Source organism: Giraffa tippelskirchi, chromosome 14, assembly GCF_054371585.1.
Source record: "Giraffa tippelskirchi isolate mGirTip1 chromosome 14, T2T-mGirTip1v1.2.pri, whole genome shotgun sequence".
Classification (NCBI taxonomy): domain Eukaryota; kingdom Metazoa; phylum Chordata; class Mammalia; order Artiodactyla; family Giraffidae; genus Giraffa; species Giraffa tippelskirchi.
Genome location: NC_137288.1, coordinates 7208770 through 7259558, shown reverse-complemented (window position 1 = coordinate 7259558; position 50789 = coordinate 7208770). Strand labels below are relative to the sequence as shown.

At 55.0% G+C, this 50789-nt stretch overlaps 4 protein-coding genes across 4 annotated transcripts; all 4 read left to right on the top strand.

The window, feature by feature from the left end:
* The first annotated feature begins 1068 nt into the window (after window positions 1-1068).
* Window positions 1069-5260, top strand: LOC145533865 (uncharacterized). The gene is made up of 3 exons (XM_081561210.1): window positions 1069-2763; window positions 3163-3475; window positions 3728-5260. The coding sequence occupies exons 1-3, from the start codon at window positions 2527-2529 to the stop codon at window positions 4357-4359; spliced, it is 1182 nt and encodes a 393-aa protein (XP_081417336.1). The 5' UTR covers window positions 1069-2526; the 3' UTR covers window positions 4360-5260.
* A 12323-nt stretch (window positions 5261-17583) lies between these two features.
* Window positions 17584-21357, top strand: LOC145533853 (uncharacterized). The gene is made up of 3 exons (XM_081561196.1): window positions 17584-18017; window positions 18417-18729; window positions 18982-21357. The coding sequence occupies exons 1-3, from the start codon at window positions 17781-17783 to the stop codon at window positions 19611-19613; spliced, it is 1182 nt and encodes a 393-aa protein (XP_081417322.1). The 5' UTR covers window positions 17584-17780; the 3' UTR covers window positions 19614-21357.
* A 2586-nt stretch (window positions 21358-23943) lies between these two features.
* Window positions 23944-28985, top strand: LOC145533840 (uncharacterized). The gene is made up of 3 exons (XM_081561180.1): window positions 23944-25646; window positions 26046-26358; window positions 26611-28985. The coding sequence occupies exons 1-3, from the start codon at window positions 25410-25412 to the stop codon at window positions 27240-27242; spliced, it is 1182 nt and encodes a 393-aa protein (XP_081417306.1). The 5' UTR covers window positions 23944-25409; the 3' UTR covers window positions 27243-28985.
* A 2592-nt stretch (window positions 28986-31577) lies between these two features.
* Window positions 31578-37151, top strand: LOC145533866 (uncharacterized). Its single transcript, XM_081561211.1, has 3 exons — window positions 31578-33272; window positions 33672-33984; window positions 34237-37151. Exons 1-3 carry the CDS (start codon window positions 33036-33038, stop codon window positions 34866-34868), a joined length of 1182 nt encoding a protein of 393 aa, XP_081417337.1. The 5' UTR covers window positions 31578-33035; the 3' UTR covers window positions 34869-37151.
* Window positions 37152-50789: the final 13638 nt, after the last annotated feature.

The window sequence follows — 50789 nt, the reverse complement described above, 5'->3', positions numbered from 1 at the left end:
GACACGTGCTTTGAGTCTTCACACACAAAACTAAAAGGCAGTCCACAAAAAAACCCAGAGAATACAGTGGACTTGGCAAAATCAAAGATATCTACTGTGGGAAAGACCTCATGACAAAAGCAAAAGACAGGTCATACATCGCCAGACGAATGAGTGGAAACACAAAGCTTATCAAGGATGTGTCTCCAAACAGACAAAGAACACCAACACAACAAGCCTGTGAAAACTAGGGAAAGGTCTGAAGGGACACCAGACTGAGGAAGACACACACAGAGGATCCCGGATGATGTCCAGCACTGAGGGCCTGAAGAAACAACAGTCTAGTTGCACCCCCTCAGGCCTGTGTGACCGTGGATGAGGCCTCTGTTTCCCGGTGGCTCTGAGAGATGGACAGGGAGGAAGGGGAAGAGAAGTCACTTGCATTTCTAATACTCACAGCAAAGTCTTCCAACGAGAAGGGAATTATCACCCCCACTGACAATGCCATGCACTGAAGTGATATCCACGAGTCCATCTAACCCAGAAGGGAAGGATGGACCTGTTCTCACAAAACGGCGAGAGATGGAAGAAGGAAGATCAAGCCCACACCAATCACTGGAGAGAGAAGCTGTGCTCAGGGCTTGAAAAATTCCTATTGGTAAAATGATGTCACAGCCCCACAAGGCAATCCACAGCTTCGATGCTATTCCTCCCAAAATGCCAATGCATTTTCGCACCGAACAAAGAATTGCAAAAGGGGTTACGGAAACAGAAAAGAGCCTAAATTGTCAATACAATCCGACGAAAAGACCCCGATACGGACATCCAAGGTTGTGTGAAAGGAAATTAGACGACCAAACTAGGATCCTCAGGAGAGTATCGGAGAAGGCAATGGCGACCCACTCCAGTACTCTTGCCTGGAAAATGCCCTGGACGGAGGAGCCTGGTAGGCTGCAGGCCATGGGGTCGCGCAGAGTCTGACACGACTGAAGTGACTTAGCAGCAGCAGCAGCAGCGGCAGGACAGTATGCTATTGGGAATACAACAACACACACAGATCCAGATCGATGGAATAAAGTTGAGGGTCCAGAAACAAACCCCAGCATCCATCGTCAACTCATCTCTGACACAGAAGGGGAGATTATCCAAATGGGAACAAGAAAGCCTCTTCAATCAATGTCCATGGGAAACCCAGACAGCTACATCTGAAGAACGCTATTGGTTTGGATCTCAGACCACCTCAATATTGGGGAAAAACCTCACCCTAAAGACTGATGTCATGAGATAGCTAGAAAGAAGCGTAGGTCAAAGGCTCCTTAACATCAGAGTCTCCTTGCCATTTGCTGGGCGGAGGTAGAAATGGGTCTCTTCAATTAAGGGAAAGAGGTACACGAAGTACACCAATGGGTTTCCATCCAATGGAACCTCTTCACAACAGAGAAGCTAAGCATTCACAAATGCAAAAGATAGGAAACGGAACACGAGAGACTCCTTCCAAGTGGTGTATCTGAGAAGGGGTTCATATGGAAAGAGACGAAGAATGCACAGCACTCAGATTCCAAGAAACACCACCACCACCCTTGACCCTTCCCCTATGACCAACTCCGACCTGAAGCCTTTCTCTCCCTCTAACCTATCCCTAAAACATAACCCTCATCTAATCATATACATGTGGAATTCCTAGCATCCATCCATTCACACACGAGAGAGAAAGAGGAAGACACAGAGGGAATTGAGAAAGGAAAAGAGAGGGACACAGCCAGAGAGAGACACGGAACCAAAGAGAGGAAAGGAGTCGATGGTCCAGACTTTTCCTCAATCTGTCTCGAAGGTAGAAGCAATGACAGCGCCCATCCACCCCAGAAGGGGGAAAAGGACGGAAGGTTTGCAGAGGAAAAGACAAGAACGCAGGGAGCCATTAGAAGCTCAGCCACCCGCAGAAGCCGAGCTGGGACACTTGAACAGAATCTCAATGGAAACAGGACCAGAAAGTTGGCTACTCTTTTCTACAAGAGAGGGAGACCTTCGAGTCTTCCTTTCGGTCCTCCAACTTGGATGCGGGGTCTCAAAACAGTCAGGAGGGGGAGTGCCTTTTCCTGGGTACCACGGCACATCCAGGCCTCGTTCTGCCCCATTCTGTGCTATGTCAGCCCTGGATGGAATCTTTCTTTCTGAAGTCTCAGCGCACGAGCTCCACGTGATATCGGCCCCAGGTGGAAAGGCATGGAGCTGCTCGTAGGCCGACAGACCTAGGAAGCAGATGGGAGAATGACCCCCACTCTGCAGATGGAGAGACTGGGGAAACCCTGAGGGGCATATGCTTGTCCAGGGCCACACCACTTATGAGAAGAAGGAGCCTGGTCTGAGAGCAGCAGGGCCCTCGGAGCTCAGGCCCTGGCTGCACCCAGGCCTCCCCAGGGCTGTGGGCTGGGCTGTGTGGGCGTCTCTGTGCCTGCACATGGCCTAAGGGGGGTGGTCGAGCAGTCAGAAACCCAGAGATTCCCTTGGGAAGTTTTGGGGAAGGGACCTCAGCACGAACCCCAGGCGATGATGTCACCTGCCGGCAACAGAACCCAACAGAACCCGCAACCCGGGTATCCAGGCCTCCAGAGCGGAGAGGAGCCCCCAGCCAGATCACTTGCTGCCAGGATGTTCTGCTGTTTGCCCATGCCCAGAGGCCGGGGCCTCAGGAGAGCTCACAGGCAGTGTGCGTGGGCACCCTGTCGACGTTGGCTCAGGACACCCCCGAGAGGCCTCTGGCCGTTTGCCCGGAGAAACAGAAAGGTAACACGGGGAGCCCCAGGCCGGGCCAGGCCACCTCGCCCATGCCACCCGGAAACACCGGGTCCTTTGCCTGTGTGTGTGGATGCGGGTTTCTCGGGGTGTGTCTCCCTCAAGGAAGCCCAGGCGGATGTGGGGTCAGAAGCCTGCGGACAAGTTGTGTCCACACCCCAGGGGAGAGCAGGCTGGGCCCGATGGGGAGTGTGCGGGCAGCGGCGGCCGCCCAGGCTGACCTCACACCCACAGGTGGGTCTCTTTCCTCCCGGGTGGGGATCTGAGCAGACACACGTCTCTGACCCTTCTGGGAAGAGAAGTTCGAGCAGGCAGAAGCAGCGGTTCCACTGGCCAGGCCCAGCTTGGAAAACTCCCAGCATGGCTGGCTGACGGTCACTGTCGTTGCAGAGCTTCCCACGTGATGAGGCCGAGGACGGGGACACCCCATCCACCTCCCGGAGGGAGGGGTCGGAGCACCACCCCCCCGCCCGTGAGGCCCAGTGCAGGCTCCAGGTGAGCGTGCCCACGGAGGCATCAGCCCCACCGGGGGAGAAGAGGAGGCGGGGAAGGCCTGCTGCAGAGACACCGCCTAGGATACACCCGCCGGCCCAGTCTGAGGCTGCCACGGAGCTCAGCACACCCGGCTCCGACCCAGAGTCCCGAGAACCCCGGCCTCTGAGGCAGCAGGAGGACCTGGAGCCCAGCACGCCAGAGCACAGAGGTGAGGACGCTGGGGCTGCTGCACGGGAGTGTGTGGGGACGGGGTGCTGAGCTACACAGGGACGAGTCCCCGAAAGCTGCTGCTGGGCCTGCAGCAAGCACTGGCCTCACACCCCCCGCCCCCCGTCTTGCACACTTCAGTCCCAAAAGACATCCGACGCTGGGTATTCTTTGGGAATCTCTTGGAAGCTTTCTGTCCCGGGATACGCACATGCCAAGGCTGGCCTGTGGGCAAACTTTGCTTCTCCCCCAGCTCTAGCACTGACCTCCAACTGGAACCAGGCTCCACTTCCCAGACCTGTCCCTACAGAGGTGGTGGCTCCAGGTGCAGGACCCAGGGATCCACCGAGGGCAGATGGAGAACCGAGACTTGCCCTCGCAGAGACACCAGGCCAGCTGGGTACTGGCCAGCACACTGGGCAGATCGGATCTCCGTGCCTGCAGGACCCCCAGCCCCAGGCACTGATGTCCCACCCCCTCAGCCAGAACCTCCACCTCCACGTGCACCTGTACCTGCTCGGGCTCTGGCAGGACAACCCGAGGCAGAGGAGGAGTCACCGCCTCGGCAGGGAGAGCCTGCCCTGGCTCCCGCGCAACACCCAGACGCCCACGATGACTCACCCACCCCTGCAGGGAGAACGAGCCCCCGCTCTGGACAGACACCCAGAGCCCTTGCCGGAAACACCACGTCCAGGGGAGCGGTCGGCTCTGCAGCCTCCATCCCTGTCTGCTCACCGTGGACGCCGGCAACTCGGTCTGCCCCCAGGGGACATGGAGTTCCTTTCCCCTGAACTGCTTTGCATTTGGTTTGTTTCCACCTTTCTGGTGATGTTTTCTTTTTTGTATGGTTTCCTGTATTTTTGTTGGTTAAGTTGGGATTCGTAAACTTTCTCATCATTGTTGCAATTTGGGAACACTGTTGTGTAACTCTGGTGATACTGTGTTGCCATCACCACTTGGTAGTTTCAGACCCGTTTGATCTTTATGCCCCACCCCCCAACAAAGCCTGGATTCAAGGCAAGCACGCCCTGTTCATCCCTTCCCCCGATCCTGAACACAATTTCATCTTTTCTTTGTGCATTCCTTCCTATATTCTTGGTGTCCCCAATCAATGACTCTCCGTGAAATGACTGAAGCAGTGTTTTTCGGACTCTCCACCTACTGTAAGACTCCATTGGAGAGTTCTCATTTTTATGTCATTTGAACTAGCCTTTGATATCTGAAAGGACGGTGTACGTCCTTTCAAGATACCATGTGCCAAACGAAGCCCTTTTGGCAACTGCCATCATTATCTCCAGGCAGGCATTGCTGTTTCAAGGGTGACATCTCAGCCAGAAGGCAGAGGCTGAGCTCGTCTTGTTGCACCAGCTCCCAAAAGAAGCCAAGAAAGGGAGCTGGAACAACAAACCACCCCAACGCCCAGGAAAGCGTTCTTCATGACAGAAGGCTAGAAAATGACCCAACATCCTTGTGGCCCAGAACCCCTCTAGAAAATCACTGTTCCATAAAAAAGAGAAACACATGGGAAGTTCCAAGGAGAGGCAATGCCCATGGCCAGTGTACTTTAGAGACGGCCTGAGCGCTCCGGGGAAGACACGCACCGACGGAACCCCTTGGGAAACAGCAGGGATTCTCCTCACCGTCGTAAGGGTTTCCTCTGGGGACAACCTGCCCTGGGCACCACATGAGGGAGCAGACCGGCTTCTCTTCCTCTGCCCCCACACCATTCACTCATGAAGGCAGCTCAGGTGTTCTCATGCCCTGCCTGCCTGCCTGCCTGGCTCATCCGTGAGCTGTGACCACCTCCAGGGCAGGACTCCACCTTCTCCTCTCTGTGTACCGTGCATCTGCACACAGTGGGCTTTCAGAACCTCAGACTTGAGCCATTCCCACTCAAGCCAGAACCCTCCCCAGGAAGGAAAACAGCTGTGGAGTCATTTTGGCCCCAGCACTGGTTCCGAAAACCTGGCGGCTCCTACAGCCTCTACGGCGTGAAGAGGGAGGTCCCTTTTGACAGAGCTTTCCGGCTCTCAGATCTAAGCTGTTGTTTCACTGTCAGCTGTGTCTCTTCCGTTGCAGCCAGGTGGGCCACGCTGCTCCAAAGGAGCTCACAAGCTGAGTTTCAAGGGAGGACAGGGATGGCTACAACGTGCTGCAAACTGAGTGAGGGTCCCCACAATCCTCAGCAAAGGTCTGTGGTGTGCAAGTGGGGAGTAGAGGGCCCCCAAGTTCCAAAGGAAGGGAGGTACTCGGGAGCTAAAGCCCTTGGCTGCTGTGGTAGCAGCTGCAGATGGCAGCTCGTCCACAGTGCACTTCGAATGAGGTCATATGAGCGGGACTCTGGAAATGGCTCCGAAATCGAGAGAAAGGGGTCAGGGTATGTGGGAAGCCGGCGGGGGTGGGGGGTGGATGAAGGAAGGTGTCCCTCCTCTCTCCAGTGCAATTTGGTTTGGTGAGTCTCAAAGCTACCAGATGGCACTTCCCAAGTCAGGCCCCCACAGGAATCAGGGTGGGCTGCGTGCCTCGGCCCCTGCCACAGGGACAAGCCACACCAGTGGCCTCCCTGAGCTCCAATGGCCGGATCTGGGGGTTCTGTCTGGGTGCACACCTCCTTGCTGTGGCCAAGTCCCCCCCTTCTCTGAGCACCAGCTTCATCCTCTCGAATGAGGACATCGAATGCTACCTTGGCACGTTACTCTCTTCATCCTGTGAAGACTCATTAGGCTTATCCTACAATTACTAGCTGGCCCGAAGAGATATCTCCTGAATCCAGATTAAGCTGGAGTCTCCCAGGCTCATCTGGCATGTCTTCCCTGAAGTCTGCCAAAACCCACACCATTGCATTTCCAGGGACTCCCCTTAGCCAGCTGGGCAGAAAACCCAGCATGCTTCAAACAAGCTGACAGACAAGCGGGAGAGGACTCACGGGCAGAAGGTTTCCCTCAGGTCTCGGGTGGAGCTCTGGGACCACAGCAGCAACGGGCCATCCCAGCCCCTGGGCTCAGCAGCGCCCTCATTCTCAGGCCGGCGGCTCTGCCCTGAGGGGAGCGGGAAGGTCACCAACTGCCGCAGGCGGACCTCACGCCCCTCCCACTGCTGGAGCCTGACCTCCCCCGGCCCCACCCCTTCCCCTACCCCAGCAGGACGACAGCTCGTCTTCCCCTGGCTTCCAACGTCAGGCCCGGCCCTGGGCCCCGATTGGGCACTGCCCCAGCCCGGAGCCAATCACAGTGGCCAGGGAGGTGGAACGCACCGATTGGCCAGGGCCAGGTCATGTGACCATACTCCCCAGGAAACTCAAATATTACCAAGGTTCCCTAAGAAACCAATGAACAAAATTATCCAGTAAAGGCAAACCGTACTTTTTAATGAGGCCAATGTCACAGAAAAAAAAAAAAAAAAGCTTCACCATGAACTGCTCAAGGAAGCTAGTAAATAAACTTTCAGAAAAGTTTAGTAGTTTTTTTTTTTTTTTTTTTAATAGGGTGACGGAGAGCTATACCTTTCCCGTCTATGTGAATTTAGGTTTAAACTAGATTTCCCTTGGCTGTTATATAAGACAAAAAAACCCACATCACCCCCTTTCACTCACCCCCACCCCCCAAAAGTGTTTTAATGTATTGAATTTTTCTGTCCTCAGTTGTGTCTGATTCACGGCAACCCACGAACTCTACACAGCCAGGCTCTTCCGTCCATGGAATTCAGGGCAATTTTTTCTGTCCCAGTCAATGCCCACCCTGGGTGATCCAAAGGCAAGGGCTCAGAGGCCCCTGAGAGACTAACTCCTTTCAGCTGAGCACAGAGCTGGCTCCTCACTGGGATGCCTGTGGCCTGGGGCTCCCAGAGGGGAGAGCAGCACTCGCCCCACCGTGTGGTCACTGCTGGAAGTGCAGGCTGCTCCTCACTCCCCCTTGACAGTGTCCCTGACGGCAGAACAGTGTGAATCGAATCAAGGTGGTAATGCAAACTCCAATGCAACCAAACTCCCCACAAGGTCTCCAAAACCACTCAGGAACAGGGAATTGGAAACTGCAGGGGATGACATGAATGGAGATGGAGACTTGACACCTTACACCGAGTTCACTTCCACTTATCCCTAGACAAACTTTCCGTGAAAACTTGTCACCAATCTAGAAGAACAATGAGCAGAAACCGGACACGTGCTTTGAGTCTTCACACACAAAACTAAAAGGCAGTCCACAAAAAAACCCAGAGAATACAGTGGACTTGGCAAAATCAAAGATATCTACTGTGGGAAAGACCTCATGACAAAAGCAAAAGACAGGTCATACATCGCCAGACGAATGAGTGGAAACACAAAGCTTATCAAGGATGTGTCTCCAAACAGACAAAGAACACCAACACAACAAGCCTGTGAAAACTAGGGAAAGGTCTGAAGGGACACCAGACTGAGGAAGACACACACAGAGGATCCCGGATGATGTCCAGCACTGAGGGCCTGAAGAAACAACAGTCTAGTTGCACCCCCTCAGGCCTGTGTGACCGTGGATGAGGCCTCTGTTTCCCGGTGGCTCTGAGAGATGGACAGGGAGGAAGGGGAAGAGAAGTCACTTGCATTTCTAATACTCACAGCAAAGTCTTCCAACGAGAAGGGAATTATCACCCCCACTGACAATGCCATGCACTGAAGTGATATCCACGAGTCCATCTAACCCAGAAGGGAAGGATGCACCTGTTCTCACAAAACGGCGAGAGATGGAAGAAGGAAGATCAAGCCCACACCAATCACTGGAGAGAGAAGCTGTGCTCAGGGCTTGAAAAATTCCTATTGGTAAAATGATGTCACAGCCCCACAAGGCAATCCACAGCTTCGATGCTATTCCTCCCAAAATGCCAATGCATTTTCGCACCGAACAAAGAATTGCAAAAGGGGTTACGGAAACAGAAAAGAGCCTAAATTGTCAATACAATCCGACGAAAAGGCCCCGATACGGACATCCAAGGTTGTGTGAAAGGAAATTAGACGACCAAACTAGGATCCTCAGGAGAGTATCGGAGAAGGCAATGGCGACCCACTCCAGTACTCTTGCCTGGAAAATGCCCTGGACGGAGGAGCCTGGTAGGCTGCAGGCCATGGGGTCGCGCAGAGTCTGACACGACTGAAGTGACTTAGCAGCAGCAGCAGCAGCGGCAGGACAGTATGCTATTGGGAATACAACAACACACACAGATCCAGATCGATGGAATAAAGTTGAGGGTCCAGAAACAAACCCCAGCATCCATCGTCAACTCATCTCTGACACAGAAGGGGAGATTATCCAAATGGGAACAAGAAAGCCTCTTCAATCAATGTCCATGGGAAACCCAGACAGCTACATCTGAAGAACGCTATTGGTTTGGATCTCAGACCACCTCAATATTGGGGAAAAACCTCACCCTAAAGACTGATGTCATGAGATAGCTAGAAAGAAGCGTAGGTCAAAGGCTCCTTAACATCAGAGTCTCCTTGCCATTTGCTGGGCGGAGGTAGAAATGGGTCTCTTCAATTAAGGGAAAGAGGTACACGAAGTACACCAATGGGTTTCCATCCAATGGAACCTCTTCACAACAGAGAAGCTAAGCATTCACAAATGCAAAAGATAGGAAACGGAACACGAGAGACTCCTTCCAAGTGGTGTATCTGAGAAGGGGTTCATATGGAAAGAGACGAAGAATGCACAGCACTCAGATTCCAAGAAACACCACCACCACCCTTGACCCTTCCCCTATGACCAACTCCGACCTGAAGCCTTTCTCTCCCTCTAACCTATCCCTAAAACATAACCCTCATCTAATCATATACATGTGGAATTCCTAGCATCCATCCATTCACACACGAGAGAGAAAGAGGAAGACACAGAGGGAATTGAGAACGGAAAAGAGAGGGACACAGCCAGAGAGAGACACGGAACCAAAGAGAGGAAAGGAGTCGATGGTCCAGACTTTTCCTCAATCTGTCTCGAAGGTAGAAGCAATGACAGCGCCCATCCACCCCAGAAGGGGGAAAAGGACGGAAGGTTTGCAGAGGAAAAGACAAGAACGCAGGGAGCCATTAGAAGCTCAGCCACCCGCAGAAGCCGAGCTGGGACACTTGAACAGAATCTCAATGGAAACAGGACCAGAAAGTTGGCTACTCTTTTCTACAAGAGAGGGAGACCTTCGAGTCTTCCTTTCGGTCCTCCAACTTGGATGCGGGGTCTCAAAACAGTCAGGAGGGGGAGTGCCTTTTCCTGGGTACCACGGCACATCCAGGCCTCGTTCTGCCCCATTCTGTGCTATGTCAGCCCTGGATGGAATCTTTCTTTCTGAAGTCTCAGCGCACGAGCTCCACGTGATATCGGCCCCAGGTGGAAAGGCATGGAGCTGCTCGTAGGCCGACAGACCTAGGAAGCAGATGGGAGAATGACCCCCACTCTGCAGATGGAGAGACTGGGGAAACCCTGAGGGGCATATGCTTGTCCAGGGCCACACCACTTATGAGAAGAAGGAGCCTGGTCTGAGAGCAGCAGGGCCCTCGGAGCTCAGGCCCTGGCTGCACCCAGGCCTCCCCAGGGCTGTGGGCTGGGCTGTGTGGGCGTCTCTGTGCCTGCACATGGCCTAAGGGGGGTGGTCGAGCAGTCAGAAACCCAGAGATTCCCTTGGGAAGTTTTGGGGAAGGGACCTCAGCACGAACCCCAGGCGATGATGTCACCTGCCGGCAACAGAACCCAACAGAACCCGCAACCCGGGTATCCAGGCCTCCAGAGCGGAGAGGAGCCCCCAGCCAGATCACTTGCTGCCAGGATGTTCTGCTGTTTGCCCATGCCCAGAGGCCGGGGCCTCAGGAGAGCTCACAGGCAGTGTGCGTGGGCACCCTGTCGACGTTGGCTCAGGACACCCCCGAGAGGCCTCTGGCCGTTTGCCCGGAGAAACAGAAAGGTAACACGGGGAGCCCCAGGCCGGGCCAGGCCACCTCGCCCATGCCACCCGGAAACACCGGGTCCTTTGCCTGTGTGTGTGGATGCGGGTTTCTCGGGGTGTGTCTCCCTCAAGGAAGCCCAGGCGGATGTGGGGTCAGAAGCCTGCGGACAAGTTGTGTCCACACCCCAGGGGAGAGCAGGCTGGGCCCGATGGGGAGTGTGCGGGCAGCGGCGGCCGCCCAGGCTGACCTCACACCCACAGGTGGGTCTCTTTCCTCCCGGGTGGGGATCTGAGCAGACACACGTCTCTGACCCTTCTGGGAAGAGAAGTTCGAGCAGGCAGAAGCAGCGGTTCCACTGGCCAGGCCCAGCTTGGAAAACTCCCAGCATGGCTGGCTGACGGTCACTGTCGTTGCAGAGCTTCCCACGTGATGAGGCCGAGGACGGGGACACCCCATCCACCTCCCGGAGGGAGGGGTCGGAGCACCACCCCCCCGCCCGTGAGGCCCAGTGCAGGCTCCAGGTGAGCGTGCCCACGGAGGCATCAGCCCCACCGGGGGAGAAGAGGAGGCGGGGAAGGCCTGCTGCAGAGACACCGCCTAGGATACACCCGCCGGCCCAGTCTGAGGCTGCCACGGAGCTCAGCACACCCGGCTCCGACCCAGAGTCCCGAGAACCCCGGCCTCTGAGGCAGCAGGAGGACCTGGAGCCCAGCACGCCAGAGCACAGAGGTGAGGACGCTGGGGCTGCTGCACGGGAGTGTGTGGGGACGGGGTGCTGAGCTACACAGGGACGAGTCCCCGAAAGCTGCTGCTGGGCCTGCAGCAAGCACTGGCCTCACACCCCCCGCCCCCCGTCTTGCACACTTCAGTCCCAAAAGACATCCGACGCTGGGTATTCTTTGGGAATCTCTTGGAAGCTTTCTGTCCCGGGATACGCACATGCCAAGGCTGGCCTGTGGGCAAACTTTGCTTCTCCCCCAGCTCTAGCACTGACCTCCAACTGGAACCAGGCTCCACTTCCCAGACCTGTCCCTACAGAGGTGGTGGCTCCAGGTGCAGGACCCAGGGATCCACCGAGGGCAGATGGAGAACCGAGACTTGCCCTCGCAGAGACACCAGGCCAGCTGGGTACTGGCCAGCACACTGGGCAGATCGGATCTCCGTGCCTGCAGGACCCCCAGCCCCAGGCACTGATGTCCCACCCCCTCAGCCAGAACCTCCACCTCCACGTGCACCTGTACCTGCTCGGGCTCTGGCAGGACAACCCGAGGCAGAGGAGGAGTCACCGCCTCGGCAGGGAGAGCCTGCCCTGGCTCCCGCGCAACACCCAGACGCCCACGATGACTCACCCACCCCTGCAGGGAGAACGAGCCCCCGCTCTGGACAGACACCCAGAGCCCTTGCCGGAAACACCACGTCCAGGGGAGCGGTCGGCTCTGCAGCCTCCATCCCTGTCTGCTCACCGTGGACGCCGGCAACTCGGTCTGCCCCCAGGGGACATGGAGTTCCTTTCCCCTGAACTGCTTTGCATTTGGTTTGTTTCCACCTTTCTGGTGATGTTTTCTTTTTTGTATGGTTTCCTGTATTTTTGTTGGTTAAGTTGGGATTCGTAAACTTTCTCATCATTGTTGCAATTTGGGAACACTGTTGTGTAACTCTGGTGATACTGTGTTACCATCACCACTTGGTAGTTTCAGACCCGTTTGATCTTTATGCCCCACCCCCCAACAAAGCCTGGATTCAAGGCAAGCACGCCCTGTTCATCCCTTCCCCCGATCCTGAACACAATTTCATCTTTTCTTTGTGCATTCCTTCCTATATTCTTGGTGTCCCCAATCAATGACTCTCCGTGAAATGACTGAAGCAGTGTTTTTCGGACTCTCCACCTACTGTAAGACTCCATTGGAGAGTTCTCATTTTTATGTCATTTGAACTAGCCTTTGATATCTGAAAGGACGGTGTACGTCCTTTCAAGATACCATGTGCCAAACGAAGCCCTTTTGGCCACTGCCATCATTATCTCCAGGCAGGCATTGCTGTTTCAAGGGTGACATCTCAGCCAGAATGCAGAGGCTGAGCTCGTCTTGTTGCACCAGCTCCCAAAAGAAGCCAAGAAAGGGAGCTGGAACAACAAACCACCCCAACGCCCAGGAAAGCGTTCTTCATGACAGAAGGCTAGAAAATGACCCAACATCCTTGTGGCCCAGAACCCCTCTAGAAAATCACTGTTCCATAAAAAAGAGAAACACATGGGAAGTTCCAAGGAGAGGCAATGCCCATGGCCAGTGTACTTTAGAGACGGCCTGAGCGCTCCGGGGAAGACACGCACCGACGGAACCCCTTGGGAAACAGCAGGGATTCTCCTCACCGTCGTAAGGGTTTCCTCTGGGGACAACCTGCCCTGGGCACCACATGAGGGAGCAGACCGGCTTCTCTTCCTCTGCCCCCACACCATTCACTCATGAAGGCAGCTCAGGTGTTCTCATGCCCTGCCTGCCTGCCTGCCTGGCTCATCCGTGAGCTGTGACCACCTCCAGGGCAGGACTCCACCTTCTCCTCTCTGTGTACCGTGCATCTGCACACAGTGGGCTTTCAGAACCTTAGACTTGAGCCATTCCCACTCAAGCCAGAACCCTCCCCAGGAAGGAAAACAGCTGTGGAGTCATTTTGGCCCCAGCACTGGTTCCGAAACCCTGGCGGCTCCTACAGCCTCTACGGCGTGAAGAGGGAGGTCCCTTTTGACAGAGCTTTCCGGCTCTCAGATCTAAGCTGTTGTTTCACTGTCAGCTGTGTCTCTTCCGTTGCAGCCAGGTGGGCCACGCTGCTCCAAAGGAGCTCACAAGCTGAGTTTCAAGGGAGGACAGGGATGGCTACAACGTGCTGCAAACTGAGTGAGGGTCCCCACAATCCTCAGCAAAGGTCTGTGGTGTGCAAGTGGGGAGTAGAGGGCCCCCAAGTTCCAAAGGAAGGGAGGTACTCGGGAGCTAAAGCCCTTGGCCGCTGTGGTAGCAGCTGCAGATGGCAGCTCGTCCACAGTGCACTTCGAATGAGGTCATATGAGCGGGACTCTGGAAATGGCTCCGAAATCGAGAGAAAGGGGTCAGGGTATGTGGGAAGCCGGCGGGGGTGGGGGGTGGATGAAGGAAGGTGTCCCTCCTCTCTCCAGTGCAATTTGGTTTGGTGAGTCTCAAAGCTACCAGATGGCACTTCCCAAGTCAGGCCCCCACAGGAATCAGGGTGGGCTGCGTGCCTCGGCCCCTGCCACAGGGACAAGCCACACCAGTGGCCTCCCTGAGCTCCAATGGCCGGATCTGGGGGTTCTGTCTGGGTGCACACCTCCTTGCTGTGGCCAAGTTCCCCCCTTCTCTGAGCACCAGCTTCATCCTCTCGAATGAGGACATCGAATGCTACCTTGGCACGTTACTCTCTTCATCCTGTGAAGACTCATTAGGCTTATCCTACAATTACTAGCTGGCCCGAAGAGATATCTCCTGAATCCAGATTAAGCTGGAGTCTCCCAGGCTCATCTGGCATGTCTTCCCTGAAGTCTGCCAAAACCCACACCATTGCATTTCCAGGGACTCCCCTTAGCCAGCTGGGCAGAAAACCCAGCATGCTTCAAACAAGCTGACAGACAAGCGGGAGAGGACTCACGGGCAGAAGGTTTCCCTCAGGTCTCGGGTGGAGCTCTGGGACCACAGCAGCAACGGGCCATCCCAGCCCCTGGGCTCAGCAGCGCCCTCATTCTCAGGCCGGCGGCTCTGCCCTGAGGGGAGCGGGAAGGTCACCAACTGCCGCAGGCGGACCTCACGCCCCTCCCACTGCTGGAGCCTGACCTCCCCCGGCCCCACCCCTTCCCCTACCCCAGCAGGACGACAGCTCGTCTTCCCCTGGCTTCCAACGTCAGGCCCGGCCCTGGGCCCCGATTGGGCACTGCCCCAGCCCGGAGCCAATCACAGTGGCCAGGGAGGTGGAACGCACCGATTGGCCAGGGCCAGGTCATGTGACCATACTCCCCAGGAAACTCAAATATTACCAAGGTTCCCTAAGAAACCAATGAACAAAATTATCCAGTAAAGGCAAACCGTACTTTTTAATGAGGCCAATGTCACAGAAAAAAAAAAAAAAAAAGCTTCACCATGAACTGCTCAAGGAAGCTAGTAAATAAACTTTCAGAAAAGTTTAGTAGTTTTTTTTTTTTTTAATAGGGTGACGGAGAGCTATACCTTTCCCGTCTATGTGAATTTAGGTTTAAACTAGATTTCCCTTGGCTGTTATATAAGACAAAAAAACCCACATCACCCCCTTTCACTCACCCCCACCCCCCAAAAGTGTTTTAATGTATTGAATTTTTCTGTCCTCAGTTGTGTCTGATTCACGGCAACCCACGAACTCTACACAGCCAGGCTCTTCCGTCCATGGAATTCAGGGCAATTTTTTCTGTCCCAGTCAATGCCCACCCTGGGTGATCCAAAGGCAAGGGCTCAGAGGCCCCTGAGAGACTAACTCCTTTCAGCTGAGCACAGAGCTGGCTCCTCACTGGGATGCCTGTGGCCTGGGGCTCCCAGAGGGGAGAGCAGCACTCGCCCCACCGTGTGGTCACTGCTGGAAGTGCAGGCTGCTCCTCACTCCCCCTTGACAGTGTCCCTGACGGCAGAACAGTGTGAATCGAATCAAGGTGGTAATGCAAACTCCAATGCAACCAAACTCCCCACAAGGTCTCCAAAACCACTCAGGAACAGGGAATTGGAAACTGCAGGGGATGACATGAATGGAGATGGAGACTTGACACCTTACACCGAGTTCACTTCCACTTATCCCTAGACAAACTTTCCGTGAAAACTTGTCACCAATCTAGAAGAACAATGAGCAGAAACCGGACACGTGCTTTGAGTCTTCACACACAAAACTAAAAGGCAGTCCACAAAAAAACCCAGAGAATACAGTGGACTTGGCAAAATCAAAGATATCTACTGTGGGAAAGACCTCATGACAAAAGCAAAAGACAGGTCATACATCGCCAGACGAATGAGTGGAAACACAAAGCTTATCAAGGATGTGTCTCCAAACAGACAAAGAACACCAACACAACAAGCCTGTGAAAACTAGGGAAAGGTCTGAAGGGACACCAGACTGAGGAAGACACACACAGAGGATCCCGGATGATGTCCAGCACTGAGGGCCTGAAGAAACAACAGTCTAGTTGCACCCCCTCAGGCCTGTGTGACCGTGGATGAGGCCTCTGTTTCCCGGTGGCTCTGAGAGATGGACAGGGAGGAAGGGGAAGAGAAGTCACTTGCATTTCTAATACTCACAGCAAAGTCTTCCAATGAGAAGGGAATTATCACCCCCACTGACAATGCCATGCACTGAAGTGATATCCACGAGTCCATCTAACCCAGAAGGGAAGGATGCACCTGTTCTCACAAAACGGCGAGAGATGGAAGAAGGAAGATCAAGCCCACACCAATCACTGGAGAGAGAAGCTGTGCTCAGGGCTTGAAAAATTCCTATTGGTAAAATGATGTCACAGCCCCACAAGGCAATCCACAGCTTCGATGCTATTCCTCCCAAAATGCCAATGCATTTTCGCACCGAACAAAGAATTGCAAAAGGGGTTACGGAAACAGAAAAGAGCCTAAATTGTCAATACAATCCGACGAAAAGGCCCCGATACGGACATCCAAGGTTGTGTGAAAGGAAATTAGACGACCAAACTAGGATCCTCAGGAGAGTATCGGAGAAGGCAATGGCGACCCACTCCAGTACTCTTGCCTGGAAAATGCCCTGGACGGAGGAGCCTGGTAGGCTGCAGGCCATGGGGTCGCGCAGAGTCTGACACGACTGAAGTGACTTAGCAGCAGCAGCAGCAGCGGCAGGACAGTATGCTATTGGGAATACAACAACACACACAGATCCAGATCGATGGAATAAAGTTGAGGGTCCAGAAACAAACCCCAGCATCCATCGTCAACTCATCTCTGACACAGAAGGGGAGATTATCCAAATGGGAACAAGAAAGCCTCTTCAATCAATGTCCATGGGAAACCCAGACAGCTACATCTGAAGAACGCTATTGGTTTGGATCTCAGACCACCTCAATATTGGGGAAAAACCTCACCCTAAAGACTGATGTCATGAGATAGCTAGAAAGAAGCGTAGGTCAAAGGCTCCTTAACATCAGAGTCTCCTTGCCATTTGCTGGGCGGAGGTAGAAATGGGTCTCTTCAATTAAGGGAAAGAGGTACACGAAGTACACCAATGGGTTTCCATCCAATGGAACCTCTTCACAACAGAGAAGCTAAGCATTCACAAATGCAAAAGATAGGAAACGGAACACGAGAGACTCCTTCCAAGTGGTGTATCTGAGAAGGGGTTCATATGGAAAGAGACGAAGAATGCACAGCACTCAGATTCCAAGAAACACCACCACCACCCTTGACCCTTCCCCTATGACCAACTCCGACCTGAAGCCTTTCTCTCCCTCTAACCTATCCCTAAAACATAACCCTCATCTAATCATATACATGTGGAATTCCTAGCATCCATCCATTCACACACGAGAGAGAAAGAGGAAGACACAGAGGGAATTGAGAACGGAAAAGAGAGGGACACAGCCAGAGAGAGACACGGAACCAAAGAGAGGAAAGGAGTCGATGGTCCAGACTTTTCCTCAATCTGTCTCGAAGGTAGAAGCAATGACAGCGCCCATCCACCCCAGAAGGGGGAAAAGGACGGAAGGTTTGCAGAGGAAAAGACAAGAACGCAGGGAGCCATTAGAAGCTCAGCCACCCGCAGAAGCCGAGCTGGGACACTTGAACAGAATCTCAATGGAAACAGGACCAGAAAGTTGGCTACTCTTTTCTACAAGAGAGGGAGACCTTCGAGTCTTCCTTTCGGTCCTCCAACTTGGATGCGGGGTCTCAAAACAGTCAGGAGGGGGAGTGCCTTTTCCTGGGTACCACGGCACATCCAGGCCTCGTTCTGCCCCATTCTGTGCTATGTCAGCCCTGGATGGAATCTTTCTTTCTGAAGTCTCAGCGCACGAGCTCCACGTGATATCGGCCCCAGGTGGAAAGGCATGGAGCTGCTCGTAGGCCGACAGACCTAGGAAGCAGATGGGAGAATGACCCCCACTCTGCAGATGGAGAGACTGGGGAAACCCTGAGGGGCATATGCTTGTCCAGGGCCACACCACTTATGAGAAGAAGGAGCCTGGTCTGAGAGCAGCAGGGCCCTCGGAGCTCAGGCCCTGGCTGCACCCAGGCCTCCCCAGGGCTGTGGGCTGGGCTGTGTGGGCGTCTCTGTGCCTGCACATGGCCTAAGGGGGGTGGTCGAGCAGTCAGAAACCCAGAGATTCCCTTGGGAAGTTTTGGGGAAGGGACCTCAGCACGAACCCCAGGCGATGATGTCACCTGCCGGCAACAGAACCCAACAGAACCCGCAACCCGGGTATCCAGGCCTCCAGAGCGGAGAGGAGCCCCCAGCCAGATCACTTGCTGCCAGGATGTTCTGCTGTTTGCCCATGCCCAGAGGCCGGGGCCTCAGGAGAGCTCACAGGCAGTGTGCGTGGGCACCCTGTCGACGTTGGCTCAGGACACCCCCGAGAGGCCTCTGGCCGTTTGCCCGGAGAAACAGAAAGGTAACACGGGGAGCCCCAGGCCGGGCCAGGCCACCTCGCCCATGCCACCCGGAAACACCGGGTCCTTTGCCTGTGTGTGTGGATGCGGGTTTCTCGGGGTGTGTCTCCCTCAAGGAAGCCCAGGCGGATGTGGGGTCAGAAGCCTGCGGACAAGTTGTGTCCACACCCCAGGGGAGAGCAGGCTGGGCCCGATGGGGAGTGTGCGGGCAGCGGCAGCCGCCCAGGCTGACCTCACACCCACAGGTGGGTCTCTTTCCTCCCGGGTGGGGATCTGAGCAGACACACGTCTCTGACCCTTCTGGGAAGAGAAGTTCGAGCAGGCAGAAGCAGCGGTTCCACTGGCCAGGCCCAGCTTGGAAAACTCCCAGCATGGCTGGCTGACGGTCACTGTCGTTGCAGAGCTTCCCACGTGATGAGGCCGAGGACGGGGACACCCCATCCACCTCCCGGAGGGAGGGGTCGGAGCACCACCCCCCCGCCCGTGAGGCCCAGTGCAGGCTCCAGGTGAGCGTGCCCACGGAGGCATCAGCCCCACCGGGGGAGAAGAGGAGGCGGGGAAGGCCTGCTGCAGAGACACCGCCTAGGATACACCCGCCGGCCCAGTCTGAGGCTGCCACGGAGCTCAGCACACCCGGCTCCGACCCAGAGTCCCGAGAACCCCGGCCTCTGAGGCAGCAGGAGGACCTGGAGCCCAGCACGCCAGAGCACAGAGGTGAGGACGCTGGGGCTGCTGCACGGGAGTGTGTGGGGACGGGGTGCTGAGCTACACAGGGACGAGTCCCCGAAAGCTGCTGCTGGGCCTGCAGCAAGCACTGGCCTCACACCCCCCGCCCCCCGTCTTGCACACTTCAGTCCCAAAAGACATCCGACGCTGGGTATTCTTTGGGAATCTCTTGGAAGCTTTCTGTCCCGGGATACGCACATGCCAAGGCTGGCCTGTGGGCAAACTTTGCTTCTCCCCCAGCTCTAGCACTGACCTCCAACTGGAACCAGGCTCCACTTCCCAGACCTGTCCCTACAGAGGTGGTGGCTCCAGGTGCAGGACCCAGGGATCCACCGAGGGCAGATGGAGAACCGAGACTTGCCCTCGCAGAGACACCAGGCCAGCTGGGTACTGGCCAGCACACTGGGCAGATCGGATCTCCGTGCCTGCAGGACCCCCAGCCCCAGGCACTGATGTCCCACCCCCTCAGCCAGAACCTCCACCTCCACGTGCACCTGTACCTGCTCGGGCTCTGGCAGGACAACCCGAGGCAGAGGAGGAGTCACCGCCTCGGCAGGGAGAGCCTGCCCTGGCTCCCGCGCAACACCCAGACGCCCACGATGACTCACCCACCCCTGCAGGGAGAACGAGCCCCCGCTCTGGACAGACACCCAGAGCCCTTGCCGGAAACACCACGTCCAGGGGAGCGGTCGGCTCTGCAGCCTCCATCCCTGTCTGCTCACCGTGGACGCCGGCAACTCGGTCTGCCCCCAGGGGACATGGAGTTCCTTTCCCCTGAACTGCTTTGCATTTGGTTTGTTTCCACCTTTCTGGTGATGTTTTCTTTTTTGTATGGTTTCCTGTATTTTTGTTGGTTAAGTTGGGATTCGTAAACTTTCTCATCATTGTTGCAATTTGGGAACACTGTTGTGTAACTCTGGTGATACTGTGTTACCATCACCACTTGGTAGTTTCAGACCCGTTTGATCTTTATGCCCCACCCCCCAACAAAGCCTGGATTCAAGGCAAGCACGCCCTGTTCATCCCTTCCCCCGATCCTGAACACAATTTCATCTTTTCTTTGTGCATTCCTTCCTATATTCTTGGTGTCCCCAATCAATGACTCTCCGTGAAATGACTGAAGCAGTGTTTTTCGGACTCTCCACCTACTGTAAGACTCCATTGGAGAGTTCTCATTTTTATGTCATTTGAACTAGCCTTTGATATCTGAAAGGACGGTGTACGTCCTTTCAAGATACCATGTGCCAAACGAAGCCCTTTTGGCCACTGCCATCATTATCTCCAGGCAGGCATTGCTGTTTCAAGGGTGACATCTCAGCCAGAATGCAGAGGCTGAGCTCGTCTTGTTGCACCAGCTCCCAAAAGAAGCCAAGAAAGGGAGCTGGAACAACAAACCACCCCAACGCCCAGGAAAGCGTTCTTCATGACAGAAGGCTAGAAAATGACCCAACATCCTTGTGGCCCAGAACCCCTCTAGAAAATCACTGTTCCATAAAAAAGAGAAACACATGGGAAGTTCCAAGGAGAGGCAATGCCCATGGCCAGTGTACTTTAGAGACGGCCTGAGCGCTCCGGGGAAGACACGCACCGACGGAACCCCTTGGGAAACAGCAGGGATTCTCCTCACCGTCGTAAGGGTTTCCTCTGGGGACAACCTGCCCTGGGCACCACATGAGGGAGCAGACCGGCTTCTCTTCCTCTGCCCCCACACCATTCACTCATGAAGGCAGCTCAGGTGTTCTCATGCCCTGCCTGCCTGCCTGCCTGGCTCATCCGTGAGCTGTGACCACCTCCAGGGCAGGACTCCACCTTCTCCTCTCTGTGTACCGTGCATCTGCACACAGTGGGCTTTCAGAACCTTAGACTTGAGCCATTCCCACTCAAGCCAGAACCCTCCCCAGGAAGGAAAACAGCTGTGGAGTCATTTTGGCCCCAGCACTGGTTCCGAAACCCTGGCGGCTCCTACAGCCTCTACGGCGTGAAGAGGGAGGTCCCTTTTGACAGAGCTTTCCGGCTCTCAGATCTAAGCTGTTGTTTCACTGTCAGCTGTGTCTCTTCCGTTGCAGCCAGGTGGGCCACGCTGCTCCAAAGGAGCTCACAAGCTGAGTTTCAAGGGAGGACAGGGATGGCTACAACGTGCTGCAAACTGAGTGAGGGTCCCCACAATCCTCAGCAAAGGTCTGTGGTGTGCAAGTGGGGAGTAGAGGGCCCCCAAGTTCCAAAGGAAGGGAGGTACTCGGGAGCTAAAGCCCTTGGCCGCTGTGGTAGCAGCTGCAGATGGCAGCTCGTCCACAGTGCACTTCGAATGAGGTCATATGAGCGGGACTCTGGAAATGGCTCCGAAATCGAGAGAAAGGGGTCAGGGTATGTGGGAAGCCGGCGGGGGTGGGGGGTGGATGAAGGAAGGTGTCCCTCCTCTCTCCAGTGCAATTTGGTTTGGTGAGTCTCAAAGCTACCAGATGGCACTTCCCAAGTCAGGCCCCCACAGGAATCAGGGTGGGCTGCGTGCCTCGGCCCCTGCCACAGGGACAAGCCACACCAGTGGCCTCCCTGAGCTCCAATGGCCGGATCTGGGGGTTCTGTCTGGGTGCACACCTCCTTGCTGTGGCCAAGTTCCCCCCTTCTCTGAGCACCAGCTTCATCCTCTCGAATGAGGACATCGAATGCTACCTTGGCACGTTACTCTCTTCATCCTGTGAAGACTCATTAGGCTTATCCTACAATTACTAGCTGGCCCGAAGAGATATCTCCTGAATCCAGATTAAGCTGGAGTCTCCCAGGCTCATCTGGCATGTCTTCCCTGAAGTCTGCCAAAACCCACACCATTGCATTTCCAGGGACTCCCCTTAGCCAGCTGGGCAGAAAACCCAGCATGCTTCAAACAAGCTGACAGACAAGCGGGAGAGGACTCACGGGCAGAAGGTTTCCCTCAGGTCTCGGGTGGAGCTCTGGGACCACAGCAGCAACGGGCCATCCCAGCCCCTGGGCTCAGCAGCGCCCTCATTCTCAGGCCGGCGGCTCTGCCCTGAGGGGAGCGGGAAGGTCACCAACTGCCGCAGGCGGACCTCACGCCCCTCCCACTGCTGGAGCCTGACCTCCCCCGGCCCCACCCCTTCCCCTACCCCAGCAGGACGACAGCTCGTCTTCCCCTGGCTTCCAACGTCAGGCCCGGCCCTGGGCCCCGATTGGGCACTGCCCCAGCCCGGAGCCAATCACAGTGGCCAGGGAGGTGGAACGCACCGATTGGCCAGGGCCAGGTCATGTGACCATACTCCCCAGGAAACTCAAATATTACCAAGGTTCCCTAAGAAACCAATGAACAAAATTATCCAGTAAAGGCAAACCGTACTTTTTAATGAGGCCAATGTCACAGAAAAAAAAAAAAAAAAAAGCTTCACCATGAACTGCTCAAGGAAGCTAGTAAATAAACTTTCAGAAAAGTTTAGTAGTTTTTTTTTTTTTTTTTAATAGGGTGACGGAGAGCTATACCTTTCCCGTCTATGTGAATTTAGGTTTAAACTAGATTTCCCTTGGCTGTTATATAAGACAAAAAAACCCACATCACCCCCTTTCACTCACCCCCACCCCCCAAAAGTGTTTTAATGTATTGAATTTTTCTGTCCTCAGTTGTGTCTGATTCACGGCAACCCACGAACTCTACACAGCCAGGCTCTTCCGTCCATGGAATTCAGGGCAATTTTTTCTGTCCCAGTCAATGCCCACCCTGGGTGATCCAAAGGCAAGGGCTCAGAGGCCCCTGAGAGACTAACTCCTTTCAGCTGAGCACAGAGCTGGCTCCTCACTGGGATGCCTGTGGCCTGGGGCTCCCAGAGGGGAGAGCAGCACTCGCCCCACCGTGTGGTCACTGCTGGAAGTGCAGGCTGCTCCTCACTCCCCCTTGACAGTGTCCCTGACGGCAGAACAGTGTGAATCGAATCAAGGTGGTAATGCAAACTCCAATGCAACCAAACTCCCCACAAGGTCTCCAAAACCACTCAGGAACAGGGAATTGGAAACTGCAGGGGATGACATGAATGGAGATGGAGACTTGACACCTTACACCGAGTTCACTTCCACTTATCCCTAGACAAACTTTCCGTGAAAACTTGTCACCAATCTAGAAGAACAATGAGCAGAAACCGGACACGTGCTTTGAGTCTTCACACACAAAACTAAAAGGCAGTCCACAAAAAAACCCAGAGAATACAGTGGACTTGGCAAAATCAAAGATATCTACTGTGGGAAAGACCTCATGACAAAAGCAAAAGACAGGTCATACATCGCGAGACGAATGAGTGGAAACACAAAGCTTATCAAGGATGTGTCTCCAAACAGACAAAGAACACCAACACAACAAGCCTGTGAAAACTAGGGAAAGGTCTGAAGGGACACCAGACTGAGGAAGACACACACAGAGGATCCCGGATGATGTCCAGCACTGAGGGCCTGAAGAAACAACAGTCTAGTTGCACCCCCTCAGGCCTGTGTGACCGTGGATGAGGCCTCTGTTTCCCGGTGGCTCTGAGAGATGGACAGGGAGGAAGGGGAAGAGAAGTCACTTGCATTTCTAATACTCACAGCAAAGTCTTCCAATGAGAAGGGAATTATCACCCCCACTGACAATGCCATGCACTGAAGTGATATCCACGAGTCCATCTAACCCAGAAGGGAAGGATGCACCTGTTCTCACAAAACGGCGAGAGATGGAAGAAGGAAGATCAAGCCCACACCAATCACTGGAGAGAGAAGCTGTGCTCAGGGCTTGAAAAATTCCTATTGGTAAAATGATGTCACAGCCCCACAAGGCAATCCACAGCTTCGATGCTATTCCTCCCAAAATGCCAATGCATTTTCGCACCGAACAAAGAATTGCAAAAGGGGTTACGGAAACAGAAAAGAGCCTAAATTGTCAATACAATCCGACGAAAAGGCCCCGATACGGACATCCAAGGTTGTGTGAAAGGAAATTAGACGACCAAACTAGGATCCTCAGGAGAGTATCGGAGAAGGCAATGGCGACCCACTCCAGTACTCTTGCCTGGAAAATGCCCTGGACGGAGGAGCCTGGTAGGCTGCAGGCCATGGGGTCGCGCAGAGTCTGACACGACTGAAGTGACTTAGCAGCAGCAGCAGCAGCGGCAGGACAGTATGCTATTGGGAATACAACAACACACACAGATCCAGATCGATGGAATAAAGTTGAGGGTCCAGAAACAAACCCCAGCATCCATCGTCAACTCATCTCTGACACAGAAGGGGAGATTATCCAAATGGGAACAAGAAAGCCTCTTCAATCAATGTCCATGGGAAACCCAGACAGCTACATCTGAAGAACGCTATTGGTTTGGATCTCAGACCACCTCAATATTGGGGAAAAACCTCACCCTAAAGACTGATGTCATGAGATAGCTAGAAAGAAGCGTAGGTCAAAGGCTCCTTAACATCAGAGTCTCCTTGCCATTTGCTGGGCGGAGGTAGAAATGGGTCTCTTCAATTAAGGGAAAGAGGTACACGAAGTACACCAATGGGTTTCCATCCAATGGAACCTCTTCACAACAGAGAAGCTAAGCATTCACAAATGCAAAAGATAGGAAACGGAACACGAGAGACTCCTTCCAAGTGGTGTATCTGAGAAGGGGTTCATATGGAAAGAGACGAAGAATGCACAGCACTCAGATTCCAAGAAACACCACCACCACCCTTGACCCTTCCCCTATGACCAACTCCGACCTGAAGCCTTTCTCTCCCTCTAACCTATCCCTAAAACATAACCCTCATCTAATCATATACATGTGGAATTCCTAGCATCCATCCATTCACACACGAGAGAGAAAGAGGAAGACACAGAGGGAATTGAGAACGGAAAAGAGAGGGACACAGCCAGAGAGAGACACGGAACCAAAGAGAGGAAAGGAGTCGATGGTCCAGACTTTTCCTCAATCTGTCTCGAAGGTAGAAGCAATGACAGCGCCCATCCACCCCAGAAGGGGGAAAAGGACGGAAGGTTTGCAGAGGAAAAGACAAGAACGCAGGGAGCCATTAGAAGCTCAGCCACCCGCAGAAGCCGAGCTGGGACACTTGAACAGAATCTCAATGGAAACAGGACCAGAAAGTTGGCTACTCTTTTCTACAAGAGAGGGAGACCTTCGAGTCTTCCTTTCGGTCCTCCAACTTGGATGCGGGGTCTCAAAACAGTCAGGAGGGGGAGTGCCTTTTCCTGGGTACCACGGCACATCCAGGCCTCGTTCTGCCCCATTCTGTGCTATGTCAGCCCTGGATGGAATCTTTCTTTCTGAAGTCTCAGCGCACGAGCTCCACGTGATATCGGCCCCAGGTGGAAAGGCATGGAGCTGCTCGTAGGCCGACAGACCTAGGAAGCAGATGGGAGAATGACCCCCACTCTGCAGATGGAGAGACTGGGGAAACCCTGAGGGGCATATGCTTGTCCAGGGCCACACCACTTATGAGAAGAAGGAGCCTGGTCTGAGAGCAGCAGGGCCCTCGGAGCTCAGGCCCTGGCTGCACCCAGGCCTCCCCAGGGCTGTGGGCTGGGCTGTGTGGGCGTCTCTGTGCCTGCACATGGCCTAAGGGGGGTGGTCGAGCAGTCAGAAACCCAGAGATTCCCTTGGGAAGTTTTGGGGAAGGGACCTCAGCACGAACCCCAGGCGATGATGTCACCTGCCGGCAACAGAACCCAACAGAACCCGCAACCCGGGTATCCAGGCCTCCAGAGCGGAGAGGAGCCCCCAGCCAGATCACTTGCTGCCAGGATGTTCTGCTGTTTGCCCATGCCCAGAGGCCGGGGCCTCAGGAGAGCTCACAGGCAGTGTGCGTGGGCACCCTGTCGACGTTGGCTCAGGACACCCCCGAGAGGCCTCTGGCCGTTTGCCCGGAGAAACAGAAAGGTAACACGGGGAGCCCCAGGCCGGGCCAGGCCACCTCGCCCATGCCACCCGGAAACACCGGGTCCTTTGCCTGTGTGTGTGGATGCGGGTTTCTCGGGGTGTGTCTCCCTCAAGGAAGCCCAGGCGGATGTGGGGTCAGAAGCCTGCGGACAAGTTGTGTCCACACCCCAGGGGAGAGCAGGCTGGGCCCGATGGGGAGTGTGCGGGCAGCGGCAGCCGCCCAGGCTGACCTCACACCCACAGGTGGGTCTCTTTCCTCCCGGGTGGGGATCTGAGCAGACACACGTCTCTGACCCTTCTGGGAAGAGAAGTTCGAGCAGGCAGAAGCAGCGGTTCCACTGGCCAGGCCCAGCTTGGAAAACTCCCAGCATGGCTGGCTGACGGTCACTGTCGTTGCAGAGCTTCCCACGTGATGAGGCCGAGGACGGGGACACCCCATCCACCTCCCGGAGGGAGGGGTCGGAGCACCACCCCCCCGCCCGTGAGGCCCAGTGCAGGCTCCAGGTGAGCGTGCCCACGGAGGCATCAGCCCCACCGGGGGAGAAGAGGAGGCGGGGAAGGCCTGCTGCAGAGACACCGCCTAGGATACACCCGCCGGCCCAGTCTGAGGCTGCCACGGAGCTCAGCACACCCGGCTCCGACCCAGAGTCCCGAGAACCCCGGCCTCTGAGGCAGCAGGAGGACCTGGAGCCCAGCACGCCAGAGCACAGAGGTGAGGACGCTGGGGCTGCTGCACGGGAGTGTGTGGGGACGGGGTGCTGAGCTACACAGGGACGAGTCCCCGAAAGCTGCTGCTGGGCCTGCAGCAAGCACTGGCCTCACACCCCCCGCCCCCCGTCTTGCACACTTCAGTCCCAAAAGACATCCGACGCTGGGTATTCTTTGGGAATCTCTTGGAAGCTTTCTGTCCCGGGATACGCACATGCCAAGGCTGGCCTGTGGGCAAACTTTGCTTCTCCCCCAGCTCTAGCACTGACCTCCAACTGGAACCAGGCTCCACTTCCCAGACCTGTCCCTACAGAGGTGGTGGCTCCAGGTGCAGGACCCAGGGATCCACCGAGGGCAGATGGAGAACCGAGACTTGCCCTCGCAGAGACACCAGGCCAGCTGGGTACTGGCCAGCACACTGGGCAGATCGGATCTCCGTGCCTGCAGGACCCCCAGCCCCAGGCACTGATGTCCCACCCCCTCAGCCAGAACCTCCACCTCCACGTGCACCTGTACCTGCTCGGGCTCTGGCAGGACAACCCGAGGCAGAGGAGGAGTCACCGCCTCGGCAGGGAGAGCCTGCCCTGGCTCCCGCGCAACACCCAGACGCCCACGATGACTCACCCACCCCTGCAGGGAGAACGAGCCCCCGCTCTGGACAGACACCCAGAGCCCTTGCCGGAAACACCACGTCCAGGGGAGCGGTCGGCTCTGCAGCCTCCATCCCTGTCTGCTCACCGTGGACGCCGGCAACTCGGTCTGCCCCCAGGGGACATGGAGTTCCTTTCCCCTGAACTGCTTTGCATTTGGTTTGTTTCCACCTTTCTGGTGATGTTTTCTTTTTTGTATGGTTTCCTGTATTTTTGTTGGTTAAGTTGGGATTCGTAAACTTTCTCATCATTGTTGCAATTTGGGAACACTGTTGTGTAACTCTGGTGATACTGTGTTACCATCACCACTTGGTAGTTTCAGACCCGTTTGATCTTTATGCCCCACCCCCCAACAAAGCCTGGATTCAAGGCAAGCACGCCCTGTTCATCCCTTCCCCCGATCCTGAACACAATTTCATCTTTTCTTTGTGCATTCCTTCCTATATTCTTGGTGTCCCCAATCAATGACTCTCCGTGAAATGACTGAAGCAGTGTTTTTCGGACTCTCCACCTACTGTAAGACTCCATTGGAGAGTTCTCATTTTTATGTCATTTGAACTAGCCTTTGATATCTGAAAGGACGGTGTACGTCCTTTCAAGATACCATGTGCCAAACGAAGCCCTTTTGGCCACTGCCATCATTATCTCCAGGCAGGCATTGCTGTTTCAAGGGTGACATCTCAGCCAGAAGGCAGAGGCTGAGCTCGTCTTGTTGCACCAGCTCCCAAAAGAAGCCAAGAAAGGGAGCTGGAACAACAAACCACCCCAACGCCCAGGAAAGCGTTCTTCATGACAGAAGGCTAGAAAATGACCCAACATCCTTGTGGCCCAGAACCCCTCTAGAAAATCACTGTTCCATAAAAAAGAGAAACACATGGGAAGTTCCAAGGAGAGGCAATGCCCATGGCCAGTGTACTTTAGAGACGGCCTGAGCGCTCCGGGGAAGACACGCACCGACGGAACCCCTTGGGAAACAGCAGGGATTCTCCTCACCGTCGTAAGGGTTTCCTCTGGGGACAACCTGCCCTGGGCACCACATGAGGGAGCAGACCGGCTTCTCTTCCTCTGCCCCCACACCATTCACTCATGAAGGCAGCTCAGGTGTTCTCATGCCCTGCCTGCCTGCCTGCCTGGCTCATCCGTGAGCTGTGACCACCTCCAGGGCAGGACTCCACCTTCTCCTCTCTGTGTACCGTGCATCTGCACACAGTGGGCTTTCAGAACCTTAGACTTGAGCCATTCCCACTCAAGCCAGAACCCTCCCCAGGAAGGAAAACAGCTGTGGAGTCATTTTGGCCCCAGCACTGGTTCCGAAACCCTGGCGGCTCCTACAGCCTCTACGGCGTGAAGAGGGAGGTCCCTTTTGACAGAGCTTTCCGGCTCTCAGATCTAAGCTGTTGTTTCACTGTCAGCTGTGTCTCTTCCGTTGCAGCCAGGTGGGCCACGCTGCTCCAAAGGAGCTCACAAGCTGAGTTTCAAGGGAGGACAGGGATGGCTACAACGTGCTGCAAACTGAGTGAGGGTCCCCACAATCCTCAGCAAAGGTCTGTGGTGTGCAAGTGGGGAGTAGAGGGCCCCCAAGTTCCAAAGGAAGGGAGGTACTCGGGAGCTAAAGCCCTTGGCCGCTGTGGTAGCAGCTGCAGATGGCAGCTCGTCCACAGTGCACTTCGAATGAGGTCATATGAGCGGGACTCTGGAAATGGCTCCGAAATCGAGAGAAAGGGGTCAGGGTATGTGGGAAGCCGGCGGGGGTGGGGGGTGGATGAAGGAAGGTGTCCCTCCTCTCTCCAGTGCAATTTGGTTTGGTGAGTCTCAAAGCTACCAGATGGCACTTCCCAAGTCAGGCCCCCACAGGAATCAGGGTGGGCTGCGTGCCTCGGCCCCTGCCACAGGGACAAGCCACACCAGTGGCCTCCCTGAGCTCCAATGGCCGGATCTGGGGGTTCTGTCTGGGTGCACACCTCCTTGCTGTGGCCAAGTTCCCCCCTTCTCTGAGCACCAGCTTCATCCTCTCGAATGAGGACATCGAATGCTACCTTGGCACGTTACTCTCTTCATCCTGTGAAGACTCATTAGGCTTATCCTACAATTACTAGCTGGCCCGAAGAGATATCTCCTGAATCCAGATTAAGCTGGAGTCTCCCAGGCTCATCTGGCATGTCTTCCCTGAAGTCTGCCAAAACCCACACCATTGCATTTCCAGGGACTCCCCTTAGCCAGCTGGGCAGAAAACCCAGCATGCTTCAAACAAGCTGACAGACAAGCGGGAGAGGACTCACGGGCAGAAGGTTTCCCTCAGGTCTCGGGTGGAGCTCTGGGACCACAGCAGCAACGGGCCATCCCAGCCCCTGGGCTCAGCAGCGCCCTCATTCTCAGGCCGGCGGCTCTGCCCTGAGGGGAGCGGGAAGGTCACCAACTGCCGCAGGCGGACCTCACGCCCCTCCCACTGCTGGAGCCTGACCTCCCCCGGCCCCACCCCTTCCCCTACCCCAGCAGGACGACAGCTCGTCTTCCCCTGGCTTCCAACGTCAGGCCCGGCCCTGGGCCCCGATTGGGCACTGCCCCAGCCCGGAGCCAATCACAGTGGCCAGGGAGGTGGAACGCACCGATTGGCCAGGGCCAGGTCATGTGACCATACTCCCCAGGAAACTCAAATATTACCAAGGTTCCCTAAGAAACCAATGAACAAAATTATCCAGTAAAGGCAAACCGTACTTTTTAATGAGGCCAATGTCACAGAAAAAAAAAAAAAAAAAGCTTCACCATGAACTGCTCAAGGAAGCTAGTAAATAAACTTTCAGAAAAGTTTAGTAGTTTTTTTTTTTTTTTAATAGGGTGACGGAGAGCTATACCTTTCCCGTCTATGTGAATTTAGGTTTAAACTAGATTTCCCTTGGCTGTTATATAAGACAAAAAAACCCACATCACCCCCTTTCACTCACCCCCACCCCCCAAAAGTGTTTTAATGTATTGAATTTTTCTGTCCTCAGTTGTGTCTGATTCACGGCAACCCACGAACTCTACACAGCCAGGCTCTTCCGTCCATGGAATTCAGGGCAATTTTTTCTGTCCCAGTCAATGCCCACCCTGGGTGATCCAAAGGCAAGGGCTCAGAGGCCCCTGAGAGACTAACTCCTTTCAGCTGAGCACAGAGCTGGCTCCTCACTGGGATGCCTGTGGCCTGGGGCTCCCAGAGGGGAGAGCAGCACTCGCCCCACCGTGTGGTCACTGCTGGAAGTGCAGGCTGCTCCTCACTCCCCCTTGACAGTGTCCCTGACGGCAGAACAGTGTGAATCGAATCAAGGTGGTAATGCAAACTCCAATGCAACCAAACTCCCCACAAGGTCTCCAAAACCACTCAGGAACAGGGAATTGGAAACTGCAGGGGATGACATGAATGGAGATGGAGACTTGACACCTTACACCGAGTTCACTTCCACTTATCCCTAGACAAACTTTCCGTGAAAACTTGTCACCAATCTAGAAGAACAATGAGCAGAAACCGGACACGTGCTTTGAGTCTTCACACACAAAACTAAAAGGCAGTCCACAAAAAAACCCAGAGAATACAGTGGACTTGGCAAAATCAAAGATATCTACTGTGGGAAAGACCTCATGACAAAAGCAAAAGACAGGTCATACATCGCCAGACGAATGAGTGGAAACACAAAGCTTATCAAGGATGTGTCTCCAAACAGACAAAGAACACCAACACAACAAGCCTGTGAAAACTAGGGAAAGGTCTGAAGGGACACCAGACTGAGGAAGACACACACAGAGGATCCCGGATGATGTCCAGCACTGAGGGCCTGAAGAAACAACAGTCTAGTTGCACCCCCTCAGGCCTGTGTGACCGTGGATGAGGCCTCTGTTTCCCGGTGGCTCTGAGAGATGGACAGGGAGGAAGGGGAAGAGAAGTCACTTGCATTTCTAATACTCACAGCAAAGTCTTCCAACGAGAAGGGAATTATCACCCCCACTGACAATGCCATGCACTGAAGTGATATCCACGAGTCCATCTAACCCAGAAGGGAAGGATGCACCTGTTCTCACAAAACGGCGAGAGATGGAAGAAGGAAGATCAAGCCCACACCAATCACTGGAGAGAGAAGCTGTGCTCAGGGCTTGAAAAATTCCTATTGGTAAAATGATGTCACAGCCCCACAAGGCAATCCACAGCTTCGATGCTATTCCTCCCAAAATGCCAATGCATTTTCGCACCGAACAAAGAATTGCAAAAGGGGTTACGGAAACAGAAAAGAGCCTAAATTGTCAATACAATCCGACGAAAAGGCCCCGATACGGACATCCAAGGTTGTGTGAAAGGAAATTAGACGACCAAACTAGGATCCTCAGGAGAGTATCGGAGAAGGCAGTGGCGACCCACTCCAGTACTCTTGCCTGGAAAATGCCCTGGACGGAGGAGCCTGGTAGGCTGCAGGCCATGGGGTCGCGCAGAGTCTGACACGACTGAAGTGACTTAGCAGCAGCAGCAGCAGCGGCAGGACAGTATGCTATTGGGAATACAACAACACACACAGATCCAGATCGATGGAATAAAGTTGAGGGTCCAGAAACAAACCCCAGCATCCATCGTCAACTCATCTCTGACACAGAAGGGGAGATTATCCAAATGGGAACAAGAAAGCCTCTTCAATCAATGTCCATGGGAAACCCAGACAGCTACATCTGAAGAACGCTATTGGTTTGGATCTCAGACCACCTCAATATTGGGGAAAAACCTCACCCTAAAGACTGATGTCATGAGATAGCTAGAAAGAAGCGTAGGTCAAAGGCTCCTTAACATCAGAGTCTCCTTGCCATTTGCTGGGCGGAGGTAGAAATGGGTCTCTTCAATTAAGGGAAAGAGGTACACGAAGTACACCAATGGGTTTCCATCCAATGGAACCTCTTCACAACAGAGAAGCTAAGCATTCACAAATGCAAAAGATAGGAAACGGAACACGAGAGACTCCTTCCAAGTGGTGTATCTGAGAAGGGGTTCATATGGAAAGAGACGAAGAATGCACAGCACTCAGATTCCAAGAAACACCACCACCACCCTTGACCCTTCCCCTATGACCAACTCCGACCTGAAGCCTTTCTCTCCCTCTAACCTATCCCTAAAACATAACCCTCATCTAATCATATACATGTGGAATTCCTAGCATCCATCCATTCACACACGAGAGAGAAAGAGGAAGACACAGAGGGAATTGAGAAAGGAAAAGAGAGGGACACAGCCAGAGAGAGACACGGAACCAAAGAGAGGAAAGGAGTCGATGGTCCAGACTTTTCCTCAATCTGTCTCGAAGGTAGAAGCAATGACAGCGCCCATCCACCCCAGAAGGGGGAAAAGGACGGAAGGTTTGCAGAGGAAAAGACAAGAACGCAGGGAGCCATTAGAAGCTCAGCCACCCGCAGAAGCCGAGCTGGGACACTTGAACAGAATCTCAATGGAAACAGGACCAGAAAGTTGGCTACTCTTTTCTACAAGAGAGGGAGACCTTCGAGTCTTCCTTTCGGTCCTCCAACTTGGATGCGGGGTCTCAAAACAGTCAGGAGGGGGAGTGCCTTTTCCTGGGTACCACGGCACATCCAGGCCTCGTTCTGCCCCATTCTGTGCTATGTCAGCCCTGGATGGAATCTTTCTTTCTGAAGTCTCAGCGCACGAGCTCCACGTGATATCGGCCCCAGGTGGAAAGGCATGGAGCTGCTCGTAGGCCGACAGACCTAGGAAGCAGATGGGAGAATGACCCCCACTCTGCAGATGGAGAGACTGGGGAAACCCTGAGGGGCATATGCTTGTCCAGGGCCACACCACTTATGAGAAGAAGGAGCCTGGTCTGAGAGCAGCAGGGCCCTCGGAGCTCAGGCCCTGGCTGCACCCAGGCCTCCCCAGGGCTGTGGGCTGGGCTGTGTGGGCGTCTCTGTGCCTGCACATGGCCTAAGGGGGGTGGTCGAGCAGTCAGAAACCCAGAGATTCCCTTGGGAAGTTTTGGGGAAGGGACCTCAGCACGAACCCCAGGCGATGATGTCACCTGCCGGCAACAGAACCCAACAGAACCCGCAACCCGGGTATCCAGGCCTCCAGAGCGGAGAGGAGCCCCCAGCCAGATCACTTGCTGCCAGGATGTTCTGCTGTTTGCCCATGCCCAGAGGCCGGGGCCTCAGGAGAGCTCACAGGCAGTGTGCGTGGGCACCCTGTCGACGTTGGCTCAGGACACCCCCGAGAGGCCTCTGGCCGTTTGCCCGGAGAAACAGAAAGGTAACACGGGGAGCCCCAGGCCGGGCCAGGCCACCTCGCCCATGCCACCCGGAAACACCGGGTCCTTTGCCTGTGTGTGTGGATGCGGGTTTCTCGGGGTGTGTCTCCCTCAAGGAAGCCCAGGCGGATGTGGGGTCAGAAGCCTGCGGACAAGTTGTGTCCACACCCCAGGGGAGAGCAGGCTGGGCCCGATGGGGAGTGTGCGGGCAGCGGCGGCCGCCCAGGCTGACCTCACACCCACAGGTGGGTCTCTTTCCTCCCGGGTGGGGATCTGAGCAGACACACGTCTCTGACCCTTCTGGGAAGAGAAGTTCGAGCAGGCAGAAGCAGCGGTTCCACTGGCCAGGCCCAGCTTGGAAAACTCCCAGCATGGCTGGCTGACGGTCACTGTCGTTGCAGAGCTTCCCACGTGATGAGGCCGAGGACGGGGACACCCCATCCACCTCCCGGAGGGAGGGGTCGGAGCACCACCCCCCCGCCCGTGAGGCCCAGTGCAGGCTCCAGGTGAGCGTGCCCACGGAGGCATCAGCCCCACCGGGGGAGAAGAGGAGGCGGGGAAGGCCTGCTGCAGAGACACCGCCTAGGATACACCCGCCGGCCCAGTCTGAGGCTGCCACGGAGCTCAGCACACCCGGCTCCGACCCAGAGTCCCGAGAACCCCGGCCTCTGAGGCAGCAGGAGGACCTGGAGCCCAGCACGCCAGAGCACAGAGGTGAGGACGCTGGGGCTGCTGCACGGGAGTGTGTGGGGACGGGGTGCTGAGCTACACAGGGACGAGTCCCCGAAAGCTGCTGCTGGGCCTGCAGCAAGCACTGGCCTCACACCCCCCGCCCCCCGTCTTGCACACTTCAGTCCCAAAAGACATCCGACGCTGGGTATTCTTTGGGAATCTCTTGGAAGCTTTCTGTCCCGGGATACGCACATGCCAAGGCTGGCCTGTGGGCAAACTTTGCTTCTCCCCCAGCTCTAGCACTGACCTCCAACTGGAACCAGGCTCCACTTCCCAGACCTGTCCCTACAGAGGTGGTGGCTCCAGGTGCAGGACCCAGGGATCCACCGAGGGCAGATGGAGAACCGAGACTTGCCCTCGCAGAGACACCAGGCCAGCTGGGTACTGGCCAGCACACTGGGCAGATCGGATCTCCGTGCCTGCAGGACCCCCAGCCCCAGGCACTGATGTCCCACCCCCTCAGCCAGAACCTCCACCTCCACGTGCACCTGTACCTGCTCGGGCTCTGGCAGGACAACCCGAGGCAGAGGAGGAGTCACCGCCTCGGCAGGGAGAGCCTGCCCTGGCTCCCGCGCAACACCCAGACGCCCACGATGACTCACCCACCCCTGCAGGGAGAACGAGCCCCCGCTCTGGACAGACACCCAGAGCCCTTGCCGGAAACACCACGTCCAGGGGAGCGGTCGGCTCTGCAGCCTCCATCCCTGTCTGCTCACCGTGGACGCCGGCAACTCGGTCTGCCCCCAGGGGACATGGAGTTCCTTTCCCCTGAACTGCTTTGCATTTGGTTTGTTTCCACCTTTCTGGTGATGTTTTCTTTTTTGTATGGTTTCCTGTATTTTTGTTGGTTAAGTTGGGATTCGTAAACTTTCTCATCATTGTTGCAATTTGGGAACACTGTTGTGTAACTCTGGTGATACTGTGTTACCATCACCACTTGGTAGTTTCAGACCCGTTTGATCTTTATGCCCCACCCCCCAACAAAGCCTGGATTCAAGGCAAGCACGCCCTGTTCATCCCTTCCCCCGATCCTGAACACAATTTCATCTTTTCTTTGTGCATTCCTTCCTATATTCTTGGTGTCCCCAATCAATGACTCTCCGTGAAATGACTGAAGCAGTGTTTTTCGGACTCTCCACCTACTGTAAGACTCCATTGGAGAGTTCTCATTTTTATGTCATTTGAACTAGCCTTTGATATCTGAAAGGACGGTGTACGTCCTTTCAAGATACCATGTGCCAAACGAAGCCCTTTTGGCCACTGCCATCATTATCTCCAGGCAGGCATTGCTGTTTCAAGGGTGACATCTCAGCCAGAAGGCAGAGGCTGAGCTCGTCTTGTTGCACCAGCTCCCAAAAGAAGCCAAGAAAGGGAGCTGGAACAACAAACCACCCCAACGCCCAGGAAAGCGTTCTTCATGACAGAAGGCTAGAAAATGACCCAACATCCTTGTGGCCCAGAACCCCTCTAGAAAATCACTGTTCCATAAAAAAGAGAAACACATGGGAAGTTCCAAGGAGAGGCAATGCCCATGGCCAGTGTACTTTAGAGACGGCCTGAGCGCTCCGGGGAAGACACGCACCGACGGAACCCCTTGGGAAACAGCAGGGATTCTCCTCACCGTCGTAAGGGTTTCCTCTGGGGACAACCTGCCCTGGGCACCACATGAGGGAGCAGACCGGCTTCTCTTCCTCTGCCCCCACACCATTCACTCATGAAGGCAGCTCAGGTGTTCTCATGCCCTGCCTGCCTGCCTGCCTGGCTCATCCGTGAGCTGTGACCACCTCCAGGGCAGGACTCCACCTTCTCCTCTCTGTGTACCGTGCATCTGCACACAGTGGGCTTTCAGAACCTTAGACTTGAGCCATTCCCACTCAAGCCAGAACCCTCCCCAGGAAGGAAAACAGCTGTGGAGTCATTTTGGCCCCAGCACTGGTTCCGAAACCCTGGCGGCTCCTACAGCCTCTACGGCGTGAAGAGGGAGGTCCCTTTTGACAGAGCTTTCCGGCTCTCAGATCTAAGCTGTTGTTTCACTGTCAGCTGTGTCTCTTCCGTTGCAGCCAGGTGGGCCACGCTGCTCCAAAGGAGCTCACAAGCTGAGTTTCAAGGGAGGACAGGGATGGCTACAACGTGCTGCAAACTGAGTGAGGGTCCCCACAATCCTCAGCAAAGGTCTGTGGTGTGCAAGTGGGGAGTAGAGGGCCCCCAAGTTCCAAAGGAAGGGAGGTACTCGGGAGCTAAAGCCCTTGGCCGCTGTGGTAGCAGCTGCAGATGGCAGCTCGTCCACAGTGCACTTCGAATGAGGTCATATGAGCGGGACTCTGGAAATGGCTCCGAAATCGAGAGAAAGGGGTCAGGGTATGTGGGAAGCCGGCGGGGGTGGGGGGTGGATGAAGGAAGGTGTCCCTCCTCTCTCCAGTGCAATTTGGTTTGGTGAGTCTCAAAGCTACCAGATGGCACTTCCCAAGTCAGGCCCCCACAGGAATCAGGGTGGGCTGCGTGCCTCGGCCCCTGCCACAGGGACAAGCCACACCAGTGGCCTCCCTGAGCTCCAATGGCCGGATCTGGGGGTTCTGTCTGGGTGCACACCTCCTTGCTGTGGCCAAGTTCCCCCCTTCTCTGAGCACCAGCTTCATCCTCTCGAATGAGGACATCGAATGCTACCTTGGCACGTTACTCTCTTCATCCTGTGAAGACTCATTAGGCTTATCCTACAATTACTAGCTGGCCCGAAGAGATATCTCCTGAATCCAGATTAAGCTGGAGTCTCCCAGGCTCATCTGGCATGTCTTCCCTGAAGTCTGCCAAAACCCACACCATTGCATTTCCAGGGACTCCCCTTAGCCAGCTGGGCAGAAAACCCAGCATGCTTCAAACAAGCTGACAGACAAGCGGGAGAGGACTCACGGGCAGAAGGTTTCCCTCAGGTCTCGGGTGGAGCTCTGGGACCACAGCAGCAACGGGCCATCCCAGCCCCTGGGCTCAGCAGCGCCCTCATTCTCAGGCCGGCGGCTCTGCCCTGAGGGGAGCGGGAAGGTCACCAACTGCCGCAGGCGGACCTCACGCCCCTCCCACTGCTGGAGCCTGACCTCCCCCGGCCCCACCCCTTCCCCTACCCCAGCAGGACGACAGCTCGTCTTCCCCTGGCTTCCAACGTCAGGCCCGGCCCTGGGCCCCGATTGGGCACTGCCCCAGCCCGGAGCCAATCACAGTGGCCAGGGAGGTGGAACGCACCGATTGGCCAGGGCCAGGTCATGTGACCATACTCCCCAGGAAACTCAAATATTACCAAGGTTCCCTAAGAAACCAATGAACAAAATTATCCAGTAAAGGCAAACCGTACTTTTTAATGAGGCCAATGTCACAGAAAAAAAAAAAAAAAAAAGCTTCACCATGAACTGCTCAAGGAAGCTAGTAAATAAACTTTCAGAAAAGTTTAGTAGTTTTTTTTTTTTTTTAATAGGGTGACGGAGAGCTATACCTTTCCCGTCTATGTGAATTTAGGTTTAAACTAGATTTCCCTTGGCTGTTATATAAGACAAAAAAACCCACATCACCCACTTTCACTCACCCCCACCCCCCAAAAGTGTTTTAATGTATTGAATTTTTCTGTCCTCAGTTGTGTCTGATTCACGGCAACCCACGAACTCTACACAGCCAGGCTCTTCCGTCCATGGAATTCAGGGCAATTTTTTCTGTCCCAGTCAATGCCCACCCTGGGTGATCCAAAGGCAAGGGCTCAGAGGCCCCTGAGAGACTAACTCCTTTCAGCTGAGCACAGAGCTGGCTCCTCACTGGGATGCCTGTGGCCTGGGGCTCCCAGAGGGGAGAGCAGCACTCGCCCCACCGTGTGGTCACTGCTGGAAGTGCAGGCTGCTCCTCACTCCCCCTTGACAGTGTCCCTGACGGCAGAACAGTGTGAATCGAATCAAGGTGGTAATGCAAACTCCAATGCAACCAAACTCCCCACAAGGTCTCCAAAACCACTCAGGAACAGGGAATTGGAAACTGCAGGGGATGACATGAATGGAGATGGAGACTTGACACCTTACACCGAGTTCACTTCCACTTATCCCTAGACAAACTTTCCGTGAAAACTTGTCACCAATCTAGAAGAACAATGAGCAGAAACCGGACACGTGCTTTGAGTCTTCACACACAAAACTAAAAGGCAGTCCACAAAAAAACCCAGAGAATACAGTGGACTTGGCAAAATCAAAGATATCTACTGTGGGAAAGACCTCATGACAAAAGCAAAAGACAGGTCATACATCGCCAGACGAATGAGTGGAAACACAAAGCTTATCAAGGATGTGTCTCCAAACAGACAAAGAACACCAACACAACAAGCCTGTGAAAACTAGGGAAAGGTCTGAAGGGACACCAGACTGAGGAAGACACACACAGAGGATCCCGGATGATGTCCAGCACTGAGGGCCTGAAGAAACAACAGTCTAGTTGCACCCCCTCAGGCCTGTGTGACCGTGGATGAGGCCTCTGTTTCCCGGTGGCTCTGAGAGATGGACAGGGAGGAAGGGGAAGAGAAGTCACTTGCATTTCTAATACTCACAGCAAAGTCTTCCAACGAGAAGGGAATTATCACCCCCACTGACAATGCCATGCACTGAAGTGATATCCACGAGTCCATCTAACCCAGAAGGGAAGGATGCACCTGTTCTCACAAAACGGCGAGAGATGGAAGAAGGAAGATCAAGCCCACACCAATCACTGGAGAGAGAAGCTGTGCTCAGGGCTTGAAAAATTCCTATTGGTAAAATGATGTCACAGCCCCACAAGGCAATCCACAGCTTCGATGCTATTCCTCCCAAAATGCCAATGCATTTTCGCACCGAACAAAGAATTGCAAAAGGGGTTACGGAAACAGAAAAGAGCCTAAATTGTCAATACAATCCGACGAAAAGGCCCCGATACGGACATCCAAGGTTGTGTGAAAGGAAATTAGACGACCAAACTAGGATCCTCAGGAGAGTATCGGAGAAGGCAATGGCGACCCACTCCAGTACTCTTGCCTGGAAAATGCCCTGGACGGAGGAGCCTGGTAGGCTGCAGGCCATGGGGTCGCGCAGAGTCTGACACGACTGAAGTGACTTAGCAGCAGCAGCAGCAGCGGCAGGACAGTATGCTATTGGGAATACAACAACACACACAGATCCAGATCGATGGAATAAAGTTGAGGGTCCAGAAACAAACCCCAGCATCCATCGTCAACTCATCTCTGACACAGAAGGGGAGATTATCCAAATGGGAACAAGAAAGCCTCTTCAATCAATGTCCATGGGAAACCCAGACAGCTACATCTGAAGAACGCTATTGGTTTGGATCTCAGACCACCTCAATATTGGGGAAAAACCTCACCCTAAAGACTGATGTCATGAGATAGCTAGAAAGAAGCGTAGGTCAAAGGCTCCTTAACATCAGAGTCTCCTTGCCATTTGCTGGGCGGAGGTAGAAATGGGTCTCTTCAATTAAGGGAAAGAGGTACACGAAGTACACCAATGGGTTTCCATCCAATGGAACCTCTTCACAACAGAGAAGCTAAGCATTCACAAATGCAAAAGATAGGAAACGGAACACGAGAGACTCCTTCCAAGTGGTGTATCTGAGAAGGGGTTCATATGGAAAGAGACGAAGAATGCACAGCACTCAGATTCCAAGAAACACCACCACCACCCTTGACCCTTCCCCTATGACCAACTCCGACCTGAAGCCTTTCTCTCCCTCTAACCTATCCCTAAAACATAACCCTCATCTAATCATATACATGTGGAATTCCTAGCATCCATCCATTCACACACGAGAGAGAAAGAGGAAGACACAGAGGGAATTGAGAAAGGAAAAGAGAGGGACACAGCCAGAGAGAGACACGGAACCAAAGAGAGGAAAGGAGTCGATGGTCCAGACTTTTCCTCAATCTGTCTCGAAGGTAGAAGCAATGACAGCACCCATCCACCCCAGAAGGGGGAAAAGGACGGAAGGTTTGCAGAGGAAAAGACAAGAACGCAGGGAGCCATTAGAAGCTCAGCCACCCGCAGAAGCCGAGCTGGGACACTTGAACAGAATCTCAATGGAAACAGGACCAGAAAGTTGGCTACTCTTTTCTACAAGAGAGGGAGACCTTCGAGTCTTCCTTTCGGTCCTCCAACTTGGATGCGGGGTCTCAAAACAGTCAGGAGGGGGAGTGCCTTTTCCTGGGTACCACGGCACATCCAGGCCTCGTTCTGCCCCATTCTGTGCTATGTCAGCCCTGGATGGAATCTTTCTTTCTGAAGTCTCAGCGCACGAGCTCCACGTGATATCGGCCCCAGGTGGAAAGGCATGGAGCTGCTCGTAGGCCGACAGACCTAGGAAGCAGATGGGAGAATGACCCCCACTCTGCAGATGGAGAGACTGGGGAAACCCTGAGGGGCATATGCTTGTCCAGGGCCACACCACTTATGAGAAGAAGGAGCCTGGTCTGAGAGCAGCAGGGCCCTCGGAGCTCAGGCCCTGGCTGCACCCAGGCCTCCCCAGGGCTGTGGGCTGGGCTGTGTGGGCGTCTCTGTGCCTGCACATGGCCTAAGGGGGGTGGTCGAGCAGTCAGAAACCCAGAGATTCCCTTGGGAAGTTTTGGGGAAGGGACCTCAGCACGAACCCCAGGCGATGATGTCACCTGCCGGCAACAGAACCCAACAGAACCCGCAACCCGGGTATCCAGGCCTCCAGAGCGGAGAGGAGCCCCCAGCCAGATCACTTGCTGCCAGGATGTTCTGCTGTTTGCCCATGCCCAGAGGCCGGGGCCTCAGGAGAGCTCACAGGCAGTGTGCGTGGGCACCCTGTCGACGTTGGCTCAGGACACCCCCGAGAGGCCTCTGGCCGTTTGCCCGGAGAAACAGAAAGGTAACACGGGGAGCCCCAGGCCGGGCCAGGCCACCTCGCCCATGCCACCCGGAAACACCGGGTCCTTTGCCTGTGTGTGTGGATGCGGGTTTCTCGGGGTGTGTCTCCCTCAAGGAAGCCCAGGCGGATGTGGGGTCAGAAGCCTGCGGACAAGTTGTGTCCACACCCCAGGGGAGAGCAGGCTGGGCCCGATGGGGAGTGTGCGGGCAGCGGCGGCCGCCCAGGCTGACCTCACACCCACAGGTGGGTCTCTTTCCTCCCGGGTGGGGATCTGAGCAGACACACGTCTCTGACCCTTCTGGGAAGAGAAGTTCGAGCAGGCAGAAGCAGCGGTTCCACTGGCCAGGCCCAGCTTGGAAAACTCCCAGCATGGCTGGCTGACGGTCACTGTCGTTGCAGAGCTTCCCACGTGATGAGGCCGAGGACGGGGACACCCCATCCACCTCCCGGAGGGAGGGGTCGGAGCACCACCCCCCCGCCCGTGAGGCCCAGTGCAGGCTCCAGGTGAGCGTGCCCACGGAGGCATCAGCCCCACCGGGGGAGAAGAGGAGGCGGGGAAGGCCTGCTGCAGAGACACCGCCTAGGATACACCCGCCGGCCCAGTCTGAGGCTGCCACGGAGCTCAGCACACCCGGCTCCGACCCAGAGTCCCGAGAACCCCGGCCTCTGAGGCAGCAGGAGGACCTGGAGCCCAGCACGCCAGAGCACAGAGGTGAGGACGCTGGGGCTGCTGCACGGGAGTGTGTGGGGACGGGGTGCTGAGCTACACAGGGACGAGTCCCCGAAAGCTGCTGCTGGGCCTGCAGCAAGCACTGGCCTCACACCCCCCGCCCCCCGTCTTGCACACTTCAGTCCCAAAAGACATCCGACGCTGGGTATTCTTTGGGAATCTCTTGGAAGCTTTCTGTCCCGGGATACGCACATGCCAAGGCTGGCCTGTGGGCAAACTTTGCTTCTCCCCCAGCTCTAGCACTGACCTCCAACTGGAACCAGGCTCCACTTCCCAGACCTGTCCCTACAGAGGTGGTGGCTCCAGGTGCAGGACCCAGGGATCCACCGAGGGCAGATGGAGAACCGAGACTTGCCCTCGCAGAGACACCAGGCCAGCTGGGTACTGGCCAGCACACTGGGCAGATCGGATCTCCGTGCCTGCAGGACCCCCAGCCCCAGGCACTGATGTCCCACCCCCTCAGCCAGAACCTCCACCTCCACGTGCACCTGTACCTGCTCGGGCTCTGGCAGGACAACCCGAGGCAGAGGAGGAGTCACCGCCTCGGCAGGGAGAGCCTGCCCTGGCTCCCGCGCAACACCCAGACGCCCACGATGACTCACCCACCCCTGCAGGGAGAACGAGCCCCCGCTCTGGACAGACACCCAGAGCCCTTGCCGGAAACACCACGTCCAGGGGAGCGGTCGGCTCTGCAGCCTCCATCCCTGTCTGCTCACCGTGGACGCCGGCAACTCGGTCTGCCCCCAGGGGACATGGAGTTCCTTTCCCCTGAACGGCTTTGCATTTGGTTTGTTTCCACCTTTCTGGTGATGTTTTCTTTTTTGTATGGTTTCCTGTATTTTTGTTGGTTAAGTTGGGATTCGTAAACTTTCTCATCATTGTTGCAATTTGGGAACACTGTTGTGTAACTCTGGTGATACTGTGTTACCATCACCACTTGGTAGTTTCAGACCCGTTTGATCTTTATGCCCCACCCCCCAACAAAGCCTGGATTCAAGGCAAGCACGCCCTGTTCATCCCTTCCCCCGATCCTGAACACAATTTCATCTTTTCTTTGTGCATTCCTTCCTATATTCTTGGTGTCCCCAATCAATGACTCTCCGTGAAATGACTGAAGCAGTGTTTTTCGGACTCTCCACCTACTGTAAGACTCCATTGGAGAGTTCTCATTTTTATGTCATTTGAACTAGCCTTTGATATCTGAAAGGACGGTGTACGTCCTTTCAAGATACCATGTGCCAAACGAAGCCCTTTTGGCCACTGCCATCATTATCTCCAGGCAGGCATTGCTGTTTCAAGGGTGACATCTCCGCCAGAAGGCAGAGGCTGAGCTCGTCTTGTTGCACCAGCTCCCAAAAGAAGCCAAGAAAGGGAGCTGGAACAACAAACCACCCCAACGCCCAGGAAAGCGTTCTTCATGACAGAAGGCTAGAAAATGACCCAACATCCTTGTGGCCCAGAACCCCTCTAGAAAATCACTGTTCCATAAAAAAGAGAAACACATGGGAAGTTCCAAGGAGAGGCAATGCCCATGGCCAGTGTACTTTAGAGACGGCCTGAGCGCTCCGGGGAAGACACGCACCGACGGAACCCCTTGGGAAACAGCAGGGATTCTCCTCACCGTCGTAAGGGTTTCCTCTGGGGACAACCTGCCCTGGGCACCACATGAGGGAGCAGACCGGCTTCTCTTCCTCTGCCCCCACACCATTCACTCATGAAGGCAGCTCAGGTGTTCTCATGCCCTGCCTGCCTGCCTGCCTGGCTCATCCGTGAGCTGTGACCACCTCCAGGGCAGGACTCCACCTTCTCCTCTCTGTGTACCGTGCATCTGCACACAGTGGGCTTTCAGAACCTTAGACTTGAGCCATTCCCACTCAAGCCAGAACCCTCCCCAGGAAGGAAAACAGCTGTGGAGTCATTTTGGCCCCAGCACTGGTTCCGAAACCCTGGCGGCTCCTACAGCCTCTACGGCGTGAAGAGGGAGGTCCCTTTTGACAGAGCTTTCCGGCTCTCAGATCTAAGCTGTTGTTTCACTGTCAGCTGTGTCTCTTCCGTTGCAGCCAGGTGGGCCACGCTGCTCCAAAGGAGCTCACAAGCTGAGTTTCAAGGGAGGAGAGGGATGGCTACAACGTGCTGCAAACTGAGTGAGGGTCCCCACAATCCTCAGCAAAGGTCTGTGGTGTGCAAGTGGGGAGTAGAGGGCCCCCAAGTTCCAAAGGAAGGGAGGTACTCGGGAGCTAAAGCCCTTGGCCGCTGTGGTAGCAGCTGCAGATGGCAGCTCGTCCACAGTGCACTTCGAATGAGGTCATATGAGCGGGACTCTGGAAATGGCTCCGAAATCGAGAGAAAGGGGTCAGGGTATGTGGGAAGCCGGCGGGGGTGGGGGGTGGATGAAGGAAGGTGTCCCTCCTCTCTCCAGTGCAATTTGGTTTGGTGAGTCTCAAAGCTACCAGATGGCACTTCCCAAGTCAGGCCCCCACAGGAATCAGGGTGGGCTGCGTGCCTCGGCCCCTGCCACAGGGACAAGCCACACCAGTGGCCTCCCTGAGCTCCAATGGCCGGATCTGGGGGTTCTGTCTGGGTGCACACCTCCTTGCTGTGGCCAAGTTCCCCCCTTCTCTGAGCACCAGCTTCATCCTCTCGAATGAGGACATCGAATGCTACCTTGGCACGTTACTCTCTTCATCCTGTGAAGACTCATTAGGCTTATCCTACAATTACTAGCTGGCCCGAAGAGATATCTCCTGAATCCAGATTAAGCTGGAGTCTCCCAGGCTCATCTGGCATGTCTTCCCTGAAGTCTGCCAAAACCCACACCATTGCATTTCCAGGGACTCCCCTTAGCCAGCTGGGCAGAAAACCCAGCATGCTTCAAACAAGCTGACAGACAAGCGGGAGAGGACTCACGGGCAGAAGGTTTCCCTCAGGTCTCGGGTGGAGCTCTGGGACCACAGCAGCAACGGGCCATCCCAGCCCCTGGGCTCAGCAGCGCCCTCATTCTCAGGCCGGCGGCTCTGCCCTGAGGGGAGCGGGAAGGTCACCAACTGCCGCAGGCGGACCTCACGCCCCTCCCACTGCTGGAGCCTGACCTCCCCCGGCCCCACCCCTTCCCCTACCCCAGCAGGACGACAGCTCGTCTTCCCCTGGCTTCCAACGTCAGGCCCGGCCCTGGGCCCCGATTGGGCACTGCCCCAGCCCGGAGCCAATCACAGTGGCCAGGGAGGTGGAACGCACCGATTGGCCAGGGCCAGGTCATGTGACCATACTCCCCAGGAAACTCAAATATTACCAAGGTTCCCTAAGAAACCAATGAACAAAATTATCCAGTAAAGGCAAACCGTACTTTTTAATGAGGCCAATGTCACAGAAAAAAAAAAAAAAAGCTTCACCATGAACTGCTCAAGGAAGCTAGTAAATAAACTTTCAGAAAAGTTTAGTAGTTTTTTTTTTTTTTTTTTTTTTTAATAGGGTGACGGAGAGCTATACCTTTCCCGTCTATGTGAATTTAGGTTTAAACTAGATTTCCCTTGGCTGTTATATAAGACAAAAAAACCCACATCACCCCCTTTCACTCACCCCCACCCCCCAAAAGTGTTTTAATGTATTGAATTTTTCTGTCCTCAGTTGTGTCTGATTCACGGCAACCCACGAACTCTACACAGCCAGGCTCTTCCGTCCATGGAATTCAGGGCAATTTTTTCTGTCCCAGTCAATGCCCACCCTGGGTGATCCAAAGGCAAGGGCTCAGAGGCCCCTGAGAGACTAACTCCTTTCAGCTGAGCACAGAGCTGGCTCCTCACTGGGATGCCTGTGGCCTGGGGCTCCCAGAGGGGAGAGCAGCACTCGCCCCACCGTGTGGTCACTGCTGGAAGTGCAGGCTGCTCCTCACTCCCCCTTGACAGTGTCCCTGACGGCAGAACAGTGTGAATCGAATCAAGGTGGTAATGCAAACTCCAATGCAACCAAACTCCCCACAAGGTCTCCAAAACCACTCAGGAACAGGGAATTGGAAACTGCAGGGGATGACATGAATGGAGATGGAGACTTGACACCTTACACCGAGTTCACTTCCACTTATCCCTAGACAAACTTTCCGTGAAAACTTGTCACCAATCTAGAAGAACAATGAGCAGAAACCGGACACGTGCTTTGAGTCTTCACACACAAAACTAAAAGGCAGTCCACAAAAAAACCCAGAGAATACAGTGGACTTGGCAAAATCAAAGATATCTACTGTGGGAAAGACCTCATGACAAAAGCAAAAGACAGGTCATACATCGCCAGACGAATGAGTGGAAACACAAAGCTTATCAAGGATGTGTCTCCAAACAGACAAAGAACACCAACACAACAAGCCTGTGAAAACTAGGGAAAGGTCTGAAGGGACACCAGACTGAGGAAGACACACACAGAGGATCCCGGATGATGTCCAGCACTGAGGGCCTGAAGAAACAACAGTCTAGTTGCACCCCCTCAGGCCTGTGTGACCGTGGATGAGGCCTCTGTTTCCCGGTGGCTCTGAGAGATGGACAGGGAGGAAGGGGAAGAGAAGTCACTTGCATTTCTAATACTCACAGCAAAGTCTTCCAACGAGAAGGGAATTATCACCCCCACTGACAATGCCATGCACTGAAGTGATATCCACGAGTCCATCTAACCCAGAAGGGAAGGATGCACCTGTTCTCACAAAACGGCGAGAGATGGAAGAAGGAAGATCAAGCCCACACCAATCACTGGAGAGAGAAGCTGTGCTCAGGGCTTGAAAAATTCCTATTGGTAAAATGATGTCACAGCCCCACAAGGCAATCCACAGCTTCGATGCTATTCCTCCCAAAATGCCAATGCATTTTCGCACCGAACAAAGAATTGCAAAAGGGGTTACGGAAACAGAAAAGAGCCTAAATTGTCAATACAATCCGACGAAAAGGCCCCGATACGGACATCCAAGGTTGTGTGAAAGGAAATTAGACGACCAAACTAGGATCCTCAGGAGAGTATCGGAGAAGGCAATGGCGACCCACTCCAGTACTCTTGCCTGGAAAATGCCCTGGACGGAGGAGCCTGGTAGGCTGCAGGCCATGGGGTCGCGCAGAGTCTGACACGACTGAAGTGACTTAGCAGCAGCAGCAGCAGCGGCAGGACAGTATGCTATTGGGAATACAACAACACACACAGATCCAGATCGATGGAATAAAGTTGAGGGTCCAGAAACAAACCCCAGCATCCATCGTCAACTCATCTCTGACACAGAAGGGGAGATTATCCAAATGGGAACAAGAAAGCCTCTTCAATCAATGTCCATGGGAAACCCAGACAGCTACATCTGAAGAACGCTATTGGTTTGGATCTCAGACCACCTCAATATTGGGGAAAAACCTCACCCTAAAGACTGATGTCATGAGATAGCTAGAAAGAAGCGTAGGTCAAAGGCTCCTTAACATCAGAGTCTCCTTGCCATTTGCTGGGCGGAGGTAGAAATGGGTCTCTTCAATTAAGGGAAAGAGGTACACGAAGTACACCAATGGGTTTCCATCCAATGGAACCTCTTCACAACAGAGAAGCTAAGCATTCACAAATGCAAAAGATAGGAAACGGAACACGAGAGACTCCTTCCAAGTGGTGTATCTGAGAAGGGGTTCATATGGAAAGAGACGAAGAATGCACAGCACTCAGATTCCAAGAAACACCACCACCACCCTTGACCCTTCCCCTATGACCAACTCCGACCTGAAGCCTTTCTCTCCCTCTAACCTATCCCTAAAACATAACCCTCATCTAATCATATACATGTGGAATTCCTAGCATCCATCCATTCACACACGAGAGAGAAAGAGGAAGACACAGAGGGAATTGAGAACGGAAAAGAGAGGGACACAGCCAGAGAGAGACACGGAACCAAAGAGAGGAAAGGAGTCGATGGTCCAGACTTTTCCTCAATCTGTCTCGAAGGTAGAAGCAATGACAGCGCCCATCCACCCCAGAAGGGGGAAAAGGACGGAAGGTTTGCAGAGGAAAAGACAAGAACGCAGGGAGCCATTAGAAGCTCAGCCACCCGCAGAAGCCGAGCTGGGACACTTGAACAGAATCTCAATGGAAACAGGACCAGAAAGTTGGCTACTCTTTTCTACAAGAGAGGGAGACCTTCGAGTCTTCCTTTCGGTCCTCCAACTTGGATGCGGGGTCTCAAAACAGTCAGGAGGGGGAGTGCCTTTTCCTGGGTACCACGGCACATCCAGGCCTCGTTCTGCCCCATTCTGTGCTATGTCAGCCCTGGATGGAATCTTTCTTTCTGAAGTCTCAGCGCACGAGCTCCACGTGATATCGGCCCCAGGTGGAAAGGCATGGAGCTGCTCGTAGGCCGACAGACCTAGGAAGCAGATGGGAGAATGACCCCCACTCTGCAGATGGAGAGACTGGGGAAACCCTGAGGGGCATATGCTTGTCCAGGGCCACACCACTTATGAGAAGAAGGAGCCTGGTCTGAGAGCAGCAGGGCCCTCGGAGCTCAGGCCCTGGCTGCACCCAGGCCTCCCCAGGGCTGTGGGCTGGGCTGTGTGGGCGTCTCTGTGCCTGCACATGGCCTAAGGGGGGTGGTCGAGCAGTCAGAAACCCAGAGATTCCCTTGGGAAGTTTTGGGGAAGGGACCTCAGCACGAACCCCAGGCGATGATGTCACCTGCCGGCAACAGAACCCAACAGAACCCGCAACCCGGGTATCCAGGCCTCCAGAGCGGAGAGGAGCCCCCAGCCAGATCACTTGCTGCCAGGATGTTCTGCTGTTTGCCCATGCCCAGAGGCCGGGGCCTCAGGAGAGCTCACAGGCAGTGTGCGTGGGCACCCTGTCGACGTTGGCTCAGGACACCCCCGAGAGGCCTCTGGCCGTTTGCCCGGAGAAACAGAAAGGTAACACGGGGAGCCCCAGGCCGGGCCAGGCCACCTCGCCCATGCCACCCGGAAACACCGGGTCCTTTGCCTGTGTGTGTGGATGCGGGTTTCTCGGGGTGTGTCTCCCTCAAGGAAGCCCAGGCGGATGTGGGGTCAGAAGCCTGCAGACAAGTTGTGTCCACACCCCAGGGGAGAGCAGGCTGGGCCCGATGGGGAGTGTGCGGGCAGCGGCGGCCGCCCAGGCTGACCTCACACCCACAGGTGGGTCTCTTTCCTCCCGGGTGGGGATCTGAGCAGACACACGTCTCTGACCCTTCTGGGAAGAGAAGTTCGAGCAGGCAGAAGCAGCGGTTCCACTGGCCAGGCCCAGCTTGGAAAACTCCCAGCATGGCTGGCTGACGGTCACTGTCGTTGCAGAGCTTCCCACGTGATGAGGCCGAGGACGGGGACACCCCATCCACCTCCCGGAGGGAGGGGTCGGAGCACCACCCCCCCGCCCGTGAGGCCCAGTGCAGGCTCCAGGTGAGCGTGCCCACGGAGGCATCAGCCCCACCGGGGGAGAAGAGGAGGCGGGGAAGGCCTGCTGCAGAGACACCGCCTAGGATACACCCGCCGGCCCAGTCTGAGGCTGCCACGGAGCTCAGCACACCCGGCTCCGACCCAGAGTCCCGAGAACCCCGGCCTCTGAGGCAGCAGGAGGACCTGGAGCCCAGCACGCCAGAGCACAGAGGTGAGGACGCTGGGGCTGCTGCACGGGAGTGTGTGGGGACGGGGTGCTGAGCTACACAGGGACGAGTCCCCGAAAGCTGCTGCTGGGCCTGCAGCAAGCACTGGCCTCACACCCCCCGCCCCCCGTCTTGCACACTTCAGTCCCAAAAGACATCCGACGCTGGGTATTCTTTGGGAATCTCTTGGAAGCTTTCTGTCCCGGGATACGCACATGCCAAGGCTGGCCTGTGGGCAAACTTTGCTTCTCCCCCAGCTCTAGCACTGACCTCCAACTGGAACCAGGCTCCACTTCCCAGACCTGTCCCTACAGAGGTGGTGGCTCCAGGTGCAGGACCCAGGGATCCACCGAGGGCAGATGGAGAACCGAGACTTGCCCTCGCAGAGACACCAGGCCAGCTGGGTACTGGCCAGCACACCGGGCAGATCGGATCTCCGTGCCTGCAGGACCCCCAGCCCCAGGCACTGATGTCCCACCCCCTCAGCCAGAACCTCCACCTCCACGTGCACCTGTACCTGCTCGGGCTCTGGCAGGACAACCCGAGGCAGAGGAGGAGTCACCGCCTCGGCAGGGAGAGCCTGCCCTGGCTCCCGCGCAACACCCAGACGCCCACGATGACTCACCCACCCCTGCAGGGAGAACGAGCCCCCGCTCTGGACAGACACCCAGAGCCCTTGCCGGAAACACCACGTCCAGGGGAGCGGTCGGCTCTGCAGCCTCCATCCCTGTCTGCTCACCGTGGACGCCGGCAACTCGGTCTGCCCCCAGGGGACATGGAGTTCCTTTCCCCTGAACTGCTTTGCATTTGGTTTGTTTCCACCTTTCTGGTGATGTTTTCTTTTTTGTATGGTTTCCTGTATTTTTGTTGGTTAAGTTGGGATTCGTAAACTTTTTCATCATTGTTGCAATTTGGGAACACTGTTGTGTAACTCTGGTGATACTGTGTTACCATCACCACTTGGTAGTTTCAGACCCGTTTGATCTTTATGCCCCACCCCCCAACAAAGCCTGGATTCAAGGCAAGCACGCCCTGTTCATCCCTTCCCCCGATCCTGAACACAATTTCATCTTTTCTTTGTGCATTCCTTCCTATATTCTTGGTGTCCCCAATCAATGACTCTCCGTGAAATGACTGAAGCAGTGTTTTTCGGACTCTCCACCTACTGTAAGACTCCATTGGAGAGTTCTCATTTTTATGTCATTTGAACTAGCCTTTGATATCTGAAAGGACGGTGTACGTCCTTTCAAGATACCATGTGCCAAACGAAGCCCTTTTGGCCACTGCCATCATTATCTCCAGGCAGGCATTGCTGTTTCAAGGGTGACATCTCCGCCAGAAGGCAGAGGCTGAGCTCGTCTTGTTGCACCAGCTCCCAAAAGAAGCCAAGAAAGGGAGCTGGAACAACAAACCACCCCAACGCCCAGGAAAGCGTTCTTCATGACAGAAGGCTAGAAAATGACCCAACATCCTTGTGGCCCAGAACCCCTCTAGAAAATCACTGTTCCATAAAAAAGAGAAACACATGGGAAGTTCCAAGGAGAGGCAATG

Coding starts and splice junctions, on each gene's coding strand:
- LOC145533865 (XM_081561210.1), top strand. CDS start 2,527: ATGATGTCACCTGCCGGCAACAGAACCCAACAGAACCCGCAACCCGGG. Junction 2,764..3,162: donor TTGCCCGGAGAAACAGAAAG/GTAACACGGGGA, acceptor CTGTCGTTGCAG/AGCTTCCCACGTGATGAGGC. Junction 3,476..3,727: donor CAGCACGCCAGAGCACAGAG/GTGAGGACGCTG, acceptor CTTCTCCCCCAG/CTCTAGCACTGACCTCCAAC.
- LOC145533853 (XM_081561196.1), top strand. CDS start 17,781: ATGATGTCACCTGCCGGCAACAGAACCCAACAGAACCCGCAACCCGGG. Junction 18,018..18,416: donor TTGCCCGGAGAAACAGAAAG/GTAACACGGGGA, acceptor CTGTCGTTGCAG/AGCTTCCCACGTGATGAGGC. Junction 18,730..18,981: donor CAGCACGCCAGAGCACAGAG/GTGAGGACGCTG, acceptor CTTCTCCCCCAG/CTCTAGCACTGACCTCCAAC.
- LOC145533840 (XM_081561180.1), top strand. CDS start 25,410: ATGATGTCACCTGCCGGCAACAGAACCCAACAGAACCCGCAACCCGGG. Junction 25,647..26,045: donor TTGCCCGGAGAAACAGAAAG/GTAACACGGGGA, acceptor CTGTCGTTGCAG/AGCTTCCCACGTGATGAGGC. Junction 26,359..26,610: donor CAGCACGCCAGAGCACAGAG/GTGAGGACGCTG, acceptor CTTCTCCCCCAG/CTCTAGCACTGACCTCCAAC.
- LOC145533866 (XM_081561211.1), top strand. CDS start 33,036: ATGATGTCACCTGCCGGCAACAGAACCCAACAGAACCCGCAACCCGGG. Junction 33,273..33,671: donor TTGCCCGGAGAAACAGAAAG/GTAACACGGGGA, acceptor CTGTCGTTGCAG/AGCTTCCCACGTGATGAGGC. Junction 33,985..34,236: donor CAGCACGCCAGAGCACAGAG/GTGAGGACGCTG, acceptor CTTCTCCCCCAG/CTCTAGCACTGACCTCCAAC.